This window comes from Saimiri boliviensis, chromosome 17, assembly GCF_048565385.1.
Source record: "Saimiri boliviensis isolate mSaiBol1 chromosome 17, mSaiBol1.pri, whole genome shotgun sequence".
NCBI lineage: Eukaryota > Metazoa > Chordata > Mammalia > Primates > Cebidae > Saimiri > Saimiri boliviensis.
Window position 1 is genome coordinate 71381402 of NC_133465.1, and position 60948 is coordinate 71442349.

The window sequence follows — 60948 nt, forward strand, 5'->3', positions numbered from 1 at the left end:
GCCATTTCGGCCTCTTTCCGAGCCCGAGGGCCCTGGCGGCTCTGCCGGCCACGGGGCCGTCCACGCAGACCACGAGCCCTGGGCGTGGGTGCGAGGGCGCCCAGGCCGCGGTGAGAAGCCCAGCGCCTGCGAGGGGAGGCCGAGCCGCGCGCAGGGGTTTCCGACCCCGCCCGCCGGCGCCGCTCCCCGCCCGCCGCCTCGCCGCGCTGGGACACGGCGGCGCGTACCTCGCGAAGAAGGCTGTCCAGGTCGGCCTGGGTCCTGCTCACAGCCACCACCCGCGCGCCCGCCGCGTGCAGCGCCTGGACCGTGCCGCGCCCGATGCCTGCCGGGGTACAGCTCAGTGAGGGCGCCCCCCGCCCGCCGTGGCCCGCCGCCCCCACTCTGCCCGCCGCCCACCTTTGCCCGCCCCGGTGACCAGCGCCCGGCGACCCGCCAGCCCCAGCTCCATGTCCGCGCCGTCTCCGCCCTCCGTGCTGGGGTCGCGGGACTTGAAGCTCTGGCCATGGAGGGCGGGGCGCGGCGGGGCCAATGGCAGGGCGGCCTCCGGAGACGGGGCGGGGACATGCAAATAGCTGCTCCCCGCTGCCGTGATTCGCCGAAAGGAGGGGGCGCGCCGGGCGGGGCGGGGTCTGCGCTGTCCCTGGGGCGGGACTTTCGAGCTGCCTGGTGTGACCCATCCACCGTGCTCGAAATCGGTTTAGTGGACCCTGGCTAGCTATTTTTCCTGCCAAGATGATTACAAAAAGCCGCTGGCGGTTAATATCGGAAAGAACGTGTGACTAAATTCTGGAAGCACACGTGAAATGAAGAACTCAGGGCCAACATCTCTTGTTTTGTTTCTGAAAACTTTGTCATGTCCTAGAACGTGTCACCTGTGCCCATCATCCCCCAGGCTTGGGAGCAGGACACAGAGGCTCACTGGTAATGGCAAGGGAAAGAAGTTGGACAACCCAGTGTGTCTGGAGAAGACACCAATGTCAGCAGATCTCCGCTTTCATCTGAAAGGGACTTGAACCACAGGTCACCTTGGACAGCCAGCATGTGGCCACGGGCTCCTTTCAGAAGTTGAGTGTCTGGAGAAGACACCAATGTCAGCAGATCTCCGCTTTCATCTGAAAGGGACTTGAACCACAGGTCACCTTGGACAGCCAGCATGTGGCCACGGGCTCCTTTCAGAAGTTGAATAGGGGCTGGGGGCGGTGTAATCCCAGGACTTTGGGAGGTCAAGGCGGATGGATCATCACGAGGTCAAGAGATCAAGACCATCCTGGCCAACATGGTGAAACCTCATCTCTCCTAAAATAAAAAAATTAGCTGGGCATGGTGGCACGCGCCTGTAGTCCCAGCTGCTCGGGAGGCTGAGGCAGGAGAATTGCTCGAACCCTGGAGGTGGAGGTTGCAGTGAGCCAAGATTGCGCCACTGCACTCCAGCCTGGTGCCTGGCGACAGAACAAGACTCTGTCTCAAAAAAAAAAAAAGAAAAAAGAAAAAAAGTTAAATAGGATAGGAAGAGATAGGATTCGGGTCACAGAAGTACATGGTGGCCCAGCAAAGACCAGCATTGCTTCCCAAGGCTTTGGGATCAGTTACAGCTGTGTGTGTACCCGCTCATACCCGGCCTCCATGTAAAACCTACTTTGTTCCGTGTTTCATCGTAGGAAAGTCTAGAACCACTGTCCTGAGGACCTTCTGTGGCCAGGGGTATGGAATTGGTGACTGTAGCTGTGGATCCAAGCCCCAGACTTTGGATCATCTAGAGCAGGCGTCCTCAAGCTTTTTACACAGGGGGCCAGTTCACTGTCCCTCAGACCATTGGAGGGCCGCCACATACTGTGCTCCTCTCACTGACCACCAGTGAAAGAGGTGCCCCTTCCTGAAGTGCGGCGGGGGGCCAGATAAATGGCCTCAAGGGGCCACATGCGGCCCACGGGCCGTAGTTTGGGGACGCCTGATCTAGAGCTTGGGGCCCAGAGGCATGGAAAGGCTAGAGTCAAGGGTGGCTAGGTACAGCAGGAGGCAAGGTCCTGGTTTGTTCTGGGGGCAGCCAAGGACATTGTCCCTATCAGACCTGGCCCTGCAGTCAGTCCACCACCTCTGGCTACCCTGTCAACTCTGCTTTCTGCCCCTACCCTTGGAACCCACTCTCTCCTTGCCAGCAGCAAGGGAGGAACAGCCCTCAACCTGTCCTTCCCAGAAGGCCCATCTGCTTAGACCCCCTCCAGTGGCCTGCACTGTGTCCCCAGGAGAGTGGACCAGGCCTCACTGGTCCTGTGATCTGTGGCTCAAGCCTTGCTCCCTGTGGGTCCTGCTGGCTGTTCAGAAGCACCCTCAGCATCTCCCACCCCCACCCTGTGCCCTGTGCCCTTCTACCCACTGCTTGGTGGGTGGGATCCTGACCCTAGTCCTCTGCCCCCTCGCCCATGGTTGGATCTTATGCCCTTTCCACCTCAGTCCTATAGCTCCCCAGATGTAGGGCTGTACAGCCCCACAGGGTCATGGGGTGTCCCTTGCTGTGCTGAAGTGCAGGATCCCAGAAGTAAAGAGACAGGACATTGAAGAACCGGTAAAGAGCATCTGGACTCAGGGGCCACGCCACCTGTGAGCGGAGATCAGTGAGAGCCCCAAAGGCCCAGAAGCATCTGTGTTTATTAGGTACAGCAGGAGGCAGGGTCGTGAGTGAGGTCATCCTCTATAGGCTTCGTGATAGGGCATACATAATCATGTGAGTCACAAGTGAGGGGGCCACCCCATTAAGTCACCTGGGCAGAGAGGTGGGCTGTGCACAGTAGGAGGCCATGCCGTGCGCAGTAATAGAGGGTTGTGTACAGAAAAGGGGTCCACCCCCATTAGGTCATCAAGGCAAGGAGGTGGGCTGTGTGCAACAGGTGTCGCGCACAACACTTCTTATCTGGGAGCTGGAGACTTCAAAGGATTTCTAATAGAAGGATACTGTAAGCCAATGCAGTGGGAGCTGAAGACTTGTGCTCTTCTCTTAAGATATTTATGGGGGCTGGGCGTGGTGACTTTCACTTGTAATCCAAGCACTTTGGAGGCCAAGGCGGGCAGATCACCTGAGGTCGGGAGTTCAAGACCAGCCTGACCAACATGGTGAAACCCCATCTTTATATAAAAGTACATATGGGAGGATGACTTGAGCTAGCACAGAAGTGAGAAAAGACTGACAGGGTGTACAGCCACCGTGACTGGTCACACCAGAGGGTTCTTCTCCCGCGGTTACTTCCAGGATCTCAGGCCTGAGGCCGACTTTCCACAGGAACTGGATGCAAGGTTCTACAACTCCTTTATCAGGAGGCGAGGCTCCTGCTCCAAGCCTGCCGTACAGCGTGTGCCCTTTCAGGCAGGGCTGCCGCCGCCTGGGTCTTGGGTTCTTGTCCTGGTCCGGCTGTTTTCCCATGTACTGCTTCTGTCTGTGACTGCTCTAGGCATTCCTCCTACTACAGACGACTATATGGTTATATGGGAGGATTCTATAAATCAGCACTGAATGTGTCAGTACAGCTCTGACTACAATACCTAGATGATTATATAGAAAGATTATATGGGACTAAGTGTGAGTATATATATATAAGCTAGATATAGTAAGCAGTGAGTTATGCTTCAGGCCCTAACTGCACCTGGGGTCCATACAACTCTCCTTCCTCTGTGCCCCTGGGGGGTGTTACCCACACCCAGATGGCATGGCAAAAGCCGGGCCTGGCCTAGGCAAGCACAGCTGAAAACTCCAGGGCCTGCAGGACCCTCTGGCCAGGCCTGGACTGCAGGGCTGTTGAGCCTGGATTCAGTCCAGGGGCTCTCTTTGAGCAGAACTGGGAGCTTGGCCCTTGGCTTGGGCAGTCTCTTACCGGTGGCCTTGGGTGAGAGGTGCACCCAGAGGTGAAGGTGGATTCTCTGGGGAATTTGCTGCAATATGACCCCACCCCTGTTACTCCAGGGGAACTCTCCGCCCTCCCTTCCATTCGGAGGGCCTTGGGTCCAAGGTGTGCTCTTCATCTTTCCGGAAGGGTGGAGGTCCCAGCCAGGGAGCTGGGCTGGAGGACAGGGCCAGAATCTCCGGGGAGAGGTGTGCAGGCTGCCTTCTATCCACTGCCCACGACTGGCTGGGGGTGGAGAGCAGGGCCATGGACAGCAGGACTCTCCCTACAGAAGAGTCACTGCCCTTTGGTCCTCGGGTGGAGTCGGGGGTGGAGTGGGCTGACTTCCGGGTCTGCGCGCTCAATCGCCTCACGTGGGGTGAAAGGTATGCCCACGGTCCCCGTTTCTCTTCTCCCCAGCCTCATGGCGGCCAGCCCAGAATCCTGGTCTGCGCTGATCCGGGGAGAAGGGCTTCCATTTATTAAAGCCCATCCATGCCAGTTCAGGGGTATACAGTGGGTGGGGGAGGCAGAGGCGGCGTCTCACCGTAGCCTGGATGAGAACGCGGAGGAGCGCGGTGGGGCGGTGGGTCTGACACGGGCCTGGGCGAGTGGGGCAGGTGTAGAGGCGGGGCCGGTGCTGGAATGGGCGGGGCGTGGGGGGCGTGGCGGAGAGGAAAAAGGGGCGTGGCGGGAGCAGGCCTCGGGGCGGGGCAGAGTCCGAGGTGATCGGGGCGTGGCGGAGAGGGAAAAGGGGCGTGGCGGGAGCAGGCCTCGGGGCGGGGCAGAGTCCGAGGTGATTGGGGCGTGGCAGAGAGGAAAAAGGGGCGTGGCGGGAGCAGGCCTCGGGGCGGGGCAGAGTCCGAGGTGATTAGGGGCGCGGCGGGCGCGCTGCGAGAGAGTTCTGAGCGGGGTGGTGGGAGGAGGGCCTGGCACTGGCCGGGTGCGGGGCCGAGGGCCGGACAGGAGCCTGGGCGCAGGCGGGGCGTGTTAGTGGGCGTGAGAGTGTGGCTTGTGGGCGTGCGCAGGGCCTGGCGTGGGGCGAGTCAGGAGTAGGTGGGGCCGGGGTGGGACCTGGGATGATCAAAGGCGAAGGCGGGGCAGGGCGGGGCCTGAGCGGGGGCGGGGCCATTATGGAGCACGTGAGCGAGCGCGGTCGGGGGGCGGGGTCAGGAGAGGCGGGGCGGGGCTGAGGCGGGAGCTAGAGCCGCAGCGGGGTCGGGGCGGGGTCGTGAACGCGGCGGGGGCGGGACCGGGACCTGGGCGGGGCGGCCTTTCGCGTGGGGCGGGGCCGCGGCGGGGTTCGCGGCTCGAGATGACTGGGTAGCCGGCGTCCAGAGGGTGTCCGAGTCGCTGGGGAGGCGCTGCCGTCCCCGAGCAAGACAAAGATGCCGGGGACCACCTCCTCCACCTCTGCGGGGGCGGCGGCCGGTCAGGGAAGCTGGGCTGAGCTCCCCGGGTCGCCCCGCTGACCCGCTGACGCCCCGACCTGCAGTCTTCCTCAGTGGGTGGCGGTCCCTCACCTCCCAGCAGAGCTGGGATCGGACAAGACTTTCTGGCCCCTGGCTGTCAGCACCACCACGGAGCTTACAGAGTTCACCCGGATCTGCAGCCGCGGCCGGGGTGGTGGCCTCCGCCTGTGCACCAGTCCCCGGTCCACGCAGTCCCTGGGTGCCCCCAGGCCTGAGCTTACTTCCTGTGCTGGGGTAATTCCCGGCCCCTCTGGCTAGAGCCTTGTGTGGTCCCCGTCCTTCCCGTTCTCACCACCAGCCCCAAACCCTGCCCCGAAGCACCCGCTTTGCACCCCCAAGGCCTGGTCCCCAGCCCCGCCCCCACGACCACCTTGTGTGGCCCCAGCTTCATGGCCATGGCTTTTGTCAGCATGGGCACTGGGGGCAACACTGAGGACCTTTAGGGACTGAGCCCTCCTTCCAGGTAGGCCCATCTGCAGGGTGGGGGTGTGCTGCTCCGTGGAACCGGCGTGCACGTTGGGCAGAGGGACTCACCGTAGGTCACGGGATTGGGAAGGCAACATGGGCCAGATGCTGACGACGGAGCCGGGTGCTCTGTGATCCATCAGGCCCCAGGCTGTGATCTGAAAGCAGAGCGGGCGCAGCTGACTCCACCCCAGCGCACCTCCACCGAGCCCGCTAAGCGATGAGCCTCCCCCTCCCACGGGTTCACCGGGGACACCTGGGGTGCACGACAGATTCATACTGAAGGAGACAGGGATCGTAGCCGCCTCCACCAGCCCATCTTCAGCAGCTCCCCTGCCCAACCCTGTCCCTGCTTCTCACCTGTCACCGGCCTCCTTGGTGACCTCCGGGAAGGGCTGCACAGGGCCACAGCACCATTGTTCACCAGCAGGTCCACAGGGCCCACACCACCCAGCATCTGCTTGGTGGCCTCCCAGTGGCCCAGTCCACGAACAAGGGATCTAACTCGAGGCACTGTGGGATGCTGGGAAGTGGCCTGGGGGGTGGTCTGGCCAGGAAGCATCCCTGGGGTGGGGGCAGATCCAGGCCTCACCGAGCTTCACGCTTCATCTGCTTGGGGAGGCTGACAGATCAGCGCTGGTGCAGCTCACGGCCCACGCTTTGGCTCCCAAGGTATGCAAGGCCTTTGCAGGGTTCTGCCTGTTCCCCGGGAGGCTCAGGGGACTTGGTGGGTAAATGGCCCCATAAGTCTGGGGTCAGGAGAGCAGGTGGGAGTAGGAGCTGCCGCCCCTGCTGCCCAGAAATGAGCAGTGAGAGGGCGGAGGCCCAACAGTGGGCAGGGCCCCGGTCCGAGACCCAGCCGACCAGCAGGAGGACCAGGACAAGGGCAGCCCCTCCCACTGGGCCACAGGGAGGAGACCTGGCTGTATACCCGCCTATGCAGCCTGGTTCTGGGGGTCGCCCTGGGGAGAAGACAAGCTCACTCCTCTCTTGGGGGTCTTGTGTTGATCAGGGAGGTGCTTGCTGGTTCAGCTGCTGGAGACCTGACAGGCCAGTGGGACTCAGGCCCTACCCCGGGGCCTCTGTGAGTCTTGCAGCCTGGCCACCTTGCTCTCCCAGCCAGCCCCTCCTGCACCTCCAGCTCTCCCTGCCCCAGTCACCAGGACCTACAGGCCACTGAGCTTCAGCCGCATGGTGCTGCCTCCCAGCCTGGGCCTGCAGTGAAGAGAGGATGGGCAGGTTTATAGGTCTGGGCTGGGAGGCAGGGGCCAGGTGAAAGAGTGGGGGGCCACCGGGAAGTGAGCAGGGCAGAACCACTCCCCTCAAGAGGTAGCCCTTCTCACCCACTCCTCGGGCCTGCCAGCCAGAAGCTCCTTCCTGGGTTCTGAAAAAGAAAAAAAAAATCGGGGCCGGGCGCGGTGGCTCACACCTGTAATCCTAGCACTTTGGGAGGCCAAGGTGGATGGATCACCTGAGGTCAGGAGTTCAAGACCAGTCTGGCCATCTTGGTGAAACCCCATCTTAAAATAAAATAAAATAAAAAAGAAAGAACACTTGGACTGCCTGTGTGTGTGTGTGCGTGCAGGTGGCGTGGCTGCAGAGAGCAGTGCTGCTGAGGGAGGGGACAGGGCAGTAGAATGTTGGTGTCTTTCCTTTTTTTTTTTTTTTTTGTCTGAACAGAAATATTACCCTGTTAACAGCTTCTACTGGAAGAGGAATCCTGGCTGCCCCATCAGCTGGGAGTCAGGTAGTGGATGGCATAGGGAACCAGTTGTCTGTGCCCCAAGCTGCCAGCTCTCTGGTGAACCCCAGTGCCCTGCACCAGGCTCTGCTGCCCTGGAGTGGGACAGGGCACTGCCCAGCAAGCAGCAGTGCGTGTCCCTTCCTGAGTGGAGGGCACACCCTGCTTGTGGCTCACCCCTGCCAACCTTACTCCGAACCCCATCACGGCCCCTATCTGGGGGCCGAGGCAGCCTCCAGAGTCTTCCTCACCAGGTTCCTCCTAGGCGACCCTCACCGGCCCCTGGTCAGCCACACTGAGGTTTAACTCTTACAGAACAAAGCCTGGCCAGGGGTGGCCGGGGGCTTTCTTCCCCGGAAGTCGTCTCTCTCCTCTATCTCCTCCATGGGGAACTTCCCATCCCCGTGCAGATTGGTGGACCTTTCAAGGGGTGGGGGGCCATGTGGCAAAAACAAATCAGACAACACGTGCCCCCTTCCTCAGATGTGCCACTGATTCTGATACTGTGAGTAACCCCCCATGTACAAGGAAGGAGAGCAAAACAGAATCCTGACACAATTAAGACCTGGAGAATGTCTCAGTTTATAGTGTTACTACTCAGTTATTTACAGATGTATATGAAAAACTATATCTTAGTTCATATCAGAGGAATGCCTAGAGCAGACACACTGCAGAGCATGGTTTAAGGGAAGACAGTTATACCAGGACAAGAATCCCCGGCCCAGGTGGCAGCGCTCAGTGTCGTAAAGATACCCGCTGAGTGGCAGGCTTGGGGCGAGAGCCACTCCTCCTGATAAAGGAGCTGTAGGACCCTGCTCCAGTTCCTGTGGAAGGCTGCCCTCAGACCGGCAGTCCACCTCGGTGACTGTGAACTTCATCAGCTCTTGCTACTGTGCTGCTTGAAAAGCATCTTCCCGTAGAAGCTATTGGAAGCTGCCAGAAGGCGGCGGTAACCCTGACAGCTCTGTCACTGCTGTGTGACTTAAAGCATCCCCCTATAAATCTTCTTAGAAGTAGTTTCCCTTAGATAGAAGTATCGCACACGGCACCCTCTTCACTGCGCACGGCCCACCTTCAAGCCTCAGTGACCCAGTGGGGATGGACCCCTGACTGCACACGGCCCTCGCCTTCGTGGGAACGGGCCCCTTGCTGCGCACTGTCCATCTCCCGGCCTCGGTGACCTAATGGGGGTGGACCCCTTGTTTTATTGCTCACGACCCTATCACTATACTTAAAGATGATTTCACTCACTGCCCTGCCCCCTCACCTATACACAATAAATACTCAGGCTTCTGGACATTCGGGGCCTCGCTTGACTCCTCTCATGGGTGGCGTGGCCCCCCGAGCCCAGCTGCGTTTTCCTTGTACTTCTGTGTCCTGTCTCTTTATTTCTCGAATCCTGCGCCTCAGCACAGCATAAGGCTCACCCCACGACCCTGTGGGCCCTCAGCCCTACAGATACCAATTCCCTTCTGGGGCTGAGTCTGAGGGTGTGTCAAGCACATCCCTGCTTGTGGGATGAATGCCACTGTCCAGGAGTTAGGGCGAATCATGTGACATCTCCACCTGAGGGCCCCACCAGGGCAATTTGACCTATTGAGATCCTTGGAAGTGCACAGTTCTTGACCTTGTGGTGGGTTGGTGGGTAAGAAGCAGGAAATCCTTGCCTGGGCAGGGTCTCGGGCTGCACACCCAAGCTGGGCTTTGCCCCCAACACTTGTCAGAAATGTGTTTTTGTTTTGTTTGAGACAGAGCCTTGCTCTGTCACCCAGGCAGGAATGCAGTGGTGCAATCTTAGGAACCTCTGCCTCCCGGGTTCAAGCGATCCCTCCGCCTCAACCGTCCGAGTAGCTGGGACCACAGGCGCATGCCACCATGCCTGGCTAATTTTTAAAATTTTTTGTAGAGCTGGGACCTTGTTTGGTTGCCTGGGTCTTCAACTTCTGGCTCAATCGAGCTTCTAGACTCAGCCTCTCTAAGTGCTGGGGTTCCAGGCGTGAGCCCCACACCCAGCCGGGGATTCTTCCAGCTGTTTCCTGTTTCTACTCCAGTTATCTGCTCTAAGACTGAGGGCAGGGGCCGGGCGCGGTGGCTCACGCCTGTAATCCCAGCACCTGGGGAGGCCAAAGCAGGCGGATCACTTGAGCTCAGGTGTTTGAGACCAGCCTAACCGACAAAGTGAAACCCCATCTCTACAAAAATAGCCAAATTACCCGGCCACCTGTAATCCTAGCTCCTCGGGAGGCTGAGGCAGGATCATTGCTTGAACCTGGGCGTGAGCTGTGAAAACGCCACTGCACTCCACCCTGGAACAGAGCAAGACTCCGTCTCAGAATGAAACAGAAAAAAAAAAGAAAACCAGTTAGGAATGGTAGGTATATGTCAAATAGGTGACGGGTGGGGATCCATTAGAGGAAAATGCGCCACACAGGAAGACAGGTTCTTAGTCCGTCCGTGGATTTACCAGGGACTCGTAGCTTGGCTTTCAGGCTTTAAAAGATCTTCTGCTTGAAGGTCAGATTTCTCTGGGAACCCGTCCTTCTCTGCCTAGGAATTTGCCTCCAGGCATTATTTTTAAAAAGTACAGATATTTATGCTTCTTTTTGAGACAAGGTCTCATTCTGTCACCCAAGATGAAGCATAGTGGTGTGATCTTAGCTCACTGCAGCCTCCAAATTCTGGGCTCAAGTGATCCTCCTGCTAAAACGCGTGCTCTGAATGAAGAGCCAACAGGTTTTGTGCAAACAACATGGCTGTTTATTCACCTGGGTTCAGGGGAGCTAAGGCTGAAAAGGGCGTCCACAGAGGGCGGTGTGATAGGAGTTGGTTTTTTTTTTTAAAGACGGGGTTTCACCATGTTGGTCAGGCTGGTCTTGAACTCCCGACCTCAGGTGATCTGCCTTCCTTGGCCTCCAAAGTGCTGGGATTACAGGCGTGAGCCACCGCGCCCGGCCTGGAGTTGGTTTTATAGGTTTGCAGTAAACAGTGGAAAGTTACAGAAGTAACTTTAGGGCAGTTTTTTTGTAAGTTGGGAGGGAGGGTAGGGTGTGGAGGTTGACCAAGGTCAGTTACAAAGTCCAGTGGTCTTATCAGCTGGGGCAGGAATATGGCACAACAGAGAAGTACGTGGCTCAGGGGTTGATCGTTTCCTCTTTTGATGGTCTTCCAGTTACTTTAGATTTTCCAGGAGCTCGTCTGGAGTGTCCGTGCAGGTCACAGAGGTTCACATGGCATCTAGGGGGCCGCCAGTCGGCTTAAAAGACCTTACTTTCCTCTCTTTTTCTGTTAGTAAAATAAAAAGAAATGAAGCGTGCAGGACGGTGGGGTATTAGGAAGGCCGGCACGGAGGGGTGACTGGGCGACGTTTCTCAGGGCTTCTTCGGGAGGGATTGCGGGCGGCGCGGAGACCTACAATGGAAAGAATTCAGATTGCTGGGAGATCCCGGGCAAGGGGCGATACGGTGAGGCTGTTAGAAGGAGCGTTTCTCGTGCTGACAGATCGTTTATCGCTTGTGTACGATTTTGTAGGAATTGACACAGGTTCCAAGGATAGGTATCGGAGGACTAAGGACTGGACGAAGCCGTGACTCCCAGTTCAAGGGTTTCCAGCTGGCTCCAGAGTAACCACTTGCCTGATCAGCGAGTTTTGGGGCTCTGTCTTAACTTACTGACGGCATCAGGTACATAAAACCAACACTCTTTAGTAAGGAGTAGGCAAAGACTTCCTTTCTCAGCGGTCGGTAAATCCGGGCCTCCGCGGCTCTGGAGGACAGTGGCAGCTGGGGAATCTCCTTGAGCCTGAAGCTGCAGCGACTGAGTTAATTCTGCAACGCTGGCAGAGGAGCCACTAGAGGCTACAGGCCTGTGCCGCCTCACCCTGCAAGTAAGGGTAACAATGGAACGACCCACTTGTGTTGTGTCGGGACCACAAGGGGAACCCGGAGGCTTTTGTCCCCGTTGGCAAACTGAATTTTGGGACTGAGGAGAACTAGGGTACAGGTGCCTGTCCAGTGGGTGGGAAGGCAGATGTAAGAAGGAGAATCACAGGGGAAAAACAGTCCTCGGCCGGGACGGAGCTGGAAGTGTAAACCGAAAAGCTGAGACCGTGTTCTGAGGGGCGGCGCCTCGGACCCAAACGCCAAGGGACCCCGCAAGGGCTGCGGCTGTGGAAGGTTGTGGCGGGGCTCGGCAGGGCAGCTGTGTGGATCTCACGCTGTGTGGGGAGGCACGTGGTATCTGCGAGCAACCACTCACTCTCATTGACCGGATTGGGTATGAGCAGAGAACAGGAGCGACATCAGGAGTGAAGCGTCGGCTGTCATTGCCGGGAGGAAGAGTGTGAACCAGCAACCTGAACTGAAGCAGAGCGTGCAACAGTGAATGAGGGCAGAGATCTTGAGCAGAGACAGAAGATAGCAGAGACTTTCTGAGGTGCGCTTCAGGCAGCGGGGGCGACGGCATTAGGCTGGAGGGGACGAGGGCCGGAAGCAAGTGTGTGGGGCGTGAGGGGAGACGAGACTTCGGAGGCTGTGAGAGCTACGGAGGGCAGGTGGGGCAGAGCCTTGATCCTGAGGGATTTCGAGGGTACCAGCGTGGCAGCTGCTGCCGCGCACGGGGCTGAGGGCCAGCCCGGGACCCTGAGGTTACGTTGTTTGGATAAAAAGGCTGCAGGCCGTGGGCCGGGCTCCTGTGTAAGAATCCCGACGGCACAGCCCTGTCATTCCGCTGTGTAGAGAGGAGGGTTGAGAGGAGAGGATGGGAGAGTGCTCCTGCAGGAGCCGTCTCCAAGGCAGGCGTCCCCAAACTACGGCCCCCCCCAGGCCATTGATCCGGCCCCCCGCCGCACTTCAGGAAGGGGCCCCACTTTCACTGGTGGTCAGTGAGAGGAGCGCAGTCTGTGGCGGCCCTCCAACGGTCTGAGGGACAGTGCACTGGCCCCCGTGTAAAAAGTTTGGGGACGCCTGGTCTAAGGCCTCCTTCAGAGAATGGAAGGAAGGATTTTGGGTCTGTGGGGTCGGATAGGTTTCCTTTTGCAGGTTTATAAAGTGCTTTGGTTAGGGGGCAAAGCCTGGTATCCAGAGGTCAAAGTATCGACAGGGCCTAGGAAGGAGAGAAGCTGCTGTTTTGGTGGACGGGGTGGGGTTTGGGAAGTTAGCGATCCGGTCGGCACGTGAATGCTGGCCGGGATTCTAACAGATGGGAAGAGGTTCGGGCTTTGGAAGGGGGTAGGCGGTACCCTTTGGGTACGGATGCTGAAGAAGGAGAGGAGTGAATTAAAAGGCCATGTTGTCACAGACGGCTATGAGGAGATGGCGTCCCGAACCCTAGGGTTAAGGGGGACATAAGGGGAGCGATTGAGGGAGGGGAGGGCTCGGGGAGCAGGCTGGCAATGAGACGTGGCTGTAGCCCGGGAACCGTGAAGGAGGCAGACAATTTTGCTGGGATTTTTCGGCCTAACAGGGCAACTGACAAGTGGGGATGATCAGGAAAGAACGCGGTACGGTGTGCCGGCCTGACTGACACCAGCCTTGCGGAGTTCTGAGGGGCCTGGAGGCCTTGCCGCCAATTCCCACAACAGTGACGGGGACAGAGGAGACGGGTCCTTGAGAAGAAGGCAGGGTGGGTTGGGTGCCTCCGTTTTCATTAAAAAGAGTTGCCAGGGCCGGGCCCGGTGGCTCAAACCTGTAATCCCAGCACTTTGGGAGGCTGAGACGGGTGGATCACGAGGTCAAGAGATCGAGACCATCCTGGTCAACAAGGTGAAACCCCGTCTCTACTAAAAATACAAAAAAATTAGCTGGGCATGGCGGCACGTGCCTGTAATCCCAGCTACTCAGGAGGCTGAGGCAGGAGAATTGCCTGAACCCAGGAGGCGGAGGTTGCGGTGAGCCGAGATCACACCATTGCACTCCAGCCTGGGTAACAAGAGCGAAACTCCGTCTCAAAAAAAAAAAAAAAAAAAAAAAAAAAAAAAAAGTTGCCGGAAGCTCGCGGCGTGATGCCCCAGGGGCCTCGGAGACGTTCAGGCAGTGTCGGTGTTGAGTCACCAAGCCCGCCGGGTCTGGGAGCTCCGGGAACAGCGACGTGAGTGGGACAGCCCGACTCTCCGTGCGGACCCTGCACAGAAGGGGCAGCGCTTAGGAGGAATTCCGGGCTGCAGGCGTTCCTCGGCCGGTGGCCGGGTTTCCGACACTTGAAGGTCTGGGCGCTTTGAAATCTTTGGGAGCCGGGGGTGCGGCTGAGGAGGGGGCATCTGTAGTTCTGAGCTGCAGGGTCGCCACAGCCCCTTCCCTGTTACCGACCACCTTAAAGGCGAGGTTGGTTAATTCCTGCTGTGAGTTTGAGGGGCAGATTCTAATTTCTGTATAGCTTTTTTTTTTTTTTTTTTCTTTTTTAAAGACAGGGTTTCACCATGTTGGTCAGGCTGGTCTTGAACTCCCAACCTCAGGTGATCCGCCTGCCTTGGCCTCCAAAGTGCTTGGATTACAGGCCTGAGCCACCGTGCCCGGCCCTTCTGTAGCGTTTTTAATGTTAGGGGCTGACTGGGTGATGAAATGCATATTAAACGTTCACAAGGCGTGAGAGTAGACGTAAAGACGACATTGAAGTCACTCCGGGTGAGGATATAGGACTGGGTTGAGTATTGGAGGATCTGATGGCAAGGAGCCTAAGGGTGGCCGATTTGGGAAAGGCTGGATGAAGGGAAGGCACGTCACCCTAACTATGCCTTTGGCTGCAGCCACCTCTTGAAGGGGGAATTGCTGGGCAGGGTGGAGGCGGCAGCTGCAGAACTAAACTGTAAGCCGAGCCGGTGGGAGGTGGGAGGTGGCGGGAGGGGCATGAGGCGGTGGGCTGCGGGCAGAGGAAGAGGAGGAAGGCTCGGGGGGTTCTGGGCCTGGATTGGGGCCCGGTTTGGACAGGCAGGGAGGAGAAAGCTCGGAAGGGTTGATGGGCAAGGATTCTGGGTCACTGGCAGAGGAAGGAGGGATGGACGGAAGGGAGAGAAGGAGCAGAGATTAGGGAAGGGCTAGAGTGTTAAATGCCTGGGCCTCTGGCCCTTTAGACCATTTGCCCATTTGTTGACAAAAATTGTGTAGGTCTTTTTTTTATTTATTTATTTTATTTTTTATTTATTTATTTTGTGTGTGTGTGTAGGTCTTTCAGAATAGAAAAATTGAAAATGCTGTCTTCTGGCCATTTGGAACCATAGTCTAATTTGTATTGAGGCCAGGCCGTGTTACAGAAAAAAAATGAGACATTTAGGTTTCAGACTGGGTGACAGTTAAAAATTTTTAGGTTTGTCTGGGCGCGGTGACTCACGCCTGTAATCCCAGCACTTTGGGAGGCTGCAGAAAAGGTTAAAGCGAAAACACCACCCGCAGGTGGGCACAACAGTGCAGAAAACCAATGAGGGGCCGGGCGCGGTGGCTCACGCCTATAATCCCAGCACCTGGGGAGGCCAAAGCAGGCGGATCACTTGAGCTCAGGTGTTTGAGACCAGCCTAACCGACAAAGTGAAACCCCATCTCTACAAAAATAGCCAAATTACCCGGCCACCTGTAATCCTAGCTCCTCGGGAGGCTGAGGCAGGATCATTGCTTGAACCTGGGCGTGAGCTGTGAAAACGCCACTGCACTCCACCCTGGAACAGAGCAAGACTCCGTCTCAGAATGAAACAGAAAAAAAAAGAAAACCAGTTAGGAATGGTAGGTATATGTCAAATAGGTGACGGGTGGGGATCCATTAGAGGAAAATGCGCCACACAGGAAGACAGGTTCTTAGTCCGTCCGTGGATTTACCAGGGACTCGTAGCTTGGCTTTCAGGCTTTAAAAGATCTTCTGCTTGAAGGTCAGATTTCTCTGGGAACCCGTCCCTCTCTGCCTAGGAATTTGCCTCCAGGCATTATTTTTTAAAAGTACAGATATTTGTGCTTTTTTTTTTTTTTTTTTTTTGAGATGGAGTTTCGCTCTTGTTACCCAGGCTGGAGTGCAATGGCGCGATCTCGGCTCACCGCAACCTCCACCTCCTGGGCTCAGGCAATTCTCCTGCCTCAGCCTCCTGAGTAGCTGGGATTACAGGCACGCGCCACCATGCCCAGCTAATTTTTTGTATTTTTAGTAGAGACGGGGTTTCACCATGTTGGCCAGGATGGTCTTGAACTTCTGGCCTTGTGATCCGCCCGCCTCAGCCTCCCAAAGTGCTGGGATTACAGGCGTGAGCCACCGCGCCCTGCCAAGAAGTTTTAGGTTTTTTAGGATGCAGGCTAGAGGCGGAGACAGAGGAATGGAGGGCAGAGTATTGCCCATGGCGAAGGAGATTAAGTTTGTTTTTTTTTTTTTCCCAACCGAAACTGTCTTGATCAAGTTACAGGAGATTAAGTTTTAAGGAAAGGAGTAGAGACTGGGAGAAGGAGGGAGCAGCTTCCAGGGTCTTCAGTAGGTGTCCCTGATTGCTGGGCTGTAGCGGGTGAGTGATCCAGGCAGGTCTCCCCGAGACTGACCAGACACCAAGGGGAGAGTCTTGTCTTCCGTGACCCACGTTGGAGTTTCTGAGCGAGAAGGAGAGACTATCTCCTTCGGCTCCACACAGATAAAGAGGTTCTCTTCATCTCTGCTAGAAGGAGAAAGGGAGAGACTTGTCTCCTTGGGATTTGAAGGAAAAGAGAGAGAGTGGGGAGAGAGCTGTCTCCTGTTCTCTAAAGGAAAAGAGAGAGAGGGGGAGGTGAGTTGCTCATCTGCTCTGATGTGTTGAGGTTCAGGTAGGTCTCTTCCCAGAAGGCGAGCAGGGACAGGGGGCTGGTCTCCCCAGGGGAGTATCCCTGTCCTGGATTTCCGGCACCAAATGTTATAATTCATGCTCTGAATGAAGAGACCGCCAAACAGGCTTTGTGTGAGCAACATGGCTGTTTATTCACCTGGGTGCAGGCGGGCTGGGCTAAACAGGACTTCAGGAGGGCGGTGGGATAGGAATTGGGTTTGTTCTTTTTTTTTGAGATGGTGTCTGGCCCTGTCACCCAGGCTGTAGTGCAGTGGCACGATCTTGGCTCACTGCAATCTCCGCCTCCTGGGTTCAAGCAATTCTCCTGTCTCGGCCTCCTGAGTAGCTGGGACTACAGGCCTGCACTGCCATGAGCGGCTAATCGTTTTGTATTTTTAGTAGAGATAGGGTTTCACCTTGTTGGCCTGGATGGTCTTGATCTGCCCGCCTCACCCCCAAAGTGCTGGGATTACAGGCATGAGCCATGACGCCCGGCCCTAGGGTGGTTTTTTGCAAGCTGGGAGGGGGTCTTAGGGGTGGAGTCAGAGGTTGACCAAGGTCAGTTACAAAGTCCAGTTGCCTTATCAACTGGGGCAGGAATATGGAACAATAGAGAACTCTTAAAGGTAAGTAGGTACCTCAGGGGTGATCATTTCTTCCTCTTTTCATGGTCATCCAGTTACTTTAGATTTTCCAGGAATTCCTCTGGAGTGTCCGTGCAGGTCACAGAGGTCAACATGGCGTCTATGGGGCCGGCAGTCAGCTTAAAAGACCTTACTCCTCCCACCTCAGCCTCCTAAGTAGCTGGGACTACAGGTGCATGTCATCATGCCCAGCTAATTCCTTTTGTTTGTAGAGATGGGGTCTCACTATGTTGTCCAGGCTGGTCTTGAACTCGTGGGCTCAAGTGATCCTCACGCCTCAGCCTCTCAAAGTGCTGGGGTTACAGGTATGAGCCATTGAGACCAACCTACAAATACATTTATGTTTAAAAAAAAAAAAAGGATGAAATTATTGGCCAAGTGTGGTGGCACATGCTTGTAATTTTATCACTTTGGGAGGCTGAGACAGAAGGACCACTGAGCCCTGGAGTTCGAGGCTGTAGTGAGCTGTGATTGCACCACTGCACTCCAGCCTGGGCAACAGAGCCAGACCCTCTCTCAGAAAAAAGAAAGCACGAAATGTATTCCAGTTCTCTCTTCTGCAGCTGGTCCCACGGCCACATCACTGCTCGTGTCCTTACGGTGGGTCCTCTGGCCAAGCTTCTGAGCCGGTGCCGGGACCGAAGCCCCATGTGGTCTGCTGATACCGGCTTGGGGCACTTTTTCATGGGTGCTAATGGCACAGGACGGGCGCACCGAGGGACCTGGGGCCTCCCGCAGTCCAGGCTCGTTCCCAGTTGCAGTGTGTCATGAGTGGCCTGCTCTCCCCTGGCAGTCGGGGTCCAGCAGCCACCCAACAATCCCTTTCTTTGTCTATTGATCTACTTGCATAAAGGGTCCCAAGCGGCCAGACGGCTGTCCCACTTGCCGTGTAATGGCCCCTGATGGAAGCACTCCACCTTGCATACGGTGACGTCTACACCAGCCGAGTCAATGTTGCAGAAATGAGGCCCGGTGCAGTGCCTCACGCCTGTAATCCCAGCACTTTGGGAGGCCGATGAGGGCAGAGTCGCCTGAGGTCAGGAGTTCGAGACCAGCCTGGCCAACATGGCAAACCCTGTCTTGTCTTTTTTTTTTTTTTTTGAGACAGAGTTTTGCTCTTGTTACCCAGGCTGGAGTGCAATGGCGCGATCTCGGCTCACCGCAACCCCCGCCTCCTGGGTTCAAGCAATTCTCCTGCCTCAGCCTCCTGAGTAGCTGGGATTACAGGCACCTACCACCATGCTCAGCTAATTTTCTGTATTTTTAGTAGAGACGGGGTTTCACCATGTTGACCAGGATGGTCTCGATCTCTCGACCTCGTGATCCACCCGCCTCGGCCTCCCAAAGTGCTGGGATTACAGGCTTGAGCCACCGCGCCCGGCCAACCCTGTCTTTTCTAAAAATACAAAAGTTAGCCGGGCGTGGTGGTGCACGCCTGTAGTTCCAGCTACTCGGGAGGCTGAGGTTGCGATGAGCCGAGATGGCGCACTTCAGCCTGGGTAACAGACCGAGAACCCGTGTCAAAAATAAATAAATAAATAAAATAAAAACCAGAGTTGCAGAAATGGGAGCAGACACATTGCTAATGGATCATTACTGGTAATAATGAGAGGAGGCCAGGTGTGGTGATTTATACCTACAAGCCCATAGCTTTGGGAGGCTGAGGGAGGATCGCTTGAGCCCAGGAGTGCAAGACCCAGGCTGGGCAACATGATGAGACCCTGTCTCTCAAAAAAAAAAAAAAAAAAGGAGGCTGGGCGCAGAGGCTCACGCCTGTAATCCAAGCACTTTAGGGGGTCGAAGCAGGCTGATCACTTGAGGTCAGGAGTTCGAGGGCAACCTGGCCAACATGATGAAACCCTGCCTCTACTAAAAATACAAAAATTAGTCGGGCATGGTGTCAGGCACCTGTAATCCCAGCTACTTGGGAGGCTGAGGCAGGAGAATCCCTTGAACCCAGGAGGCGGAGGTTGCAGTGAGCCTAGGTTGTGTTACCTCACTCCAGCCTGGAAGACAGAGTGAGACTCCATCTAAAAAAAGAAAAAGAAAAAAGAAACAGGCCTGCTGTTTATAAAGCACCCAGCCTGCGGCCTTTTGTTAGGGCAGCCCAAACTCCTGACCTTAGGTGATCCACCCGACTTGGCCTCCTAAAGTGATGGGATCACAGGCATGAGCCACTGCGCCCGGCCCACGGCAGGGACTAAGACAGCGCCCACGTCTCAGCCGCACTGCCTTCAAGTCCTTGACCGCTCGGCCAAACCTTTACCCACGGCCTGCGAGTTCGTTCCTCCGGGAACCTGTGGCTATTCTCTTTTCAAGGTGAAATAAACAAGCAGGTGCACTCTTTCTCCCGTGGGGAGGCCGTGCTGCAGGTGCGGCTTGGGGAACAGCCAGCATGCCACACAGAGCTGCCTGTAACAGGGTCTGACGTTTTCCTTCCCCAGGCATCTGGGCAGAGGGAGCCCCGTGAGGCTGCAGGTGTCGGCTGAGAGAGAGGAGCTGGGGCATCTGGGCTGCTCGTTCCTGCAGCTCTCGTGTGCTCCGGGCATCGCTGGACCCTGATGCTGTCGGCAGCCCTGCCACGTGGTGGGAGAGGGAGCGAGGCACACCCAGTGTCCGGCTCGTGGATCAGACGATACCCTTTGATGACGGCAGCTCAGATCCCACGGTAATTCGGTGGCTCCCAGTCAAACCTTCAATCTCGAAGTCCCAGAAGCAAACATAAACTGTATCTCAAAACGGGAATCTTTGTGTACAAAGTATAACGTAGCTTGTTCAGAGCTCCCGTGGAGCTGGGCCGTGCTGGGAATGATCCACAGGGACCTGCCAGATGCCTCTGATGACACTCCCGCCTGCTGCTGGCATGTTGGGTGTCGTGGGATCTGCTGGCCACACGCCCGGTGGCAGAGTGGCTTGCGTGGCAGCCTGGACTGTCGTGACGCCTGCCCTCATTCTTGGCCGTACTCAAAACCAGCGCTATTTGGGTCACTTCTGAGCAGTACAGAAACAGCGGAGAAGAAACGCAAGAGAGAAGAATCCATGTCCCCCAAACTGAAAGAGCCCCTCAGGCGTCGTGCCCCTTCCCGAGCCATGGGAGGGCCCAGATGCAGCTGCTCGTCCTCCACCTTGGAAGGGACATCCCGACATGCCCCGAACCACTGGAGCAAGGTGGCAGGATCCTGGACGTTTCTGTGAGATTGTCTCCCGCCTCCTGGAACACGGATCTCACTAACGTGTCTAGGGCAGCGGCTCCATCACAGCTGCCACATCCTGCAGTCCTCACGTCCGCCCCGAAGGACAGCATCCTGCAGAGAACAGCGATCCTGTGGGTGCAGCTCTCGGAAGGAAGGGCGGAAGTGCACTGCGGGTCCTGCGGCTGAGAGGAGGCTGTACCCGCTAGGCGCTGCCCACAGGTGCAGAAGGGCGACCAGCACCTGACGGGAGCAGCTGCAGAGCGGGTGGGAGCCTCGATGCCTCGCTGAGCAATGACCCGGCCTTTGGAGCAGCAGCCGAGAGCAGCAAACAAGGGCCCCATCGATGTCCGGATACCCACTGCCATTCATCAGGGCCACTGGCCTGTCTTCTGACCAGCCAGGCAGGTGAGCCTCAAAAGGATGTGCTGGGAGCCAGGCAGGTGGGCCGCGCGGGGAAGTGGTGGGAGCCGGGCGGGTGGGCCGCGCGGGGAAGTGGTGGGAGCCGGGCGGGTGGGCCGCGCGGGGAAGTGGTGGGAGCCGGGCGGGTGGGCCGCGTGGGAAGTGGGGGGAGCCCTGTCCTGCACTTTCGCATCCTTGCTGGCGCTGCTGGTCTCTGAAATCCCTCCGGGAGCGTGAAGCTGCAGCATGTTTGACGTTTTCGGGGGCAGAGGCCGCTCTGGTACTTTCTAGTTGGCCTCTCACATCATCCTGGCCTTCACTCCATGGCTTGGGAGACCAATATTGCAATATGGGGATTTTTTTTTTTTTTTTTTTGAGACGGAGTTTCGCTCTTGTTACGCAGGCTGGAGCGCAGTGGCAGATTTCAGCTCACTGCAACCTCTACCCCACAGGTTCAAGCGATTCTCTTACCTCAGCATCCCAAGTAGCTGAGACTACAGGTGCACGCTACCATGCCTGGATAATTTTTTCTTGTATTTTGGTACGGATGAGGTTTCACCATGTTGCCCAGGCTGGTCTCAAACTCCTGACCTCAGGTCATCTACTCACCTCGGCTTCCTAAAGTGCTGGGATTATAGGCATGAGCCACCGAGCCTGGCCCCAGGTTTTCGATTCTGTGGGTATTTCCCTGGGAGTGGAGTTGCCGGGTCCTGTGGTACCTGTGTGTTGAACTCTGTGGAACCACAGAACTCTTCCACGGTGTCTGCGGTGGTTTCCATTCCTGTGGCACTGCAGGGGGCTCCGGCATCGCCATGCCCTGGCCTGTATTCCTGCTGTCTGTCTTTTTTGTTACAGGCATCCTAGCGGGTATGAAGTGGAGTCTTGTAGCTTTGATTTGCATTTCTCTAAGGACTAAGGAAGTTGGACATCTTTTGATGTGCTTATTAGCCATCTTAATATCTTTTTTTTTTTGAAACCGAGTTTCACTCTTATTACCCAGGCTGGAGTTGACCAGGATGGTCTCGATCTCTTGACCTTGTGATCCACCCGCCTCGGCCTCCCAAAGTGCTGGGATTACAGGTGTGAGCCACCTCGCCCGGCTATTATTATTATTTTTTGAGATGGAGTCTTACTCTGTTGCCAGGAGTGCAGTGGTGCGATCTCAGCTCACCATTTTAAAAATTGGGTTATTTTTCTGTTGGGTTGTAAGATTCTTTATGTTTTGTGGATACAAGTTCCTTATCAGATATACACACAATTTGTAAATATTTGCAAATATTTGGGTCGTCTTTTCTTTTTTGTTTTTTGAGACGGAATTTCGCTCGTTACCCAGGCTGGAGTGCAATGGCGCGATTTCGGCTCACCGCAACCTCCGCCTCCTGGGTTCAGGCAATTCTCCTGCCTCAGCCTCCCGAGTAGCTGGGACTACAAGCATGTGCCACCACGCCCAGCTGAGTTTTGTATTTTTAGTAGAGACGGATTCTCCATGTTTGTTAGGCTGGTCTCGATCTCCTGACCCCAGGTGATCTGCCTACCTCAACCTCTCCCATTTTTGTATTTTTTTTTAGTAGAGACGGGGTTTCACCATGTTGGCCAGGATGGTCTCGATCTCTTGACCTTGTGATCCACCTGCCTCGGCCTCCCAAAGTGCTGGGATTACAGGCGTGAGCCACCGCGCCTGGGCTTGGGTTGTCCTTTCATTTGCTTGATGTCATTTGAAGTACAAAAGTCTTTAGTTTTGGCCAGGCACAGTGGTTCCTGCCTGTCATCCCAGCACTTTGGGAGGCCGTGGTAGGTGGATCACTTGAGGTCAGGAGTTCAAGACCAGCTGACCAACATGGTGAAACCCCCATCTTTACTAAAAATTAAAAAAAAATTAGCCAGGCATGGTGGTGGGCGCCTGTAGTCCCAGCCACTTGGGTGGCTGAGGTGAGACAATCACTTGGCTCTGGGGGGTGGAAGTTGCCGTGAGCTGAGATCACACAGCTTGTGGTGCCCTCCAGCCAGGGCAATAGAGTGAGACCAAACGTCTCAAAAAAAAAAAAAAAAAAAAAGTCTTTAATTTTGGAGAAGTTTCCTGTATCTATTTTTGTTCCTTTGCTGTGTGTACTTTTGACGTCATGTCTACAAAACCATTGCCCATCCAGGCCCGAGAATGAGCGGACCGTGGTGGTTGTAGAAATGTGTATTTTAGCTCTCAGCTCTCCTACTTAGGTCCTTGGTGCATCTGGAGCTACTTTAAACGTTTTTTTTTTTTCTTCTTCTTCTTACAAACAGAGGTTTTATTGCGTTTGGTCCGCAGTTGGGTTTCACATTATCTCGTGGAGCAGGGCCCCCGGGTGAGGGTCCCTGTGCAGTACTTGGCAGGGTGTGCTGTCCGAGATGGCGCAGTATAGCCGGTCAGGCCCAGAAGGGCTCCTGAAAACCTACTGAGAGGCCGGGCGCAGTGGCTCATCCCTGTAATCGTAGCACTTGGGGAGGCTGAGTCAGGCGGATCACCTGAGGCCAGGAGTTCAAGACCAGCCTGGCCACCATGGTGAAACCCTGTCTCTACCAAAAATACAAAAATTAACCAGCGTGGTGGAGCACCTGCAGTCCCAGCTACTCGGGAGGCTGAGGCCGGGGAATCCCTTGAGCTCGGGAAGGGGAGGTGCGGTGGGCGAAGATTGCCCCACGGCACTCCAGCCTGGGCAACAGCAACAACTAAAAAAACCCACTGAGGCTACCGGGAGGGCGGGGTAGCATGGAGACAGGGTCAGGCTTGGCCCCAACAACTCAGAATTCCGCTGCCTTGTACAGGCCTCACTTTCCCCACCAGGCCCCAGGGCGGGCTGAGGGTCTGATGGTCTGATGGAAATCCAGCCACTTGGGAGCCTGAGACATTCAGCATCGTGGCCAGGCCCCTTTTCCAGGGGACTCATTGCCCAGCACCCTCTCCCCTGTCCCTGCCCCATTCCTCGGGGTGAGGGGGGGAAATATTTTTCTTTTGTTACTACTTCCTGAAACTTTTGTGGGTACAGAAACCACAAACTGATTGGGTGACAAAAGTGAGAAGAGACGAGGCAACCGGAAGTCTTCAGGACCCGGGTCCCTCCAAGCCCGGGCCTCTCCTCCCCAGCACAGCTCGGCCCACAGCCTGGACGTGCCAGCAGGGACCCCGACCCTACAGGCATCAGGATACGGCCTTGACCCCTTCCCCGCAGCCCGGTGGCTCAGTCCTGCAAAGGATCAAGGCGAGGGGGAGAAAGCCCTGCCGCCTGATCCCAGGAGCCACTCACAGACCCTCGGCTGATTGGCAGAACTGAACAGGCTAATAAAAAAAAGCTGGGCCGGGCGCGGTGGCTCAAGCCTGTAATCCCAGCACTTTGGGAGGCCGAGGCGGGTGGATCACGAGGTCAAGAGATCGAGACCATCCTGGTCAACATGGCGAAACCCCGTCTCTACTAAAAATACAAAAAATTAGCTGGGCGTGGTGGCGCGTGCCTGTAATCCCAGCTACTCAGGAGGCTGAGGCAGGAGAATTGCCTGAACCCAGGAGGCGGAGGTTGCGGTGAGCCGAGATCGCGCCATTGCACTCCAGCCTGGGTAACAAGAGCGAAACTCTGTCTCAAAAAAAAAAAAAAAAAAAAGCTGGAAACACAGAAAAACCCAGAAACCCAGACGGGGAGAGGGTGTGGGGAGAGAGCATGCTGGGAGCCTCGGTGGCGCGCCTCCTCCTGGTCGTAAGGGGATATTTGGGGACCTCCCCGGGCCGGGGCAGTCGCCAGCGCCGGAGGGCGCCCCGTGGGCCACTGTGCCTTGCGGGCAGTACTTGGGGTCGTACATCTGCCGGCCCGGGCCGGAGACCCGGCCGCTCTGGTTGGCGCCCGGCGTGCCGCCCGTCTGCAGGGATGTGGGGTTGTCACCCTTGTCGGTTCCCAGTTCGGGGTCGCAGACGTGCCGCTGTGTCCCGGGAGCCGTCGTGCCCACCTGGCTGGCACACTTGGTGGTGCCCATCTGGAGGCTGATGGTCGAGTGGTCCGTGGGGGGCAGGATGTGGTTCTTGGGGTCGTAGAGATGCCTCCTCGTGCCGTACGCAGTCCCGCCTGACTGGCTGGCGCACTTGGTGGTCACCTGCGGCCTGATGACGCACTGGTGGCCTTCACGGTGGTGGCGTCCAAGTTCCGCTCCTGCTTCTCCGAGTACTTGACGCCGATGTCTGCCCCGCTCTGCGGCCCCTTAGTCTTGGCCTTCCCCGCCCGGGCGAGACGAGACACCTGCACCTGCGTCACGTTCCTGCTCTCTAACAGGCCGCTGGCCTCGAACAGGTCACCGGGTTCATGCTGTAGCTGACCATGGCCTTGATGGAGTTGGGGAGGTTTTCCAGCTGGTGCCAGCTCTGCGTGGAGCGGTTGATCTCGGGGACTGAGCCTGGCTGTAGCTTGCTCATGAGTGCGCACGCGATAATCCGGTCCTTCAGGCCCTTCTGGAAGTCGGGGCCGATGGAGAGGCCGGTGAGCCCCTCGATCCAGCGGCGGAGCTCTGCCTCCTTCTGAGGGTCATCCTTGGCCAGGAGCCGGTTCCTGACCTCGTACGAGGGGCCCTGGCTGAACTGCGTGGAGCTCATGGCTGGACGGGACAGGTCGGGACCGTGGGCCGTGCGGGGTGGCGAAAGTGTTTTTTCTGTTGAGACAGGGTCTCAGTTTGATGCCCAGGCTGCAGTAGTGGCGCAGTCACTGCTCACGACAGCCTCCACCTCCTGGACTCAAGTGATCCTCCCACCTCAGCCTCCCAAAGTGCTGGGATGACAGGCCTGAGCCACCGTCCCCAGCCCTGGAATCACTTTTTGTGTGATATTCAGTAGGAAATACAACTTCATTCTTTAGTGTTTAATTTGTGTTTACTTACCAATCTGTTTAATTTCAAAGTCAGCATTGTGTAACAAAATGAGATTTTACCTAAATATCCAAATCCAAATGAAATCTGAAGCCCTTCACCTCAGTGGATTACAAGGAAGTTGAGTAACAGCCACAGAGAGCGGGGCCAGGCTTGAACAGGTGACAGGTCAGACGAATGTCAGAGTCGCCTTTCCGTGGGTCCAGGGCTGTTCCCGGGGGACGGAGCCCGCGGTCCTCCCTCAGGAGAGGACACGGGGGGGACTCTTGGGTCGGGCCTGGGTTGGGGTCCCCTCTTGGACACGCGGGGGGTGGGGACGGACTCCTGGACCGAGATGGGGACCGCGCGCGGATCTGGACTTGGAGGTCAACCGAGAGCGAGTGTGGGGCTGGCTCCGGGGTGAGAGGAGCGGCGCGGCGGGTTATTCCGGGGGGGGGCGGCCATGGCGCCCCGTTTGCACCCGCAGCCCGCGTCCGCCCAGCATGACCGGTCCCAGGGGTCCCCGCGTCGCGCTCGAGGTGGAGGCGGCGAAGGCGAAGCCGCGGGACTCCCGGGCGCCCGGCGGTTCCACGCGGCGCACGTGTGGGTCGGGGTGCGGGGGTCCGGGGTGCGGGGGGGGCCCGGGTTGCGGGGGTCCCGGGCTGGGGTGTGTGGGGGCGAATCACTTGAAGCTGAGAATGAGAGTCTCCCTCTCTCAAAAAAAAAAAAAAAAAAAGAAAAATGTCTTTTTTTTTTTTTTTTTGAGACGGAGTCGCTCTGCCCCCCAGACTGGAGCGCAGTGGGGTGACCTTGGCTCCCTACGGCCTCCCCAGGTCAAGTGACTCTCCTGCGTCTGCCTCCTGACTAGCTGGGGACGCAGACAGACGCCTCCACACCCGGGTGATTTTTGTATTTTTAGGGCAGACGGGGTTTCACCATGCCTGCTGGCCAGGATGATCTCGATCTCCTGACCTCGTGGTCCTCTGGCCTCGGCTTCCCAAAGAGCTGGGATTACAGGCGTGAGCCACCGTGCCCAGCCCCAACTTCATGCGTTGGCATGTGGATGTCTACTTCTTCCAGCGTCATTTGTTGAGAACACTTCTTTCCCCGCTGAATTACCTTGGCACGCGTCTCAGAAATCATCAGTGGCCTGTATTTCCATCTTCCGCTGGTGCCACTCCCCGATTCCCGCAGTCTGCGCTAAGTTTAGAAATCCTGCAGTTTTGTTCTCTATCAGGACTGTTTTGCCTCTCCTGAGTCCCTTGTACTTCCGGGTGAATTTTAGGGTAGGTCCGTGTTTGTCACCCTCTGCGGAAAGCTGGTGGGGCTTTGACGGTGACCGTGCTGGGGAGCGTCTGGGGGTGTGGCCATGCGGCCGCAGGATGTCCCTCCATTTATTGGGAATTTCTTCATTTCTTTCTACAATGTTCTATGGTTTTCTGAGTATATTTTGTGCTGGTTTTTGTTAAATCCATTCCTAAGTCTTTTATTCTTTTTGATACCATTGGAAATGGTGCAGTCACAGCTCACTGAGCCTCAAACTCCTCAAGCCATCCCCGCCTAAAGCCTCCCTAGTAGCTGGGACTGCAGGCATGCACCACCACACCCAGCTAATTTTTTTTTTCTTTTCCCCCTCCAATTTTTTTTTTTTTTTTTTTCCACTTTTTGTAGAGATGAAGTTTCACTGTGTTGCCCAGGCTGGCCTTGAACTCCTGGGCTCAAATGATCCTCCCTCTCGGCCTCCCAAAGCACTGGGATTACAGGCATGAACCACCTTGTGTCTGGCCTGGAACTGTTTTCTTGATTTCAATTTACAGCGATCTGTTGCTTGTATATAGAAAAATAAATGTATTTATTTGTACTTTGTTCCATGTGAGACTAAGAATGGTTTCCTGGCTGGGCGTGGTGGCTCACGCCTGTCATCCCAGCACTTTGGGAGGCCAAGGCGGGCAGATCCTCTGAGGTCAGGAGTTTGAGACCAGGCTGACCAACATGGAGAAACGCCATCTCTACTAAAAACACAAAATTAGCCGGGCATGGTGGTGCATGCCTGTAATCCGAGCTACTCAGGAGGCTGAGGCAGGAGAATGGCTTGAACCCGGGAGGCGGAGGCTGCAGTGAGCCGAGATCACACCATTGCACTCCAGCCTGAGCAGCAAGTGCAGAATTCCATCTCAAAAAAAAAAAAAAAAAAAAAAAAAAAAGAATAGTTTCTTGTCTGTTGACCCTGCAAGCATGTGATCTCATTTATTAGTTTGAATAGCTTTTTGTGAATGCCTTAGGATTTTGTACATGTAAGATCGTGTAACTCACAGTACTGTCTTTCCAGTGTGGGTGACTTTTATTTCTTTGTCTTGCCTACTTGCCCTGGATAGATCCTGCAGTCGAAGAATGAGAGCAGACAACCTTGCCTTCTTTGCGATCTTAGGGGAGCATCCCCTTCTCCGACATGATGTATGAATTCTTGCTTGCGTGCGTTTGCTTAACGGACCCTCCATTGGGCTGACGGTTCATCGAGTGCTTTCTCGTGGAGGTGTGCTGAGTTTTCTCAGATGTGTTTTCTGCATCTCGGATGATCACGTGTTTTTGTTTTTTATGCTATTGATATGGTGTATTCCAGTAATTTAGTTTATTGTCTGTTGAGACAGGGCCTGGCTCTGTTGCCCAGGCTGGAGTACAGTGGTACAGCCTTTGGCTTACTGCAGTCCCTGCGCCCCTGGCCTGAGTCATCCTCCCACCTGTGCCTCTTAAGTCATTGGAAAGACAGGTGCATGCCACCAGGTCTGGCTGATTTGGAGAGAGGGGTGTGTGTGTGTGTGTGTGTGTGTGTGTGTGTGTGTGTGTGTCTCTATTGTGCCATGTTGCCCAAACTGGTCTCAAATTCCTGGGTTGAAGCCATCTGCCCACCTTGGCCTCCCAAAGTGCTGGGATTACAGGCATGAGCCACATGGCCTGTCCCATTAATTGAGTTTTGTGTGTTAAGGCAACTTTGTATTCCTGAAACGAATAGCAGAGGAGGCTGCAGCATATCATGTTTTCTATGTTGCCAGATTCAGTTTGCTAGTACTTTGTTGAGGATTTTGGCATCAATGCTCATAAGAAATACTGGTCTGTCCTTTTCCTGTGATGCCTTTGTCCGGTTTTGGTATCAGGATAACATAGTATGAATTGGAAAGTGTTCCCTTCTCTTTTTTGAAGAAGTTTGTGTTAATTCTCTAAACTTTTCTTTTTTTTTTTTTTTTTTTTGAGACGGACTTTCGCTCTTGTTACCCAGGCTGGAATGCAATGGCGCGATCTCGGCTCACCGCAACCTCCGCCTCCTGGGTTCAGGCAATTCTCCTGCCTCAGCCTCCTGAGTAGCTGGGATTACAGGCACACGCCACCATGCCCAGCTAATTTTTTGTATTTTTAGTAGAGACGGGGTTTCACCATGTTGACAAGGATGGTCTCGATCTCTCGACCTCGTGATCCACCCGCCTCGGCCTCCCAAAGTGCTGGGATTACAGGCTTGAGCCACCGCGCCCGGCCCAATTCTCTAAACTTTTCACCGGCAAAGTTGTCTGAGTTTAAACTTGTGTTTGTGGGAGTATATTTTTTTTATTACTAATTCAATCTCTTTGTTATAAGTCTATCCAGATGTTCTATTTTTTCTTTTCTTTTCTTTTTTTTTTTGGAGACAGAGTCTCTCTTTGTTGCCCAGGCTGGAGTGCAATGGCAAGATCTCTGGTCACTGCAGCCTCCAACTCCTGGGTTTAGGCAATTCTCCTGCCTCAGCCTCCTGACTGGCTGAGATTACAGGCTTGCACCACCATGCCTGGCTAATTTTTGTATTTTTAGAAGAGACGGGGTTTCACCAAGTTGGCCAGGCTGGTCTTGAACTCCTGACCTCAAGTGATCCGCCCTGCTTGGCCTCCCAAAGTGCTGGGATTACAGGTGTGAGCCATCACGCCCAGCCTCTATTTCTTCTTGAGTCAGTTTTGGTGGCTTGTTTCTAGGAAGATGTCTATTTCGTTTAAGTTATCTAACTTTTGACATACCATTGTTCGTAGTATTTCCTTACAGTACTCTTTCTCTCTCTGTCTCTCACATGTGCACACACACAGTTTTGCTCTCTCTTTTTTTGATCAGCCTAGCTAAAGGTTTGTCACTTTTGCTAATCTTTCTTTTCTTTCCATCTTTCTTAAAACAATTTTCTTTTCTTTTTATTTATTTATTTATTTTTTTTTTTGAGACGGAGTTTCGCTCTTGTTACCCAGGCTGGAGTGCAATGGCGCAATCTCGGCTCACCGCAACCTCCGCCTCCTGGGTTCAGGCAATTCTCCTGCCTCAGCCTCCTGAGTAGCTGGGATTACAGGCACGTGCCACCATGCCCAGCTAATTTTTTGTATTTTTAGTAGAGACGGGGTTTCACCATGTTGAGCAGGATGGTCTCGATCTCTTGACCTCGTGATCCACCCGCCTCGGCCTCCCAAAGTGCTGGGATTACAGGCTTGAGCCACCGCGCCCGGCCCCCTTTTTTTTTTTTTTTTTTTTTGAGACGGAGTTTCGCTCTTGTTACCCAGGCTGGAGTGCAATGGCGCAATCTCGGCTCACCGCAACCTCCGCCTCCTGGGTTCAGGCAATTCTCCTGCCTCAGCCTCCTGAGTATCTGGGATTACAGGCACGCGCCACCATGCCCAGCTAATTTTTTGTATTTTTAGTAGAGACAGGGTTTCACCATGTTGACCAGGATGGTCTCAATCTCTTGATCTTGTGATCCACCCGCCTCGGCCTCCCAAAGTGCTGGGATTACAGGCTTGAGCCACCGCGCCCGGCAACAATTTTATTTTCTAACAGAGACAGGGTCTCACTATCTTACCCAGGTTGGTGTTGAACTCCTAGACTCAAATGATCCTTCTGCCTTCAGCCTCCCAAAGTGCTGAGATTACAGGTGAGTCACCACGCCTAGCCTAATCTTTTGAAATAACCAGCTTTTAGGTTTTTAAAAATTGGGCTGTGTGTGTGTGGCTCACACCTATAACCCCAGCACTTTGGGAGGCCGAGGCAGGTGGATCACTGAAGGTGAGGAGTTTGAGACCAGCCTGACCAACATGGTAAAACCCAGTCTCTACTAAAAAACACAAAACTTAGCCAGGCATGGTGGTAGGTGCCTGTAATCCCAGCTTCTTGGGAGGCTGAGGCAGGAGAATCGCTTGATCCTGGGAGGCAGAGGTTGTGGTGAGCCGAGATTTTGCCATTGCACTCCAGCCTGGGTGAAAGAGAAGACTCTGTCTCAAAAAAGAAAAAAAAAATTGTTTTTCTGTTCTCCATTCATCTGTGTCCTAGCCCTTACTGATTCCTTCTTTCTGCTGGCTTTTAGTTTACTCTTCATTTCTAGTTTCTTACGGGGGAAGTTTAGGTGATTGACTTGAGATTTTCTTCTTAGGCCTTTGCAGGCGAAATTTCCTTGAAAGTTCTGCTTTTGCTGCATCCCGTGAGCTCCTGTGTTTCTGTTCTCATCACCTCAGAGGGTTTCCTATTTTTTATTGTCCCATTTCCTTTGACCCGTTTGTTATTTAGGAACACGCTGATTAATTTTGACGTGTTTGTGAATCTCCTAACTTCCTTTTCACATTTTTTGAGACAGAGTTTCACTCTCGTCACCCAGGCTGGAGCGCAGTGGTGCGGTCTCGGCTCACTGCAACCTCCCCTTTCCAGGTTCAAGTGATTCTCCTGCCTCACCATCCAGAGTAGCTGGGGTTACAGGCACTCACCACCACGCCCGGCTAATTTTTGTATTTTTAGTAGAGACGGGGTTTCACCATGTTGACCAGGTTGGTCTCGATCTCTTTTTTTTTTTTTTTTTTTTTTTTGAGACGGAGTTTCGCTCTTGTTACCCAGGCTGGAGTGCAATGGCGCGATCTCGGCTCACCGCAACCTCCGCCTCCTGGGTTCAGGCAATTCTCCTGCCTCAGCCTCCGGAGTAGCTGGGATTACAGGCACGGGCCACCATGCCCAGCTAATTTTTTGCACCATTAGTAGAGACGGGGTTTCACCATGTTGACCAGGATGGTCTCGATCTCTCGACCTCGTGATCCACCCGCCTCGGCCTCCCAAAGTGCTGGGATTACAGGCTTGAGCCACCGCGCCCGGCCCCTGGTCTCGATCTCTTGACCTCGTGATCCACCCGCCTCGGCCTCCCAAAGTGCTGGGATGACAGGCTTGAGCCACCGCGCCCGGCCTTGTCCCATTTTTTTTTACCCCTTTGTTATTCAGGAACACGTTGATTAATTTTCACATATTTGTGAAGCTCCTAATTTCCTTTTCATTATTGATTTCTAATTTCATTATATTGCAGTTGGAGAATGTACTTTGTAAGATTTCTGTCCTTTTTTTTTTTTTTTTTTTTTTTTGAGACGGAGTTTCGCTCTTGTTACCCAGGCTGGAGTGCAATGGCGCGATCTCGGCTCACCGCAACCTCCGCCTCCTGGGTTCAAGCGATTCTCCTGCCTCAGCCTCCTGAGTAGCTGGGATTACAGGCACGAGCCACCATGCCCAGCTAATTTTTTGTGTTTTTAGTAGAGACGGGATTTCACCATGTTGACCGGGATGGTCTTGATCTCTCGACCTCGTGATCCACCCGCCTCGGCCTCCCAAAGTGCTGGGATTACAGGCGTGAGCCACCGCGCCCGGCCTTGTCCCATTTTTTTTTACCCCTTTGTTATTCAGGAACACGTTGATTAATTTTCACATATTTGTGAAGCTCCTAATTTCCTTTTCATTATTGATTTCTAATTTCATTATATTGCAGTTGGAGAATGTACTTTGTAAGATTTCTGTCCTTTTTTTTTTTTTTTTTTTTTTTGAGACGGAGTTTCGCTCTTGTTACCCAGGCTGGAGTGCAATGGCGCGATCTCGGCTCACCGCAACCTCCGCCTCCTGGGTTCAAGCGATTCTCCTGCCTCAGCCTCCTGAGTAGCTGGGATTACAGGCACGCACCACCATGCCCAGCTAATGTTTTGTATTTTTAGTAGAGACGGGGTTTCACCATGTTGACCGGGATGGTCTTGATCTCTCGACCTTGTGATCCACCCGCCTCGGCCTCCCAAAGTGCTGGGATTACAGGCGTGAGCCACCGTGCCCGGCCCGATTTCTGTCCTTTTAAATGTATTGTGGCTTGTCTCATGGAAGGTCTACCCAGGAGAATGCTCCACGTGCACTTGAGGAGAATGTGTATTGTGCTGCGTTGGGTGCAGTTTTCTGCAGATGTGACATTTAGGGACGAGGCTGGGCTAACTGGTATGCAGCGTTGCGTGCTGGTGTAGTCTTCTGTGTCCTTACTGGGTTTTTTTTCTGGTTGTTCTGTCCATTATTGAGAGTGAGGTATTGAAATCTTCAACATCTGCAATTTCTGGAAACAAATTGTCTATTTCTCTCTTCCTTTCTGCCAATTTTTTTTTTTTTTTGAGACGGAGTTTCGCTGTTGTTACCCAGGCTGGAGTGCAATGGCGCGATCTCGGCTCACCGCAACCTCCGCCTCCTGGGTTCAGGCAATTCTCCTGCCTCAGCCTCCTGAGTAGCTGGGATTACAGGCACGTGCCACCATGCCCAGCTAATTTTTTGTATTTTTAGTAGAGACGGGGTTTCACCATGTTGACCAGGATGGTCTCGATCTCTCGACCTCGGGATCCAGCTGCCTCGGCCTCCCAAAGTGCTGGGATTACAGGCTTGAGCCACCACGCCTGGCCCTTTCTACCAATTTTTGCTTCATGTATTTTATTTCATTTATTTATACAAATATTTTTTTGAGATAGAATCTCGGTCCATGTCCCAGGCTGGAGTGCAGTGGTGCGATCTTGGCTCACTGAAACCACCACCTGGCCAGGTTTAAGCCATTCTCCTGCCTAAGCCTACTGTGTAGCTGGGATCATAGGCGTGCACCACCACACCTGGCTAATTTTTGTATTTTTAGCAGAGATGGGGTTTCACCTTGTTGGCCAAGCTGGTCTTGAACTCCTGACCTCAGATGATCTACCCACCCGCCTCAGCCTCCCAAAGTGCTGGGATTACAGGCGTGAGACACCACGCCCGGACTTTTGTGTTTTTTTGTGTGTTTTTTTCTTTCTCTTTTTAAATTATTATTTAAAAAAAATTGGCCGGGTGTGGTGGCTCACGCCTGTAATCCCAAGCACTTTGGGAGGCCGAGGCGGGTGGATCATGAGGTCGAGAGATCGAGACCATCCCGGTCAACATGGTGAAACCCCGTCTCTACTAAAAATACAAAACATTAGCTGGGCATGGTGGCGTGTGCCTGTAATCCCAACTACTCAGGAGACTGAGGCAGGAGAATTGCCTGAACCCAGGAGGCGGAGGTTGCGGTGAGCCGAGATCGCGCCATTGCACTCCAGCCTGGGTAACAAGAGCGAAACTCCGTCTCAAAAAAAAAAAAAAAATTTTTTTTGTGGGCACATAGTAAGGATATATATTTATGGGGTGTCTGAGATGTTTTGATACAGGTGCACAGTGTGACAGATGCATGTCATGGAAAATGGGGTGTCCACCCCTCAAGGATGTATACTCATTTTAGGATCATCGTTAAGCTGTTCCACACAGAGTGGGGCTATGCCACGGGCAGCAGGGCGCGGAGGAGCCTTCTTTTGAATGCCAACTTCACAATTTCAAGTCTCTCCTTTAGCAAAACTGCATCTCCTAAGTTTTAAGTTGTTTCTATTTGTCTCCAAGTATTTTGTGATTTCTTCCTTGACCCACTGGCTAAGAGCGTGTTATTACATTTCTACAAATTTGTGATTTTTCCAGATTTCCTTCTGCTCTAGATTCAGAGATGACACTTTCTATAATACTTTTTTTTTAAAGGAAGACTCTGGGGGAGTCTCCCTGTGTTGCCCAGGCTGGTCTTGAATTCCTGGGCTCAAGTGATCCTCCCGCCTTGGCCTCCCGAAGTGCTGGGACTATAAGCTTGTGCCACTGTGACAGGGCTTAACGTCTGTCTTTTTAAATACATTGAGACTTGATTTGTGGCCTGACATATGGTCTCTCCTGGAGAACGTCCTGCGTGCTTGTGGAGCGCCCGTGTTCCACCACAGTCGGGAGGTGTTGGAGCTGGTGGTTTCCTGTTGTTCGAGGCCCCTAGGGCTGAAGGGAGGTGTCCAGAGTGTGGACCCTTCCCTGTCGGCTGCCATGACATGCTTCCTGTGACCTGTCCCTGTTCCCACTTTGCTGTCTTGGGGCTTAACAGTGCCTGCCTATGGGGCCCTGTCTGGTTTCTTCTCCCGAGGCCGGCCCCCTGAATACCCCCTGCCGCCTCCAAGCCCCGTTTCCTCCAGAGGTGTGGCTGCAACTCCGTTCTCTCCCCACCCGCGTCCATGCCGGCTCTCTGCAGCTGGAGCCAACTGGATCCAGCAGGAACTGGGCCGGGGCTGGCCAGAGTCTCTTCCCAGAACTTTCTAAAGTTTCTATAATACTTTCTAAAGTATTATAGAAAGTGAGCAGCGGGACTGGCCCTGCCTGGGAATGGCTATTGGAATCAAAGTGGAAAATTGCTGGTTTGAATCGTTTATCAACACAGCCCAACAATACAAAAGGGAGTGGTATGGCTGGTTGCTTAGGAAAAGGGCCTCAGGACATCGTGCACCTAAACTTAAAAAGGAGACCGTAAATGAAACAGGGTGACCTCCCAGACCGGACACAACGCAACCTCAGAGCGTGGCTTCAACACCAATTTCCTTTCTGCTTCACAACATAATGCGTTAGGTTTTAAGACCAGCGTTGACGCAGTTGAGGTAAAACGGATACAACACGGTTTTCTCAGAGGAGCTGCAAGCTGGACGCCTGGAACGCGCGTGTCCACCGACTTCTGCTGGAGCCTCGTGGCCTGGAAACGGCCTCTCGGGCACTTTGTCCGGACACCCTTTCTGGTGGTGCCAACGCATCCTAGTCCACGTTCCCCACACTCCAAGGACACCGTTCTTGGGCACCGGTGTGGCCGGGCTTGGCGGGGAGGTCTCAGGAGAGGAGAATGCAACTCCCAAACCCCACATCCAGGAGAGCCAGCACGAGGGACCCAGGGCCCCATGGAGACAGCCACAGCTGACACCAGCTGCCTTCTCTTGGGGCGTCTACAATTCTGCAGCAACTTTCAAGAATTCACTTTTTTCTTGCTTCTGTTGAGATGCAGGTTTCAGATTTGCTGAAATTTACCCCTGACACTTGTTCTGAGCCCCAGAACTCCTCTCCCTGCCCAGAGCCTGCAGTGGACAAAGGTTTCCCCAGGAAACCTGAGGACCCAGTCATGATTAACCTCAAGCGTCCTTGGGGCGCCTTCTGCTCCAGGCCAAGCACGAAGGCATGAGACAGAAACCAGTGAACTCCACGTGCTGCCTCCCTCTCCCTCCCTCCACACGCCCACGCACGCAGACGCTGCCAGGGACACACCCACTCCTGCACTGGCATATGGACATGCACACAGGTGTATACTCACCTATAGGCACATACACACCAGCTCCGTGTGTTCACTCATCCTGATGTACATGCACACAACTGTGCACACATCCACGCCCACATCCACCCACACGCACACTGGTTCCACACAACACACAGCGAGAAGGCAAGCTGGACACTCAGGAAGGTAGTCTCTCATGGCAGCGTCCAGTGTCTGCCTCTCCCGGCAGGACCCCCACACGCCACCCCTGCTAGAGGCTTTGGCTTCCAGTCTGGTGGGTTCAAGGCTGGGTAGGAGGACAGCGAGGATACAGCCCTGCCTGGGACAGAGCCTTCCTGGAGGCGGAGGCGGCATGGCAGGGACCCAGCAGAGCTGGTCTGGTGGGTGATTAAGACGGGAGCCGCATGGGGTAAGAACAGAGCCTTTACTCATGCTTGGCAACAGCAAAGCAGGAGGCAGAAGGGGCATGATGGCCCCTGTCCCATGTCCCCTGTGGAAGCCACTGGGCGGGGAGGTGGGTGTGTAGGGACGGGTGGGCCAGGAGTGGTCTCAGTCCAGGGAGCCCCAGACAAAAGGCTCCTGCTGTTTATGGGCCCAGGCACAGTGGGGCGGGAGCAGGACCCAGAAAGGCGCCTTGAGCCATAACTCAGAGCGGAGAAAAGCATGTCTGTGGCCCCAGTCAGGAGGCCTCCGAATGAGGCTTGGCGGCTGGGAGCAGAGCTCGGCCTTCCTGGGCCTGAGTCCCCACTGCAATGCCTGGCCATGCACCCAGCCTGTGGCAGAGAGGGTGGCATCCCCCACCAACCCTACCAAGCTAAGTCCTTGCCATGGCCATGGTTGGACCAGGATCTTAGCCTGGAGCCTGCTCCTCAGCACCTGGCCAGCCTGGCACCCGCCTTTAGCAGTAAGCAGTGGAGCCCAGATGCCAGACTAGCCCGAGGGTCTGCCAGGCACCTGCATCTCACTAGCGTGGCTGTGGCACCTGATGGAGCCCACCGAGGCCATGTGGGGGGCTCCAACTTCCCGCAGCTGGGATGGAGCCCAGGCAGCGGTGGGTCGGGGCCATTGGTGTCACTGAGAGGTTGGGGCGCCCTGCTTCTGCCTGGGACACCAATCCGTGTCTGGGTAGAGAAGGCAGTGGATAGACTTAAACCTGGAGAGGGAGGAAGTGGCGTCAGGGCTGTGGAGGGGCATGCTGATGCCAGCACCCCCATGGGGCTGAGGGCCTGCCCATACCACTGCCCGCTCACCGTGTGGGGTCCTGCTGCAGGCTGAAGCCTCTGGCCACATTCACCACGTTATGTGGGTTCTCAGGACCACCATAGCTCAAGGTCACCTGGGAGGGGATGGTAGGGGCAGAGTGTGGTCTGCTCCGGGCTTGGGCCCTGCCTCTCCCTTGCGAGGAGCCCTGCTAGAGCCCCCTTGCCCGTTTCTTTCTCCCCACATCCTTGGGGAAGCTCGGGAACAGCACTGAAGGGTGGCATGAGCTGAGCGGGGGACACCTCAGGCAGAGCCTGGGGGACAGGGGCGAGGGATCCGAATCCTCCAGACCCAAGCTGACCCTCATTCCCTCTGATCCACGTGATGAGACGTCACCACAAAGACCACGCCCCCCGCCCTGAGCGTGGCGCCTTTCCCCTCATCCCTCTGCCTGACGGCGCACCCCGACTGCGCCTGAGGACCCTGTCCAGCAGGCCTGGAGTCTGTCCAGGGTCGGCCCCCAGCCGCACGCAAATCCCACCCGCTTGCTCAGCCGGGCAGTGGGGCCGCTGGGGGAGCTGCGGTGGTGCAAGGCCCCTGTACCTGCTGGAGCAGGGTGTCCGGGGGCAGCCTCTGCAGGTTCTCCAGGTGGGAGTGAAAGAGGGGGCTGTGCAGCAGGCGGGCGCCCAGGAGCCCCTCCACGATGTAGCCCACTGTGCAGTCATCCGGCAGCCGCACCTGCTCGGCCGTGCTCATGAAGCTGCCGAGGCTGGGGGAGGCCGGTCAGCGCCTTTGAGGTCTCAGCCTCCGCCTCCCAGCCCGGGCAGCGGGACCCCCCACTCACCTGGCCCATGGACTCATCTTGAGGGCGAGGCCTCTGCTGAGACAGAACCCGGCCCCACCAGTAGCAAACCAGAACTTGACCGTGGTCACCTGGGGATGGGGTGTTGGTCAGAGCTGCTCGAGACGGGGCTTCTCACCCCTAACTCTGCACAGGACTCCCCAGTCTTCTTTCTTAAGCTGCCCCTTAGGACATCCTGCCCAGATAACAGAAGCTTCCTGGGGCAGGAGGAGCTGGTGGCTTCTACAGGTCATTGATCCGTGGTCTCCAAACCCTGCCCACCTAGCCCAGCCCCAGGCTCACTGTCAGGGTCAGGTCGGGGGCCTGGCCTGCTCCTGAAACACCACCTGCAAACCACCTGGGTGGGTCGGCTTGGGCCCGGCCCTACGCCCTTCTCACCCAGCTTTCTATGCCCTCTGCTGTGCCTCCCGGGCTGGCGTCAGCGAAGGGGTCTGCCCTGGCACTCACAGTTCTGCCACCCTGGACCCTCTCCATGGCCTCGATGGGGTGGTCCAGGCTGGGCCGCCCCAGGTAGACATCCTGGCTGGGTGAGAAGCTGGAAAGCAGGTGCAGGAGGCTCTTAGGGTTCACGTAATTGTCATCGTCGACATGGCAGAACCACCTGTGGGTGGGGGGAGTCCCGTGTGTGAGGGCCTGGCATAGGTGGACGGGAGGCCCCCACCCAGCTTGGCTCTGGGCTCTGCAGGTCGGGCGGTGCCGCGTACTTGCGACCTGACTCGATGAACTTGTCGTACTCCACGGACATTTTGCAGCAGAGGGCCTGGCGGGTGCGAACAGCGGAGCAATTGGTGTTGATGACACGGCCGCCTGCGATTCGGAGACGGGAAGCGGGTGGAGGCTGGCACGGGGACTGCGGCAAGGCCTATGCCCGCCTGCCCCCGAGGGCCAGGGCACAGTCTGGCTGGCTGCCATGCGCGGACACCTTGCCTAGGTCCAGCCACCGCCCTGGCCCTCACGCGCTGACCCTGCTGGTGCCCCTGGGGCTGAAGCTGATGGCCCTTCGCGAGGATGTCTTGAGTGGAAACGGGATGGACGCTGCTCACCCTGGCGTGGACGGGAGGGGCGGATTCCCTGCCGGGGCTTCTGCAGGGGACCTGGGAAGCGTCCAGGGTGAGGGGCTGGTGGGGAGCAGGGCTCGGCTGGCAGGGTGGGCCTCCGCAGGCCGTGTGACCTGGGCAGCGCCGTGCACGGCCTCCCCGGACCTCCCGGACTCCCAGCGGGCGCCGGGGCTCGGGAGACACTCACCGCCCTGGAGCTGGAGCTCAGGGTCGTCCCCGTCGGTGAAGATGAACGTCTGGGGGAGAAACGCTCTGTGAGACGTCGGGGGCGCCGCCCAGGCCGGGGACCGACCCCGCCACGCGGAGCCCCCGGGGCCTGGGCCGGGTCTCGACCCTGCGAGCCGGGGCGGGCGGGGGCCCGGCGCACCTGCCGGCGGGCCCGGGAGATCCAGGTGTGCAGCAGCAGCCGCAGGCGCGGCCCGTGGTTCTTCCGCGTGGTCTTGACGGCGATGAAGACGTCGTCGGGCCCCAGGCTGGGGGCGGCGGACGCGGACGCGGGCGGGGGCGCGCGCGGGCCCGGGGCCGGCGGGCGGGGCAGCGGCAGCGGCAGCAGCAGCAGTGCGGCCAGGGCCGCGGCCAGCGCGAGGCAGGCCCGGCACGACGCCCCGCGCGCGCGGCTCATGCGGCCGCCGGGACCCCCGGCGCCGGGAGCGGAGGGCCTGGCCGGAGCCGCGGGCGGACTGCGGCCCCTTTAAGCGCCCGGCGGCTCCGCCCCGCCCCGCGCCCCGGAAGAAGAGGCCCCCTGCCCCGGAAGTGGACAGCACGCCGCGGCGGGGTGGGAGCAAGATGCCGCTGCCGGTTCAGGTGTTTAACTTGCAGGTAACGAGCCGAGGCCGCGCCGGGCCTCCTTGCCCCCGCGCCCCTCGCCGCCGGGGCCGGGCCGAGGTAGAGCCGGGGAGCGGGGCCTGCGCCAGGAGTCGCCGGGCGCGCTTCGTGCCGGGCCTCGGCGGGCAGCGCGCGTCTCCGCCCTGGCTGCGCGCTCCGGCCGGGGGCCCCCGGGCTGCGCCCGCCCCGCCTCCCTCCCAGCAGCTCCCGGGAGCGGTTCCCGGCCGCCCGCCGCTAACGCTTTTTCTCCCTTCAGCAGCCAGCCAGCTCTGTGTCAGGGTCGGGGGGTGCAGAAAGTCAGGACAGGATGAGGGATAGCTCGGCCCCCAGCTCGGCCTCCGCGTCAGTGACAGATCTGTTCCGCGCCCCTCACAGCAGTAGGTCAGAGCTCGTCCTGCCCGGCACGGCCGGGGACTTCAGCCTGAGCGCCAGCCTGTCGGCCTGTACGCTGCTCTACGAGGTACCTTCCAGGACAGGGACCCCCGAGCGAGGGAGGGGGGAGCAGGGCCCCGGCCGCCGCCGCCGCGGCCGGGCCCCTGCTGCTCTGCCGGCCGAGAACAGGGACGCAGTGCCGAGCGCAGGAGGGGAGGGCGCCCCGGCGGGCCCGGGGCCTGCGGAGGGAGCCGAGCGCCTGGTGCTTTTCCCGAAGGAGCGCGGAGGCCCCGGCACGGCGGCCCTTCCGGCCGGCCCTGTTTCAAGCCGAGGTCCTGGCTCGTCTGCGCCTCCCGGCTGGGGGCCGTGGCGGTCCCCGAGGTGACCCTTTCCCCCCTTCTCCCAACCCGTGGCGTGACTCTCGGCCCGGTATGGCTGCCCCGCTGCTCAGGACAGATTCCGGGGCCGGCCCTCTTGCCTCGGGGTTGAGGTGGCATCCGGTTCTTTGTGGCTTGGAGGAGACCGCATCAGAACGGTGGCTGGGAACGCGGAGGGGCCCTCAGGAGCCCCTGTGTCGTTGGCTGGCCCCTGTCTGCTTTCTGGCTTTCAGAGATGAGCAGCTAGAATCAGGCGAGGGGTTTCTGCTGCTGAGCTTTGGAGTTTTGTGAGGAGACCCCTCCCTGATGTGGTGGGGCAGGAGCCTGGGTGAGAGCGAGGGTGGCTGGGAGGGCACACCTGGCGGGCAGCAGCAGTGGCAGTGTGGTCCGATCAGCCTGGAAGACCTCCGGCAGAGCTGAGCTCAGAGAACAGTGCAGGTCTCTCGCCCTCCTGGGGCGGTCCCCAGAACGAGGTGCCAGGTGCCTGGCCCATGTTGCAGGGGGCGGTGGAGCCCATGCAGATCGACGTGGACCCCCAGGAAGACCCGCAGAATGCACCCGATGTCAACTACGTGGTGGAGAACCCCACTCTGGTACGGAGCCCAGTGCGGGACCTCGGGTGTCTTAGTTCTGCTGGGGGTACAGGGCAGACTCCCCTCCGCAGCCTGCACAGCAGGTAGACTGATCCTTCTCAGTGATCTATGTCGTGTCTTTTTCTGCCCCCGAAACCGTTAGAGTTTCTGATTGTCCACTCCCATCAGGCTTGTGGCTCAGCTTCAGATGCTGCTCATAGAGGAGCCAGGGCCACTCTTGCCCCTGCTCAGCCCAGTGACCAGCAGTCACTAGTGGGTGTCCATCCCTGAAACTGGGTGCTGCCCCAGGCCTACCCAGGCATCTCTGCAGCACCTGGGACAGCAGTCAGTCTTGCACCCCTGTGCCCATGTACCCGGTTCCTATTGTGGGCCCAGGGCGGCATTCTGGCTGGGAGGCAACCGGGCCCCAGCTCCTGACCCTCAGGCCTGGGGCTGGGGTCCCGCCTCACACACCCTGCCTGACCTGTCTGCGCCCACCCCCAGGATCTGGAGCAGTATGCGGCCAGCTACAGCGGCCTGATGCGTATCGAGCGGCTGCAGTTCATTGCTGATCACTGCCCCACGCTGCGGGTGGAGGCCCTGAAGATGGCCCTCTCCTTCGTGCAGAGAACCTTCAACGTCGACATGTATGAGGAGATCCATCGCAAGCTCTCAGAGGCCACCAGGTGAGGCCAGGGGCTTGTCGAGAGAAAGCAGAGCCCTCCAAGGGAGCAGGTGTCCGGGGCTGCGCCCCCTTCCTGTGCTCCTGCCATGGAAGTCGGGTGGGTGGAGAGTGGAAGTGCCCTCTGTGGTGTGGCTTCACCTGCGCGTGTGCACACAGGGATTTGATTCTGAGGGTAACTGTTGGAGACCGTGGCTCTGGACATCCCCGCTGCTGGCTTCCCCACCTGGCTGTGGGCTCCTGGCATCAGCAGTTACTGCTGCGGCCCTGGTGCAGACTGGCCCTGGAGATGGGGTTCGGGGCCAGTGGGAGGGGCTGCGAGGGCAGCCTTAGGCTGGGGGCTTCCTTCTCTTCTCCGTGGCGCCTGTGACCATCGCCATCCTGATGGCCAGGTCCTCTCTCAGGGAGCTGCAGAACGCACCTGACGCCATCCCTGAGAGTGGCGTGGAGCCCCCGACCCTGGACACGGCCTGGGTGGAGGCCACGCGGAAGAAGGCCCTGCTGAAGCTGGAGAAGCTAGACACGGACCTGAAGAACTACAAGGGCAACTCCATCAAGGAGAGCATCCGGCGTGGTCACGACGATCTGGGCGACCACTATCTGGACTGTGGGGATCTCAGCAACGCCCTCAAGTGCTACTCCCGGGCCCGGGACTACTGCACCAGCGCCAAGCACGTCATCAACATGTGCCTCAACGTCATCAAGGTCGGCCTGCCTCGGCGGGTGGGCGGGGGCGGCAGGGCGGGGCCATCGGGGCACCTGGGCTCACTTGGCCCTGCCGCCGCCCGCCAGGTCAGCGTCTACCTGCAGAATTGGTCTCACGTGCTGAGCTACGTCAGCAAGGCCGAGTCCACCCCAGAGATTGCCGAGGTACAGAGACCTCGCCCCAGGGCTCCTGACCACTGCTGGCCCCCCTATCCTCCCCCGCCACCTTATTCTCCCCCAGTGAATCTGCCTTCTCTCCTCGGTCTGGGGGCTGGGCATCAAGCTCCAGGAAATGGGCCTCACGCATGTGGCTTCCCCCTACAGCAGCGAGGAGAGCGTGACAGCCAGACCCAGGCCATCCTCACCAAGCTCAAGTGTGCTGCAGGTAAGGGCCTGGGTGGTGCCCAACTGGCCCCATGTTCCCGTGTTGCCGAGTCCTCCCAGCCCAGGGCAGTAGCTGGTCCCTACCTCAGCTGGGGAAACCTTCCCTGGCAGGATGGAGGATGTTGTAGGGCACGTGTGTGGGTGCAGGTGGTGCCTCATCTGTCCCAGGTAAGCCAGGGCTGACATGCTGCCACTGTGGGCCTGGGGCAGGTCTGAGCCCGGTGTCCCATGCTAGCAGCCTAAGGCTTCCCTGCACGCCTAGCGTCAGGGAGCCTGCTGGGCACTGGGGAGGCTGTTTCCATCTAGGACTAGAGCATCTGTCCCCAGTGCTGAGGAACAGCTCCCGGGCAGGAGAGGCCAGCGAGCCGCTGATGGGCGCCTTCCTCCTGGTCTCAAGGCATTAGCGGCTCCCCCGAGGCTCTGGGCCTCATCCCCTTCTTCCCCTCACCACTCTCCGTCCACCAGGCTTGGCGGAGCTGGCCGCGAGGAAGTACAAGCAAGCTGCCAAGTGCTTCCTGCTGGCGTCGTTTGATCACTGTGACTTCCCTGAGGTAAGGGACCCTCTTGGGGATTTGGGAGACTGAGGATGGGCTCATGGGTTGGATGCTTTTGTAGGAGGGTGGGTTCTCTCACAATGGAGTCTTGGGCATTCTCTGAATGGGTGGTGGGGCAGGGGTGGCCTGGCCCTCCTCTGCCTGTGATGCTGGGTCTCTGCTTCTCAGCTGCTGTCCCCCAGCAACGTGGCCGTCTATGGTGGCCTGTGTGCCTTGGCTACCTTTGACCGGCAGGAGCTGCAGCGCAATGTCATCTCCAGCAGGTGGGCGCCCCGGTCCTGCAGTCCCCATCCCTCTCCGCAGGCCGCTGCTCTGGCCTTGCACATCCTGGCCCCCTGGCCCCACCATCTTGCCATGGTTTGTCTGGGGACTGGTGTCCCACTGGCAACTTGGAGGGCGGGGCAGGCAGAGGACTGAGGTCGAGGGTCTGCCTCGGCAGCTCCTTCAAGTTGTTCCTGGAGCTGGAGCCGCAGGTTCGAGACATCATCTTCAAGTTCTACGAGTCCAAGTATGCCTCGTGCCTCAAGATGCTGGACGAGATGAAGGTGGGGCCCGGTCTGGGGTGCGGCGAGATGGGGTCCTGTCTGGCCTCCTGCCCCGGTTCTGACCAGCCCCTTCCCCAGGACAACCTGCTCCTGGACATGTATCTGGCTCCCCACGTCAGGACCTTGTACACCCAGATTCGCAACCGTGCCCTCATCCAGGTAAGCGTGGGGGTCAGGCTGGCACACAACGGCGGGTAGGCAGCCACGTAGGGCACCGTGGAGCCGACTTTCCTCTGCCCTGCAGTATTTCAGCCCCTACGTGTCGGCCGACATGCACAGGATGGCGGCGGCCTTCAACACCACGGTGGCCGCCCTGGAGGACGAGCTGACGCAGCTAATCCTGGAGGGACTCATCAGTGCCCGCGTGGACTCCCACAGCAAGGTGGCCGTGGGCTGCGGGGCAGTGGGAGTGGCTGTGGGGGAGCCTGAGCCCCACTGAGCCTGTGTCTGTGCAGATCCTGTACGCCCGGGATGTGGATCAGCGCAGCACCACCTTTGAGAAGTCTCTGCTGATGGGCAAGGAGTTCCAGCGCCGCGCCAAGGCCATGATGCTGCGGGCAGCCGTGCTCCGCAACCAGATCCACGTCAAGGTGGGCAGGCGTCAGAGTGGGTGGGCAGGTGCGGAGTGTGGCACGTGGGCCTGGTGGCTTAGCTGCTCCTCGTCTCTTTGGCAGTCCCCACCCAGAGAAGGGAGCCAGGGGGAGCTGACTCCAGCCAACAGCCAGTCCCGGATGAGCACCAACATGTGAGGGCGGCCCCTGGCCTCCAGGACACCTGCACCCCGCCCCACCCCATGGACCTGCTCACTTCCAGGCGGCTCAGTGCTGCCTTCAGCCCAGCTGAGGGCCTGGCCACTGGGTGCTCCCCAGCCTGCGTGCCCTTGCTGGGGCTGGGGAGGCAGGCGGCTGCTAGTTGTGGCCCTTCCTGGAAAGAGGCCTGGAGGGCTCAACCCCATGGGTTTGTCCCCAGGGAGCAGAATGGGCGGCACCCAGGCCCAGTGGCCCCACTTCCCAGACCCCTCCTGTTCCCGCCTTGGTTAGGTACAGACCAGTGGGCAGTATCCATTAAAAAGCAGACTGAGCACTGCCCTTGGCCGTTCCTTCCTGCTGTGCAGACTCTGGTCACCCCTGGGTGGCCTCAGGGTTCTGAAGGCTGGCTCCCTGGGGCTCGGCCCTCAGTCAGTCCCCACGTTTGTCGGCACAGAGGCGCGTGTGCTGCCTTCATTTAGACGCATCTTGTTCAGAAGGCCGCCCCCCCCCCCCCGGTCCCCACAGCACCTGCCCTGGCTCATGCCTCCCTGGGTCTGGGGGCGGCCATCACAGGCTATGGCTCTGGCATCTTTGAAATGATTTATTGTTCGCTTTTGCACGTGTGTGCTGAGGACAGGGCAGGTCCAGCCTGGGGCCTGCTCCCCACTGCAGCATTCCGGGCCCCCAGGGCGGGCGAGGGGGACAGGGCGCGTCTTTCCACGTTAAAGGAAGGGGAGATTCCCTGAGTAAAAGACGTTTCCTTAAGTAGGACGAGTCCAGGCTCCAGGAGCGGTCCTGGGGGTGGGGGTTCTGGGCCTTCAGGCCAGAGCAGTACTCATGACTTCTGAGAAGCCACCTGGTGTGCCGGGTGTGGCTGTCTGAGGCTCCTGCAGCTCAGGCTGCATCCCTTTCCAGGCCAGAGATTTCTCCAATTTGGTTTTAAAAAGCAATCCGTGACCTGGCAGAGAGTGAGAGGGGAGTCAAGGGTAAGGAGGCAGAGGGGTGTGCTCACTGCGGGGGCAGATGGCAGGCAGCCTCACCTGGGCAGTCCGCGGTCTCTTTGGAGGCTCGCTTCTTGCAGCAGCCGCGGCACAGGCTGAACACACATCTGTTGCCCTGGGCACAAGAAAGCTGGGGAGCCTGTGGCCAGCATGGTTCCCGGGGACAGGTAGCCAGCAGGGGAGCAGCCCACCGGGGAAGCCTCCAGAAGATCCCCACGGCCTGGACGCAGGCCTGGGACCCCCTCACCCCAACCCACCTAGACAGGGGGCTGGCTGGAAGCAAGGGGCCCTCCTGAGGCACCCATGCCACCTTGGGCCACACTACAAACCCAGCTGTGTGGGCACCAGACCTGCCACCCCAAGCAGCGCAGGGACCACCTTGCCCACCCCCCCAGAGACGAGGCCTTGGCGGCATGCAGCTGGAACCCACTCACCTTTGGGTTTCCACACTGGTCACACTTTGCGTATTTTGCTGGGAAAAGAAAAGGGTGCTGATGAGTAAGAGCTGGTGGCAGAGCTACGGGGACCGCCCCGTCACCTGCACGGAGCCCGCTGGCAACATCCATGCCAGCTGCGGCCAGCCAGCCCGGGAGGCTCTGGGAGGGCAGAGGATGCAGGCCGGCCACATCTGCTTTTTCCTCAGCAAGGGATGGGTGAGGGGATGTGGGGGACCATCCTACAGAAAATGGATAGGAAGCAGGTGGGCTGGGGGACCCTGGCAGGATGAGCAGCCTCATCTGTCCCACTCCCAGGCAGGGACAAGGGGGTTCCATGCCCTTCAGTGCCAGGTCTCCCACTCAAAAGGGCCAAGGATCAAGAACTCAGCCCAAAGCCCCATTTCCTGCCCCTCCCAGCTGCCTCGAGCAGTGGCCCTGCGGGGCAGTGTGGCAGTCGGGGATTGCTGGCACCAGGCTGATGTGGCAGCTGCTCGTAGACTGCCAGCCCCCTGGTGGTTACATGGGAAGGTTGCAGGGCCCTCAGTAGTCCCCCCTTCAGCTTGTAAAGCTGTCAGAGAAATTCGGGAGGCTGCCACCTGCTGAGGGCCCAGACTGGTTGGCCCAGGATGTGGGGGGGCACCAGGATTCTCAGGGGAGACAGCACCGGGCTGAGGCCTTGCCGCTGGTGGCCGTGAGGAGAGGGGTGAGCACCATCCCGTCTCACCCAGCCCGCCCTGCCGCCATCTCTGGCCCACGCACACGTTCCTGTGTACCCCTGCCGCCCTCTCAGTGGCTGCTCAGTGTGAGGCGGGGCAGGGACAGCTGCAGCAACCCAAGGCCCTGACCTGCAGACGAGCCCCTCAGTGGCCACCTGGGTGGCACCTGGCTGAGAGGCTCGTCCCACAGCCTCGTCTGATTCACTGAGCTACGTCCCACCCGTGTGGCCTGCACAGGTGCCCGCACTCGGACCCCAAGTCGGGCTGACCACTCCAAACCCCCAGGCATCTGCTTCCAGCTCTGGGCCTTGAGCCTCACTGACCGCAAGTCTGGATTCCTGTCACTGGCAGTGGAGGAGATGAGCCGGATGAAGAGGCTGTTGTCTCGGGCATCAGTACTTACGCTTCAGAGAGGGGTCGAAGGTCTTGTGGGGGTTCCTCAGTTGCTTCTTCTGCTTGTTCTTGGACAGGACTTCCGTGCCACACTCCTCCTCCTCCAGGGCCCGCTTGCTGCGTGCACCCGCCTTCTCCTTGCTCCCCTCCCTCGGCCTGTGGGGAGGGCGGCGGGCAGAGCCCAAGGACACCATGAGGGGCCCAGCAGCCACAGCCACATGGGTCGGACCCCAATGAGGAGAGGCCAGGGGGCTGTGGCGAGTGTGGTTGCTGAGGAGCATGGGCAGCGTGCAGCCCTCTCAGGAGTGGCTGCTAGGGAGGCTGGGCCGCCTGGGACGGAGTTTGCAGCTCAAGCAGGCCAAGGTCTGAGCCACCAGGTCCAGGCAGGGCTGTGGCCACAGATGGGCCTCACCTCTGAGAACCCCGTGGAAGCTGGGGTCAACCTCTTGACCCACGGACAAATCTACCGGGATCAGAGGAGCTCAGAGAAGTATCTTAAAAGATTTAAGGCAGAGCATGGTGGGCCAAGGCGGGCGGATCAGGAGGTCAAGAGATCAAGACCATCCTGGATCACCACGGTGAAACCCCGCATCTCTACCAAAAATACAAAAATTAGCAGGGCGTGGTGACAGATGCCTATAGGCCCAGCTGCTTGGGCGGCTGAGGCAGGAGAATCACCAGAGCCTGGGGGATGGAGATTGCAGGGAGCCAAGATCGCGCCACTGCACTCCAGCCTGGGTGACAGTGAGACTCTGTCTCAAAAAATAAAAATAAAAAAAATTTAAAATCCAAGTGTCCACTGAGGGAGGCTGAGCCACCAGCACCCTCCACCAAGGATGCCGAGAGGCACACGGAAGGTGCATGCTGCTGGGATCCATGGCCCCCCTCCCCCTTTCCCTCTGGGGTGGGAGCTGACCCTGATGGCTGAGGATAAGTGCAGGCAGAGGGTGGAGCACTCACCCCGGCCGGACGTAGGGCTGGCAGATCCAGTGGAAGGGCAAGTCGCCGGCGGGCTTCGCTCCCTCCTGCCTGGATATCTCCTCCTGCAAAAGCCCAAGGCCCTGGTCACGGCCCCAACGCCTCACCCACGACAAGGCCAGGCTCCCGCCAGTCCCAGCACGTGCCTGACACCGCATCTTCAGCTCCTGGCTCACGGCGGCAATGCCCTCCAGGGTCTTCACCTTGGCCAGCTCCTCTCGCAGCTGCTGATGCACCTGCAGCCTGAGACAGAGGCCCCGTCACGCGGGGTGGGCTCCCTGCTCCACCACCAGGCCCCAGGCTGAGTGCCAGGCACACTCCCACCAAACTCCACTCCTGTCACCACAGCCCCTCAAGACCTGACTTAGCAGCAAGTTATTTTGACAAAACTTGCAGAAATGCCTCAGACGGGCTCTGATGGTCTCTGCCTGGGCAACCCCCCAGCGTGGCTTCTGCCATAGGGACGGCTCACGTGTGGTGCCACAGCTTGAAGAGGTGGGCCCGGACGTAGGACAGTGGGCAGGGGTGCTCCTGCACGATGTCCAGGTATTCCTCGGCCAGCTCCCACACGGCGGGGCTCCGGCCCTCAAACAGGGCGGGGTTGTGCAGGTTGCCTTCTGTGGGAAGGGAGTGAGAGGGAAGCCTCGTGGGCTGCTCCAGGTGGATGGCAGAGGAAAGCCTAGGGCACCCAGGACACTCTCCTGTGCCGCCTCACACCAGGGACACGGCCAGCTCCGGCCCATGAGAGCAGACTGGGACTGAAGAACGCTACCTGCGAAGAGCACTGTGGCGAGGGCAGTGAGCGGTGGGAGGCGCTGACCTGGGTGGTGGCATCGGGCATGTGCACGGGCCCCAGGTGTGTCCTGGGCTCTGCCGACCTGCACTCACCTGCGCTCATGACACCCTGTACCCCCGTGTCCTGGATGCAGCGCTCCACATCCTGTAGGCTCTGGATGTTCCCATTGGCAAACACAGGGATGGCCACAGCTTTCCTGTTGGCAGAGAAACACCTGTCCCTCCACCCACCCGGGACAGCGCCCAGGCCCCAGGCAGCCCCCCAGACTCTATCCTGGCAGGTAGTTTCTGCTCCCACAGCGATGCTGCCCCCAGCCTCAGCCCCAGCCCCCTTCGTGGTCATGGGTGTCAGGTGTGCCGAGCACCCTGAGGTGTGCAGCTGGGACCCCACCAAAGCCCCAAGGACTGAGGGCTGCCTCACCCACTGCTCTTGTCCACTCACCGCACGGCCTTGATGTGCTCCCAGGACGCTGCACCCGACAGGGGCCCCTTCTGCTCCTTGGTGCGCCCATGCACGGTCAGCAACTAGGACAGACCAGCGGTCGTTTGACCTTCCAAGACCCTCCGCCCCTCCTCTGCCCCCCGGCTCCTCCAAACCCCCTCTGAGCCCCCGCTGCCCCCTCCAAGACCTCCACCCCACCCCAGCCTCATCTGCCTCTCTAAGCCTCCGCCACCCCTCCAAGCCCCCTCCGAGCCCCCGCTGCCGCCGCCAAGACCCTCTGCCCCTCTGAGCCCCTGAGCCCCCTCCACCAATTGCTCCTCTGAGCCCTGTGTCAACTCCAGGGACTTTCCCTCAGCATCTCGGCTTGTGAGGCAGGGCTGAGGAATGGCCACCCAAGGCCTACCCCAAGGTCTCCGCACTCCAAGGGAGCCGCAGGCTGCACATGCTGCTCAGACCCATACAACAGCCAGGCTGGGAAGTGGCAGCGTCCCCACTGCCCCAAGCCGAAGGCGTGGGAGAGACTGGCTTCAGAATGATTCCAGGCTGGTGGGGCACTGGGCCCACAGCCCCTAGGCAAGCCTCATCCCCGGGTGATGGAGGTTGCTGTCCGCCTCCAGGTGAGTCTCTTGAGGCGCATCCCTGGGGACAGTAGCCCGTCCAGGCCTGTGCCAGGACAGGCTCAGTGTGCAGGGAACAGAGGCAGGGGAGCAACTCTGCTGACAGCCAGGTGGCCCCTTCCTGACCCACTCGAAGACTGGAAGCTGAGCATCCCAAAAGGAGGCCCTGCCGGCCTCTAGGATGCTAGGAACATGGTGAAGACCCTGATATTACTCTCCGCAGGGACAAAACCCTGGAGCCGGGAAAGCAGTTTCTGCTGCAGAGGGCTGGGCTGGAGGTAGTGGCACTCAGAGCCAGTGGGGACAGGCCAGTCAGAAGAGCCACTGCCCCTATGAGGCCGACGGTGCACGGTGTCTGAGTGGGCACAGGAAGAGCCTGCGCTGTGTCCTCTGCGTAAAGGCCCAGCCGCGGCCCACACACCCACGCGAGCCCAGGGCTCACCTGGCAGCCGGCCTTCTCCAGCATCTGGGCGTACCTCACAGTCTTGTCAATCTCTGGGAAGACACGGATTTTGCATGTGACGGGAACAGAGAGTTTCTCGTGGGCCAGCAAAACTAGGGAGAAGAGAGGCAGCTTCTGAGGGGGCCATGGTGTTCCCAGAGCCCAGAGCCCCACAGACAGCAAAGCCAGCAGCTTTGCCGGGAGGCTGAGAGGCAGCCCAGGCCACCGTCTGAGCCTCACCCTCAGGTTGCTGGGCAGGTTCCCTCCGCCATTCCCCGGCCCTCCCAGGTTCAAACAAGTAGGGCCAAGGCCAGCTCTGTCTCCCAGGACATCTGAGGCTGGGCCTGAGCAAGGACTCTGCCCTGGCACCTACTGCCTAGTGTTAAGGGGCAAGTGGCACAGGACGGGCAACTTCATGGCCACCTCCTTCCAGCAGAGAGCCTGCTGTGGGCAGGAACCCCCAGGTGCTGCCGGGAGCCCCTGCCAACACCTGTCCTCTCCTGAGCCCCACCAAGTGGACAGTGCTCACGTGCCCCCTCAAGGGCCTCGGGGCTCCTCACCGCCCACACAGCCAACTCACTCATCCTTCGGAGAAGGTCCCACTCGTCCTGCAGGAAGGCGCCATAGTGACCTGCAAAGAAGCAGCACGGCCTGGCTGACACCTGTGTTCGGGCCATGGGGCCGAGGCCTTGCACCCACTCCTCTGTCCACGAGGCCAGGAGCTGCCCCGCAAGTCCTCAGAACCAGCAGTGTCTCTAGTTGGGGCAGTGGAACAGTCAGAGTCTAGTGGTTTGTTGGCATCAGACTCGGGCTCTATCTGCCCAGCTGCATAAGCTCAGAAGGTGCTGAAAATGGAACCCCCGCCCCACAGTCTGGGACCCCACACACAGCAGCACAAGGGGGTGAGGGGACCCCCTGGCAGCAAGCATGTTTATGCAGAAGGAGCTCCCTGAGGGAAGTGGGAGCCAGCAGGCCTCAGACCACAGCCTCGGGGGCCTGAGGACAGCACCCTCCGGAGGCAAAGCACAGAGGGTGACTGGCTCCAGCCTACGACAGAGGCAGGGCCCGCCATCCTCCAAGCTCACCACACCTGGGGCTGCCATGAGTCGGCTCTGGCTCCTGCCCCACAGCCCCCACGCTCCACGTGGAGCTCACCTCTCTTGGCTATGCTCCTGCCCCACAGCCCCCACGCTCCACGCGGAACTCACCTCTCTTGGCTATCATCTGTGGGCAGCCCAGATTCAGGTCGATGGCGTCACAGTAATCCTGAGCCAGGAGAGCCGCCTGAACAAACACCTCCGGGTCGTTGGCACAGAACTGCAGAAGATGGAGTCAGCCATGAGCCCAGCCAGGCACCAGTCCCTTGCTGCCCAGCCCTACGGGAGGTCCAGTGTGACCCCAGGTTCACTGCAGGAGGGTGTCCTGTCCTGCTGAGGCTTATAATATGACAGAGCCGGAGGGGCCGTGAAACCACCCAGATTTACAGATTTTCTTCTGAACTGTGGCAGAAGCCACAATCACTGACTTCTGAAGAGCAGAGGCATCTCTACTGGTTCTGAAGAGGGAGTGTCGAGAGGCAGCAATCCAGGGGGTGCCAGGGGGGCTCCCTGGGCCAGCTCCTAGGAATGGGGCTGGATTCTGGGACGTGCCCCTGCAGCCCTGGCCGGGCCACAGGAATTACTGCTGTGGCTGCGTGGACTCTCCGCGCCTGGCCCCACCTTCTCCCTCTCCTCCTGGAATTGGGAAGCTGTCTCTGGAAAGGCTGAGAGTGATGTCCCACCAGAGAGGGAAGGGCTCTTCCCCAGGCATTCCGGGGGCTGAGACCCAGCCCCGTCGCAGCCACAGCCCCTCCTGCGCACCTGGACGATGAGCGGCCGGTCCTCGGGGCACACCTCGCAGTACAGGTTGTCCTTGCGGTAGTTGGCGTCGCGGACGAAGACCTGCGCGTGCAGCATGGGCGTGTAGCAGAGCTGTGCCCCGTGGCGCCGGCTCAGCAGCCTCCAGGCCAGCTCGCTCTGGTCCACCATGGGGGCCACCACGTGGCGGGCCCCCCGAAGGGTGTGACTCCAGAACTCGAAGCCCTGCAGCTTTGGCATCGTCTCCAGGCTGGGGGAAAGGAGCAGAGCCAGGGCTGAGCCGGGCCCAGCGACAGGCGTAGGACTCAGAGGCGGCCGTCACCCTTCGAAGGCTGCTCTACTACCGCCGCTGGGTCACACGCAGGGGGCACTGAAGGAGGGGGCGCGGCGGGCGGGAGAAAGCCCACCCCGGCGCCGCCACCTCCCGGCGGACCTCGAGGGAGCCGCCGGGCCCCGAGGCCTTCACCCTCCCTGGGGAGTGGGGCGCTCTGTCGGCCGGGCAGGAGCGCCGAGAACGCGGAGGAACCCGCGACGCCGGCGTCCCCGCGGGCCTGGCCCTGAGCGGACCGCCCTACGGTGAGCTTCGGACCCCGGCAGGGCCCCTTCCCGGGAGCATCGGCCCCGCGCCGGGCCCGGGGAAGGGGAAGGGCAGAGCCTGGCTCTCCGCGCCCGGCCGCCCCGAAACGCCGCAGGGCGCCCCTCGACGGCCTCGGCCCGAGCCACGCGGCGGGCCGCGTCCGCGCTGCGAACTGACCGGAGCCCCGCGGCCTCACCGCCCGCCGGCCTCGCCGACTCCCGGGGCCCCTGCCGCGCTCGGGCCTCCGGGAACGCCAGCACCGCGCCGGGGCCGCAGCCGGGCCCAGGGCTCCGCGCCGCCGCCGGAAGGTGCCGCGTCCTGCGCGGTCCGGGCGGCCCGCGGTGCGCCGGGAAACGCGTCCCCCGGAAACCGCTCCGGCTCCGAGGGGCCCGGCGACAGAGCGCTCGCGGCGCGGGGTCGGAGGTCGGAGGTCGGGGGTCGGAGGTCGGAGGCCGCCGCCGGAGGGGCCGGGACTCGCCGGGACTCGCCGACTGCTCGCCGGAACCGGGGCGCCGGCCGCGTGGGGGTCGGGCTTCGCCGAGGCGCGCGGAGGGCCCGGACCGCTGGCAGCCCGTGGGCCGCCCGGCGCCTGCGTCCGAATTCCGGGCTTCGTCCTCAAGCGGCCCCGAGCCCGGCCGCGAACCCGCGCACCTGCCGCGCCGGACGGCCGCTCGGCTGCGGACACTCAACCCCCGGGGGCCTCGCCCGCCCTGGGTTTCCGCAGCCGCCAGACTTCCATCGACTTTCCTTCCCCTCCTCGTCCCTCCGTGGGTTTTTTCGAGCTGTGGGGACCCACTCGGAACCCGAGTGGGTGTGAAGGTTGTTTTAAACCGAAGGCATTTGAGACCCAACAGATGCAAAACGAAGCTTTGTCAGAGCTTTCCGTACCCGAGAGCGAAGTCAGAAGTTCAAGCAGGAGACTCAGGACACATGACACGTGGAAGGGAAGTATCTGGGGCCCCCAAATCACCAAAAACTCGGGCTGGAAACTGCTTAGGGCAAACCTGCCTCCCATCCGATTCACTGTCACCTCTCCGCTCACTGAGACAGATGTGTATCTGATTGCCTCCTTTGAAAAGGCTATCAGAAGGCCGGGCTTGGTGGCCCACACTAAGGCCAAGAGTTCGAGACCAGCCTGGCCAACATGGTGAAACCCCATCTCTACTAAAAATACAAAAATTTAGCTGGGCATGGTGGCGCGTGCCTGTAATCCCAGCTACTCAGGAGGCCGAGGCAGGAGAATTCCCTGAACCCAGGAGGCGGAGGTTGCGGTGAGCCGAGATGGCGCCACTGCACTCCAGCCTGGGTAACGAGAGCGAAACTCCATCTCAAAAATAAATAAATAAATAAATAACTATGCCTGGCCAGGCACAGTGGCTCGCGCCTGTAATCCCAGCACTTTGGGAGGCCAAGGAGTTCAAGACTAGCCTGGCCAACATGCCATCTCTACCAAAACATAGGAAAAATTAGCCAGTGTCGGCGTGGTGGCACATGCCTGTACTCCCAGCTACTTGGGAGGCTGAGGCAGGAGAATCACTTGAACCCAGGAGGCAGAGGTTGTGGTGAGGCAAGATTGCACCACTGCACTCCAGCCTAAGAAACCCAAAACTATCCATAAGAGGGCAAGATATTGGACATAGCCCACTTCAAAGCAGCTTATAAATATGCCTGAAGAACTAACATATGGGTGGCTCACACCTGTAATCCCAGCACTCTGGGAGGCCAAAGCAGGAGGATCACCTGAGGTCAGGAGTTTGAGATCAGCCTGGCCAACATGGTGAAACCCCGTCTTTCCTAAAAATACAAACATTAGCTGGACATGGTGGTGGGCGCCTGTAATCGCAGCTACTCAGGAGGCTGAAGCAAGAGAATCGCTTGAAACTGGTAGGTGGAGGTTGCAGTGAGCAGCGATTCTGCCACTGCAGTCCAGCCTGGGCAACAGAGTGAGATTCATCTCAATAGAACGAATGATAATCAAAAAACAAATGAAAGAACACTAATAAAGGTAATTATTTAAAAAACAGTATTTATTTTTCTTTTGGTCAACTTAAACTTTAGATTATCATTATTATTCTTATTTTGAGACGGAGTCTCTCTCTGTCACCCAGGCTGGAGTGCAATGGTGTGCCTTCTGCTCTCCGCAACCTTGGCCTCCTGGGTTCAATTCTCCTGCCTCAGCCTCCCAAGTAACTGGGATTACAGGTGTGCACCACCACGCCCAGCTAATTTTTGTATTTTTAAGTAGAAATCAGGTTTCACCATGTTGGTCAGTCTCGTCTCAAACCCCTGACCTTGTGATCCACCCACCTCAGCCTCCCAAAGTGCTGGGATTACAGGTGTGAGCCACCTCGCCTGGCTTATTATTATTATTTTAAGATTGAGTCTTACTCTATTGCCCAGGCTGGTCTCAAACTCCTGGGCTCAAGTGGTCCTGCTGCTTTCCTGCTTCAGCCTCTCAAGTAGCTGGGACTACAGGCAGATGTCACTGTGCTTGGCCCAGCCTCTTATCCAATTAAAAGATGGCTGCATAACACAATAATGATAAAACCATACTATAATGTATGACATATAAAAATATACCAATTAGCTGGGCGTGGTGGCGCGTGCCTGTAATCCCAGCTACTCAGGAGGCTGAGTCAGGAGAATTGCCTGAGCCCAGGAGGCGGAGGTTGCGGTGAGCCGAGATCGCGCCATTGCACTCCAGCCTGGGTAACAAGGGCGAAACTCCGTCTCAAAAAAAAAAAAAAAAAAAAAAAAAAAAATACCTTATGATGTGTAACTTCTCACTTTAAAAAGGTTGCGCTAACGAAAAAGAATTAAATACCGTATGGGTGATGTTGAGAAAGGCAAGAGGATTTTTATTCAGAAGTGTTCCCAATGTCACACCATGGAAAAGGGAGATAAGCACAAGACTGGACCTAATCTCCATGGTCTCTTTGGGCGGAAGACAGGTCAGGCCTCTGGATTCACTTAAACTGAAGCCAGTAAGAACAAAGGCATCATCTGGGGAGAGGATACACTGATGGAATATTTGGAGAATCCCAAGAAGTATATCCCTGGAACAAAAATGATCTTTGTCGGCATTAAGAAGAAGGGAGAAAGGGAAGAGTTAATAGCGTATCTCAAAAAAGCTACTAATGAGTAATAATTGGCCACTGCCTTATTTATTACGAAACAAATGTCTCATGACTTTTTTATGTGTACCATACTTTAATAGATCTCATACACCAGAATTAAAAAAAAAAAAGGTTGTAACATATAAAGACATATAATTATTTTTTATTTTTTTATTTTTTTATTGAGACGGAGTGTCGCTCTTGTTACCCAGGCTGGAGTGCAATGGCGCGATCTCGGCTCACCGCAACCTCCGCCTCCTGGGTTCAGGCAGTTCTCCTGCCTCAGCCTCCTGAGTAGCTGGGATTACAGGCACACGCCACCACGCCCAGCTAATTTTTTGTATTTTTAGTAGAGACGGGGTTTCACCATGTTGACCAGGATGGTCTCGATCTCTTGACCTCGTGATCCACCCGCCTCGGCCTCCCAAAGTGCTGGGATTACAGGCTGAGCCACCGCGCCCGGCCATAAAGACATATAATTATATATAAAAAAAAAAATACAGTGAAACGGAAGGAAAAGGGGATGAAATTACCTTGGAACAAAGTTTCTGTGTTTTACTGGAATTGAGTAAGTATTCATCTGAAAAAGATTGTGATAAATTAGGATGCTTGTTAAAATCCCCAGAGCAGGGCCGGGCGCGGTGGCTCAAGCTTGTAATCCCAGCACTTTGGGAGGCTGAGGCGGGTGGATCACGAGGTCAAGAGATCGAGACCATCCTGGTCAACATGGTGAAACCCCGTCTCTACTAAAAATACAAAAAATTAGCTGGGCATGGTGGCGTGTGCCTGTAATCCCAGCTACTTAGGAGGCTGAGGCAGGAGAATTGCCTGAACCCAGGAGGCGGAGGTTGCGGTGAGCCGAGATTGTGCCATTGCACTCCAGCCTGGGTAACAAGAGCGAAACTCCGTCTCAAAAAAAAAAAAAAAAAAAAAAAAAAAAAAAAAATCCCCAGAGCAAGCATAAGAAAATAAATACATTTTATATATATATAAAAAATTAAAATGGTACACTGGAAAATATTCATTTAGCCCAACAAAGGCAATGATGGAGGAACAGTAATTAAAAAACACAAAACACGTAACTTTTGTAAAAATGTAGAAATTAGCCGGGCATCGGGCTGAGCCTGTGGCTCATGCCTGTAATCCTAGCACATTGGGAGGCTGAGGTAAGTGGATCATTTGAGGTCAGGAGTTCGAGACCAACATGGTGAAACCCTGTCTCTACTAAGAACACAAACATTTGCCATTGCATGGTGGTGTGAGCCTGTAATCCCAGCCTACTCGGGAGGCGGAGGCAGGAGAATTGCTTAAACACAGGAGGCAGAGGTTACAGTGAGCTGAGATCAGTCACACCACTGCACTCCCAGCCTGGGTGACAGAGCGAGACTCTGTTTCAAAGAAAAAAAGAAGAAAGAAATTAGCTGGGTGCAAGGTGGCAGGCCTCTGTAATCCCAGCTGATGGGTGGCTAAGGCAGGGGGACTCTCTTAAACCCGGGAGGTGGGGGTTGCAATGAGCCGAGATTGTGCCACTACATTCCAGCCTGGGTGACAGAGCAAGACTCTGTCTCAAACGAAACAAAACAAACAAAAAACCAGTGGCATATGTAAGTGTAACTGGGTCAATGATAACAAATGATAATGAATCCAATACTCCAAGTAAAAGGCCAAGATTTTCAGAGTGGGTTAAGAAATAAACAAATAAGATCCAACTATATGTGCTATGCAGTTTATACACTTTCATTTTTATTTTATTGATTTATTTTTTTTAGTCTGAGTTTTAGTCTTACTGCCCAGGCTGCAGTGCCATGGTGCAGTGTGGGCTTACTACAACCTCCACCTCCCGGGTTCAAGGGAGTCTCCTGCCTCAGCTTCCCGAGTAGCTGAGATCACAAGTGCCCACCACCATGCCCAGCTAATTTTTGTATTTTTAGTAGAGACGAGGTTTCACTGTGATGATCTGGCTGACCTCGTGATCCTCCCACCTCAGCCTCCCAAAGTGGTGGAATTACAAGCATGAGCCATCACACCTAGCCAATTTTTATATTTTTAGCAGAGACAGGGTTTCACCATGTTAGCCAGGCTGGGCTAGAACTCCTGACCTCAGGTGATCCACCCAGCTTAGCCTCCCAAAGTGCTGGGATTACAGGTGTGAGCCACCACGCCCGGCCACATTCTACACACTTTAGATTCAGAGACATAAACAGGTTGAAAGTGAAAATATGAGTAAAGATATACCATACAAACAGTACCCAAAAGAGAACTGGAATGGCTATACTAATATCGAACAAAACAGACATGAAGATACATATATCACCAGAGACACAGACTTTTTTTTTTTTTTTTTTGAGGCAGGGTCTCACTCTGTCATCCACGCTGGAGTGCAGTGACTGAAGATTTCAATACCTTACCTCAATAAGGAATAAGGCAACTAGACAAGAAATTGGCAAAGATGTAGGAGATTTGAAAAACACAATCAATCAATCTGACTTGACAGACATTTATGGGAAACTTCACCCACATGGCTACCCCATATACTAGACCATTAAAGACAATAGGCCAGGCGAGGTGGCTCATGCCTGTAATCCCAGCACTTTGGGAGGCCAAGTCTGGCAGATTACTTGAGGTCAGGAGTTCAAGATCAGCCTGGCCAACAGGGTGAAAACCCATCTCTATTAAAAAAAAGAACACAAAAATGAGCCGGGCATAGTGGCACATGCTTATAATCCCAACTACTCAGGAGGCTGAAGCAGGAGAATCATTTGAACCTGGGAGGTGGAGTTTGCCAGTGAGCCAAGAGCTCACCGTTGCACTCCAGCCTGAGCAACCGCGAAACCCAGTCTCAAAAAAAAAAGCAAGTCTCAACTATATGTTGTTAAAAGAGTCATATTTTAAATATAAAGAAACAAGTAGTTGAAAGTTAAAAAAAAATACAAATCCAAGAAAACAGTAAAAGTTAAAAAGCAGGTGTAACTATATTGTTCATGGAAAAAGGAGACGTCACAATAAAACAAGGGTGTTGGAAGCTTGGTCAGGTCTGAGGGTCAACCCGGCCAAGCTCTGGTCCCCTGGCTCATCACCTCCATCACCTGGAGCAGGTGAGAAGGCGAAATCCAAAGCCAGGTGTCCCATCATGGGGAAGGAAGGTGCCCCAAGCCAGTGGCCTGGTGACCTGTTTTCCATCTTTGTAATTCTATTATTCCAAGAGCGTTCTGTCAATGGACTCATACACACTTCTGGAGATTGGCCTTTTTGTTTCACTCAGCATAAATTTGGGAACTATCCATGTTGTTTCATGTATCCATAGTTTGTGCAAACAGGGACATTTCTAATTTCTACCCTTTCTCTCCTTTTTTTTTTTTTTTTTTTTGGAGACAGAGTCTTGCTCTGTCACCCACCTGGAGTGCAGTGGTGCAATCTTGGCTCATTGTAGCCTCCACATACCAGGTTCAATTCTCCTGTCTCAGTTTCCTGAGTGGCTAGGATTACAGGCATGTGCCACCACACCCGGCTAATTTTTGCATTTTTACTAGAGAGAGGGTTTGGCCATGTTGGCCAGACTGGTCTCAAACTCCTGACCTCATGATTCGCCCGCCTCAGTCTCCCAAAGTGCTGGAATTACAGATGTGAGCCACCGTGCCTGGAGAGACTTACTTGCTTCTTTATACAATCTGATCATCTTCTTCCTTTTAATTGGAATGTTTAGTCCATTTATATTTAACACAGTTAGTGACATGGTTGAATTTATGTCTCCTCTCTCTTGTTTCTACTTGTCTCTTCTGTTTTGTGTTATTTTGCTGCTCCTTTCCTGCCTTCCTCTGGGATAATAAAATAGTATTATTTTAGTGTTCCATTTTATGTTCTCTATTGGCTTCTTAGTGATACTTCATTTTATTGTGTTCTAGTTGTTCTAGGGCTACTAACATACATCCTAAGTTTTCCAAATCTCTTTAGAATTAATAGTATACGATTCATACCTGGCACTTCCCTTTTTCTGTTACTTCCCACTGCAGAAATGTAATAAATTTATGAGTATAGTTTCCTTGAGCCCTTGTTGACATACATTTCCTTGTTCCTTGTTTGTTTTTTGAGACAGAGTCTCACTGTGTCACCCAGGCTGGAGCGCAGTGGCACAATCTTGGCTCACTGCAACTTCCACCTCCCGGGTTCAAGCGATTCTTCTGCCTCAGCCTCCCAAGTAGCTGGGAGTACAGTATATGCCTGCCACCATGCCTGGCTAATTTTTGTATTTTTAGTAGAGACAGGGTTTCACTGTGTTGGTCAGGCTGGTCTGGAGCTCCTGACCTCCTAATCCACCCGTCTCGGCCTCCCAAAGTGCTGGGATTACAGAATGAGCCACCGCGCTTGGCTGACAATTACTTATTTAAATGTCTGGATCCAAAAGGGGTGGGGAGTGGCAGGTGTTTCTGTCCCTTTACATCTTCTGATAGATGCTGTGGGGCGGGGGGACAGAGACCTGAGTCTGAGAGGCCAGAACCGAGGGAAACGCCTGCTCTGGTTAAATGCTCAGCCCAGATTTTGGGAGGGCAAGGCCGGCCTGCCTGGCACCAGCCAGCTGCTCCAGAGATGGAGAGCGCCGTCCCCGCAGTGCGCGGGGCGGGGTGAGGAAGGAGGCTCAGAGCTGGTCTGCTCACCCCGCCTTCCTGTCGGAGAGCTGTCCCCGTCTCTCCGGCGCCCCGGGTACCCGAGCTCTGAGACGCTGGCCTCCAGTCACTCTGCGGCTCAGCGGCGGCTTTGCTGGAGGGACCGACCTCCGCCCGCAGCGTCCTGCTCCGACCGTTCGCAGTGACGTCGCTTCCGTTTTGAGTGTTGCCGTCTCCGTGGTCGCCCAGGTG

The 60948-nt window shown here is 57.0% G+C and overlaps 4 protein-coding genes and 2 pseudogenes across 18 annotated transcripts in view; 2 read left to right on the forward strand and 4 right to left on the reverse strand.

Annotated features, from left to right (window-relative positions):
- Positions 1 to 490, reverse strand: part of DCXR (dicarbonyl and L-xylulose reductase) — a 2651-nt gene extending 2161 nt beyond the window's left edge. For all 3 annotated transcript variants that reach the window (XM_074389073.1, XM_039475763.2, XM_074389072.1), the window contains exons 1-2: positions 400 to 490; positions 228 to 325 (exon numbers count right to left, since the gene is read on the reverse strand). In XM_074389073.1, coding sequence (XP_074245174.1) covers positions 228 to 325; positions 400 to 451 — 150 coding nt within the window. In that variant the 5' untranslated portion in view covers positions 452 to 490. The remainder of the gene's footprint in view (positions 1 to 227; positions 326 to 399) is intronic.
- Positions 491 to 23760: 23270 nt separating this feature from the next.
- Positions 23761 to 25963, reverse strand: LOC101045491 (calponin-2 pseudogene; annotated as a pseudogene).
- Positions 25964 to 36245: 10282 nt separating this feature from the next.
- RFNG (RFNG O-fucosylpeptide 3-beta-N-acetylglucosaminyltransferase) lies at positions 36246 to 39673 on the reverse strand. Its single transcript, XM_039476647.1, has 8 exons — positions 39328 to 39673; positions 39148 to 39196; positions 38607 to 38709; positions 38350 to 38503; positions 37885 to 37973; positions 37644 to 37809; positions 37091 to 37176; positions 36246 to 36993 (listed from the first exon to the last, which is right to left on the reverse strand). The coding sequence occupies exons 1-8, from the start codon at positions 39580 to 39582 to the stop codon at positions 36912 to 36914; spliced, it is 984 nt and encodes a 327-aa protein (XP_039332581.1). The 5' UTR covers positions 39583 to 39673; the 3' UTR covers positions 36246 to 36911.
- A 14-nt stretch (positions 39674 to 39687) lies between these two features.
- On the forward strand, positions 39688 to 45064 carry GPS1 (G protein pathway suppressor 1). Of its 12 annotated transcripts, none has more exons than XM_039476644.2 (14): positions 39713 to 39779; positions 40161 to 40245; positions 41035 to 41127; positions 41611 to 41792; positions 42181 to 42493; positions 42581 to 42658; positions 42818 to 42878; positions 43343 to 43428; positions 43600 to 43694; positions 43871 to 43976; positions 44055 to 44135; positions 44221 to 44358; positions 44432 to 44566; positions 44651 to 45064. In XM_039476644.2, exons 3-14 carry the CDS (start codon positions 41050 to 41052, stop codon positions 44723 to 44725), a joined length of 1428 nt encoding a protein of 475 aa, XP_039332578.1. In that variant the 5' UTR covers positions 39713 to 39779; positions 40161 to 40245; positions 41035 to 41049; the 3' UTR covers positions 44726 to 45064. The 12 variants fall into 12 exon arrangements, with proteins under 12 accessions (XP_039332571.1, XP_039332579.1, XP_039332572.1 ...); XM_074389076.1 differs by having other exon boundaries at positions 42821 to 42878; XM_039476640.2 differs by having other exon boundaries at positions 42193 to 42493.
- Positions 45065 to 45311: 247 nt separating this feature from the next.
- Positions 45312 to 53302, reverse strand: DUS1L (dihydrouridine synthase 1 like). 2 transcript variants are annotated; one of them, XM_039476646.2, is made up of 14 exons: positions 53157 to 53302; positions 52406 to 52652; positions 51755 to 51863; positions 51127 to 51177; positions 50547 to 50659; positions 49488 to 49570; positions 49139 to 49242; positions 48723 to 48867; positions 48397 to 48493; positions 48233 to 48315; positions 47283 to 47428; positions 46161 to 46198; positions 45766 to 45841; positions 45312 to 45683 (listed from the first exon to the last, which is right to left on the reverse strand). In XM_039476646.2, exons 2-14 carry the CDS (start codon positions 52640 to 52642, stop codon positions 45544 to 45546), a joined length of 1422 nt encoding a protein of 473 aa, XP_039332580.1. In that variant the 5' UTR covers positions 52643 to 52652; positions 53157 to 53302; the 3' UTR covers positions 45312 to 45543. The 2 variants fall into 2 exon arrangements, with proteins under 2 accessions (XP_039332580.1, XP_010340575.1); XM_010342273.3 differs by lacking the exon at positions 53157 to 53302 and having other exon boundaries at positions 45579 to 45683; positions 45766 to 45833; positions 52406 to 53150.
- A 294-nt stretch (positions 53303 to 53596) lies between these two features.
- Positions 53597 to 56238, forward strand: LOC141581919 (cytochrome c-like; annotated as a pseudogene).
- The last annotated feature ends 4710 nt before the right edge of the window (positions 56239 to 60948 follow it).

Coding starts and splice junctions, on each gene's coding strand:
- RFNG (XM_039476647.1), bottom strand. CDS start 39,582: ATGAGCCGCGCGCGCGGGGCGTCGTGCCGGGCCTGCCTCGCGCTGGCC. Junction 38,710..39,147: donor TGAGCTCCAGCTCCAGGGCG/GTGAGTGTCTCC, acceptor TCCGAATCGCAG/GCGGCCGTGTCATCAACACC. Junction 37,177..37,643: donor CGGACACCCTGCTCCAGCAG/GTACAGGGGCCT, acceptor ATCCCCTCCCAG/GTGACCTTGAGCTATGGTGG.
- GPS1 (XM_074389074.1), top strand. CDS start 40,093: ATGAGGGATAGCTCGGCCCCCAGCTCGGCCTCCGCGTCAGTGACAGAT. Junction 42,494..42,580: donor TGTGCCTCAACGTCATCAAG/GTCGGCCTGCCT, acceptor GCCGCCCGCCAG/GTCAGCGTCTACCTGCAGAA. Junction 44,359..44,431: donor GCGTGGACTCCCACAGCAAG/GTGGCCGTGGGC, acceptor GTGTCTGTGCAG/ATCCTGTACGCCCGGGATGT.
- DUS1L (XM_039476646.2), bottom strand. CDS start 52,642: ATGCCAAAGCTGCAGGGCTTCGAGTTCTGGAGTCACACCCTTCGGGGG. Junction 48,316..48,396: donor AGCTGAAGATGCGGTGTCAG/GCACGTGCTGGG, acceptor GGGCTTTTGCAG/GAGGAGATATCCAGGCAGGA. Junction 47,429..48,232: donor CAGCCCTACGTCCGGCCGGG/GTGAGTGCTCCA, acceptor CCCTCCCCACAG/GCCGAGGGAGGGGAGCAAGG.